The sequence below is a fragment of the Silene latifolia genome, chromosome 8 (assembly GCF_048544455.1).
Source record: "Silene latifolia isolate original U9 population chromosome 8, ASM4854445v1, whole genome shotgun sequence".
Lineage (NCBI taxonomy): Eukaryota > Viridiplantae > Streptophyta > Magnoliopsida > Caryophyllales > Caryophyllaceae > Silene > Silene latifolia.
Window position 1 is genome coordinate 47,880,750 of NC_133533.1, and position 72,089 is coordinate 47,952,838.

The 72,089-nt window shown below is 38.4% G+C and overlaps 1 protein-coding gene across 1 annotated transcript; it reads left to right on the forward strand.

Annotated features, from left to right (window-relative positions):
- The first annotated feature begins 40,909 nt into the window (after window positions 1–40,909).
- LOC141594334 (LOB domain-containing protein 30-like) lies at window positions 40,910–46,271 on the forward strand. The gene is made up of 2 exons (XM_074414423.1): window positions 40,910–41,458; window positions 45,682–46,271. The coding sequence occupies exons 1-2, from the start codon at window positions 41,120–41,122 to the stop codon at window positions 46,045–46,047; spliced, it is 705 nt and encodes a 234-aa protein (XP_074270524.1). The 5' UTR covers window positions 40,910–41,119; the 3' UTR covers window positions 46,048–46,271.
- The last annotated feature ends 25,818 nt before the right edge of the window (window positions 46,272–72,089 follow it).

Below are 72,089 nucleotides of genomic sequence, written 5' to 3' on the forward strand. Positions count from 1 at the left end.
GGGGGAGACCGTACTAGGAGGGAGGACCAGGTGCCTAGGGAGGGTAGAGAACCCCGGAGAGCTAGAGAGGTTGTTGGATAGTCACAGTTTGTTCAGCAGGGACCAGCTTAATATCAGTACCCTGGTTACCTGACTTCTTTTAGCCCTCAGATGCAGGTGAGTGAGCTCACGTAGAGGGTGTCGAACACCTTGGTGCTCCGGAACCTACATGAGATGGCTTATCTTCAGGGTGTTGGGACCAGCTTGGCTCACTCGGTATGGTGGCGTGGAGTAGGGAATGATAGCGGTGTGTTCTACTGCTATGGGGTGGATAGTGCCACATGGGAAGCCCGAGAGAGCTACCCTTATGGATGCCTTGCACCGTTGAGGAGCGGAGGAGACCCAGGGACAGAAGCTGCTATCGGAGGAGGGTTTGGACCAGGTATATCAGAAGCTGGCACCTCGGGAGCTGGAGGTGATGATGATATGGAGGAGAACCGTGGCGGTGACCTTTGAGTGACCGTTCTTTATTTTCATGCTTGTGTCAGTAGATTTGTGTCGGATTTTCATCTTTATTGTGGTCCTTGGATTTTTATTCGGTAATGTAATCGGCTATAAGGCCATACTCGTGACTGGTTTTTAGACCTTGTGTGTAGGTACAATGATATCGGGAATAAAACCTCGAAACCTTGCATATTTCGTTGCTTCATGTGGCATTATGGAGTATTCTGATTTGGAGATACTCGACCGAGTACCTTGTACTCGATCGAGTACCATGTATGTTGCATTTAACGAGCATTCTTATCTGCACATACTTGATCGAGTATGTCTAACTTGATTGAGTACCTTACGCTGTAATCGATCGTGTACCTTACGTTGTACTCGATCGAGTACGCCTAACTCGATCGAGTGCCCATGTATGTACCCGAATACCGTTTTTCTCGTTTTACATGTGACTATGGGGATATTTTTGTTGAGCCATATGCCGTTATTAGGATCATTGATATTTACCTTTATGCTTTCTACTTGTGTATGGGTTGTATCCAGGAAGTATGCAGTAATTGTCGTTCTATGTGATTGCTAAGTTTTGTTTAATCGTTTAGCGATCATTTCGGGATAGGTTATATTGACATTGAGTTGGCCGCAATGGTATCATGGTGTCACATAGGCGAGATACCTTTTAATTTCTATGTATACTGAGTAGTATTTGTTGGGCATGACAAATTCATTTTTGTGTTATTAATTTTCATCTTATATGTTCACATGAATGCATGTTAGTCTTGTAATGTCAAAGGATAGGTTGTGGTCTTCGTTTCATCGTGATATAGCTCATCTTAAAGGTAAACTTCGGGGACGAAGTTCCTTTTAAGAGGGGAAGAGTAATGTCGTGCGTGAAAATGTCAAAAACGTCGTCTAATAAAAAATTGTTAGTAATTTATTTGTTATTTCTTTAAAGTAATTTAATTGTTGTTCAAGTGATTTAGTCATTTTTTGAGTAATTTAGTTGTTGCCTTGTTATGAAAATATGGATTATGTCGAGTAATTTAATTGTGTTGAATTTGTTTGGTATAATGGGAGTAATAGTTGTAACTATGTATCTATTCGATTGTTAACACTTGGATGGTGACTCGCGATGGAATTGCGTTTTGGATAGTTATTTTCGCAAGAGAGGATGATGATGATTAGTCGGCATGAGAGGTTGGGCGCTATGTTAGGAGTGAAGTCTAAGGATATGGTTATAGTGGTTTTTGTCGGGTTGGGTTGTTGTTAGTCACCTTGACTTAGGGTATACTTTCGGGTTGTGGGAGGCGATGTGTTGAACTTCGGGGACGAAGTTCCTTTTAAGGGGGAAAGAATGTTGACAGGCTAAATCGCACACCTATCAAAGATAAACCAACTGGCCTAAACTAATGCAGTAGAGGAAGTCGGGATCGTATCCACAAGGAGACAAATTGTTCTATTTGCTAGTCTAAATCTGTTCGGGTAACAAACTGGGGGTTGTTTTGGTTGGTTTCTAAAACTAATGCAACAAAGAGAAAACAAATAATTAAAGTAAATGATATAAAAATATATGGAGAAATAGCTAGGATAAACGGTTCACCACGATCTATGACAGTCACAGGTAAGGTCAAATAACTAGCACAAATACGGTCTGATGGGTAAAGAATAGGTCCTCTCGATCCACTATTCGCCCTAGAAGTCTAATATAGCTTTCGCTCTAATTAGATCAGTCTAATGTTCGTAGCAAGTCTCTACCTTTTCCAATCTTTCGATCTAGGTCAAGGGTCAACAATATGGTCAACTAATCACATGCATTTAATCAGTTAAACCGCAATTAAGAGCTACGATTAACAAAACAGACAGAGTAAAAGGCTAGATCAAAAACCCTAACATATTATTATCATAAAATCGTGGCTCCCCTAATCCTAGCATAAGGAAATTAGCTACGCATAATTAAACTTATGAAATTAACAATAACAATGATAAATAAATTAAACATGGTGATAAGATGAAAACCATGATAAAGCATACGATAAAAGCAAACAAAGAAAGGTAAACGAATAATGGGAAATAATAATTGAAGAACGAAGGTTAATTGAATTACCGAAAATAAAGGAAGAAATATTACAAGTTTCCGATCCGAATTTCTAAGTAAAAGCAACGTATGAAGTGTTTAGCAGTATGAAAGATAACCTAAAGTTGTTCTCAGCTATCCTTTATATAACAATAGCCAAAAATTATTACTAAACAACTAATGGGCCGATTAACTTATTAACCAAATACGGCCTGGTAAGTGAAATCAGTCGATCGACCAACAAATCAGTCGATCGACCAAATCCTCAAGCAAAACTAGTCGATCGACTATATAAAGCAGTCGATCGACTTTTTTTCAGTAGGCAGTAGCACTCAGCCTCCTCTTCACGCACTTCCATGCAGCCACACGCATTCCAAGACGACCGTTTCCGAGCTCTAGCTTCACTAATGTCTCAACTTCAACTCCGGGGCCAGAATTTGGCTTGATTTCACTCCTCTTGGGCCAACAACCTGCAAAATGCATAGTACGACCGAAGTAATCGAAAACAAGGGAGAATAGTAGCTTACGCTACCCAAAATAGCATAAAAATGCTTGCAAAAGAGTAGAGTAAACGTATGAAAAAGACACGCATCAAACCTCCCCAAACCAAACCCGTGCTTGTCCCCAAGCAAGCTCTAGACTCTACCTAAACTAACTAATGGATCGGGTTCAATCTCAGAGCTAACTACAAAGTGAAATGCCTAAACCAATTTAATGCAACAACCAACAATCAATTAGCAAGATGAGTCATGCAAACGAATTATGGAGATGTTAAAAACTGCTGAACCTTCTACCTTGCAAGACTTATAATAATGGACTCTCACGGGTTGCTCAATCACTCATTTAAACACGTGGTAAGATATAATGTGAGATAGAAAGAATAAAGAACACTCACCTAACTGCGACCTATAAGAACATGCATGCAGTCTAACATGAATAAAATCTCTACAACCGTACATATGCATTCCAACCATTTAAATGACCAAGACACATGCCGAGGACTTACATTTGGGGTAAATGAGGTAATGGGTAAGAAGGGGCTAAAATAAATTTGGGAAAAAGGAGTCAAAAGCCAAGCTAGTAACAACCGAATACCAAATTTAATCAACATTCCAACTTCATACTCAATTTAATAATGCTAAACAGTGCAAATTAGATGCACACAACTCACAATCCACCATAAAATTGTCAACCCCCCCCCCCCCCCCCCAATAAGATATAGATAACACGTGGGAGTATAAATCATCAACACAATATCTTCCATTTTTCCACATATGATTTTTCTATCTTTCCTTTTTTTTTGGTAGAATGTGAGCTTTTCATTAATAATAAAACACTATTACAACACTAACAATCTTATCAATACAAGTAAAGGCTACAAACCCTTAAAAGTTATACTTGAATACTTAAGCTAAGTAGCCAATCCTTATCCCTTTGAGGCAAAGTAGTCTGAATTTTCTGAAGAATGCGCGCCTTCACTATTGATTGAATCTCCAGAATCACTCTCCTTGGTGTAGCTAGTGTCAAGGAAAGCTTGCACTCATTTCTTTGTTTCCAAATACAGTACCAAGTAGCCATCAATGCCAGCCTAACAACTTGCTTCTGCATCTTTGTACAGTTCAGGTTAGAGCCAGACAATCTCCTGCATAACCAATGTTCAATCCCAGCAGTAATCTGTGAACTATAAACACAGCTGCCAAAAAGATAATCATGTGTTTCAACAGCTTGTGCACAAGTCACACAACTGTTACTGTCACAAATCTGCAACTGGAATAGCTTATCCCTAGTCTGCAGACCTTGATGCTTAACCATCCAGCCAACTAAAGAATGCTTAGGTATGTTCCAAGAATCCCAAACACTATTATACCACTGGACAAGGGGGTGTGGACCCTGCAACCAGTGGTAACCAGACTGAATTGAGTAGCCCCTAGCATCTGACTGCCAGTGACCACCCACAAAACCAGAGTTCAGTAATCCTTAACTTTATAGATATTTCTCCAGTTCCAATTGGAATCAGGAGGAGGTTGATAACTTTGCCAGTCTGCTCCTTTTAGATAGACATGATCAATCCATAGTACCCATAACCTGTCAGCTTTAGTATATATCCAGTTAACTCATTTACCAACAGTAGCTTTATTCCACACCTCAGCACTTTTTATATCATGTCCACCTTCCTTCTTTCTGCAACAAATTTTCTCCCAAGCAATCAGAGGTATCCTGTGATATTCAGACTCCCCACTCCAAAAGAAATTCCTGCAAATTGCTTCAATTCTTCTGATAACTCCTTTAGGGATAAGAAAAATAGAAGCCCAATAATTATGGAGAGTATTTAACACAGAATTGATTAAAACAAGCCTTCCTGCATAACTTAACTTCCTTGCACCAATACCTCCGATCTTATGCACAACCTTATCCAAGAGTATATGACAATCAGCTTTAGACAATCTGCCAGGTTGGATGGGCACCCCCAAATATTTGAATGGTAATACCTCTTGTTGAAACCCTGAAACCTGAACAACATTCATTCTCACCTCATCAGAGACCCCATTAAACACAACCTCTGACTTAGAAGCATTGACCCTCAAGCCAGAAGTTTCAGAGAAAGTAGATAAGGCCCTCAATAGAAGCATAATTAACCTGATATCACCCTTACAGAACATGAGCAAGTCATCAGCAAAGAGAAGATGGGTTAACTTTAGGCTCTTACAAAGAGGATGATATCTAAAGTACCATCTCCTAGTGGCATACTCCATAACCCTTGTCAAGTACTCCATACAAATGCAGAAAATGAGGGGAGAGATAGGATCTCCTTGCCTCAATCCTCTTATGCCATGAAAGAAACCAAATTGTGAACCATTTAAATTAAGAGTATAAGAAGAAGTAGTAATGCAAAGCATAATCAACTTCCTAAAATGATCAGGAAAGTTAAGTGCTTGTAACATTTGATCCACAAATTGCCACTCAATTGAATCATAGGCCTTCTGTAGATCAAGCTTGAACATACACCTTGGTGAAACCATACCTCTATTATACAATCTTACCAGGTCTTGACAAATGAGTATATTTTTAAGAATACTCCTCCCTTTAACAAAAGCACCTTGATTCATACTAATAATATCTGGTAAGACCCTTGCTAGTCTATTGCACATTATCTTAGAAATTGCCTTATAGAGGACATTACAACAAGAGATAGGTCTGAAATGTTTCACACTTGTAGGTCTATCCAGTTTAGGAATTAAAGTGATAACAGTGGAATTAACCTGAGTCAAAAGCCTCCCAGCATCAAAAAAATTAATAACAGCATCACCAACCTCATCACCTACAATATCCCATGCATCCTTATAAAATTGGATTGAGTAGCCATCAGGACCAGGAGATTTACCATTAGGAATACTGAAGATGATGTGCTTAACTTCCTCCAGAGTAACTGGTTGGGCTAAAATGAGCCAGTGTTCCTAAGTACAACAGGGACCACCAGTCACTACATGTTGCTGTACAGAAAGAGTCTGAGTATGAGAACCCAGCAATGCCTGGTAATAGTCCAAGAAGGCCATCTGGATATCATCTCCCTCAGTACAAAGCCTCCCATCTTTATCTTCAATTTGGAACACCTTATTCATCATAATTCTTTTTTTAATAGCATGATGGAAATAAGCAGTGTTTAAATCCCCCTCAATAGACCATTGGATTTTAGCTTTCTGAGATAAAAAACTATCTCTAGCCACAGTAAGCTCCTTAAGATCACTAGCTAAGTCCAATTCCTGTTGAATAAGATTCAGATCCCCAGGATTGTCAACCAAAGCTTGCTGAATATTAGCTAAAGCCAAACTTGCAATAGCAGTAGTGTTTTCTATATCAGAGAAGCAAGCACTGTTTAACTTCTTGAGAACTGGTTTGAGGGCTTTTAACTTCTTAATTACTCCAAACATTTTAGTGTCAGGAAATACTCTCCTCCATACATTAAGCACACTAGGTTTAAAATCTGCAGCTTTGCCCCACATATTGAAATACTTAAAACTTCTTTTCCCTCCTAAATCAGCTCTCCTATTCACCACAGTACAAGAGCAATGATCAAATAGACCCTCAGGATGGAAGTGTGCAATATAATCACCAAACATAGCCATCCATTCAAGATTCCCCATTGCCCTATCCAACCTGCTATACACTCTAGCAGAAGCCTCTTGCTTATTAGACCAAGTATAGAGGGCCCCAGCAGCTGAAGTATCATCCATACAACATAAGGAGGCACATTCTTGAAACAGTTCCATTTCAACCTCAGTAGATTGTCCACCAAGTCTTTCAATAGGAGATAGAACAGTATTAAAATCTCCAAGCCAGAGCCAAGGATCAGAACAATCAGTAGCCACATGTTTAAAAAAATCCCACAGCTCCACTCTTTCATGTAAACCATTAAAAGCATAAATCATTGTTAAGTGAAACTTCCTACCATCAATTTGAGACTAGACTAACATATGGATATATTGTGCATTATAAGCCAAAAATTGTATATCAAAACAAGGTCTCCAAAAAATCCAGATTCTCCCCCCTTTATGCCACCTGCAGTTAGTGGTCACACTCCAACCATCACAAATAGAAGTTGTCTCTTAAGTAAAGTACTAGGCTTAAGCTTAGTTTCCAGCAAACCAAATAGTCCAACCCCATTATTGTGCATAAACCATTTGACCACTTTCTGCTTATTCAGATCATTAAGACCCCTAACATTCCAAAAACCTATACTATGCATCAGGAATGGTCTCTGGATGGTCCTTACCACTCTCAGCCACTCCCCCTCCAGGAGTAGCATTACTTACCAAAACATCTGCAAAAGTATATGGACTAAATTTCCCAGACAATCTGATACCAGCCAGTCCCCCTTGTCTATTTATCCTCATAATCTGCTTTGCAGGTGTAGATTTGACTAAGGGAGTCAATCTAACCTGACCCAAAGGAGGGAATGCCTCATGTGTAAGAATAGTAGGAGACTGAACAACAGTCTGAGTTTTCTGCACTGGCCTCCAAACTTGTTGTGAAGGATTTTTTTGTTTAGGTACACTGCTTTGGATATGTTTCTTCCCTTTTTTAGGAACAGGCTTCCTGCATTGTGTGGCAATATGACCTATACCAGTACAACTAGTACAGGTAATAGGTTTCCACTCATATGACACAGAAACAGTAACCACTTTGCCATGTTCATCTAGAAATTTGACCATATTAGGCAAACTCTGATCCATTTTCAATTCAACCAAAACCCTAGCATAACTCAACTGAATCTTATCCACAGTAGGTCCATCCAGTTGAACAAAATTCTCCACAAGACCAGCTATCTTAGGCAAACATCTCCCCCAGAATTTCAGTGGTATACCAGCAAGACGAATCCAAACAAGGACCACATCAACCTTGCCCTTCTCTAATTCAGATGAGACTTCCCAGGGTTTAATGACTATAGGTTTATTATCAAACAAATAGTACCCAGATTTTAGCAAAGCATCCCTACTACCCTGTTTGAAACACCTAACAAGGAAAATCCCTTTATCCAAGAACGACACTCTGTCAACACCAAATTCTCCCCAAACATTATAGACATAGTCCTCTATAAGCTTCCATGGTGGATTAGCACCTAAAACATAACAAAAGACAGAGTTTTTTCAAAATTCTACCTCAGGTTGGATGTCCTCTGGCGTAAATTGAAGCATCTCCACCAAGTCTTCCTCCTCTGCAATAGGCTCCATGACCGGTTGATCTTTACCATTTCTTCTAAGTATCCACCCATCCTGGGAATTACCCTCTTCTTCCTCAGACAGAGTAAGAACAAGAATTCCATGCATCTCATGTAAGGATCTCACCTTTGTGGTATCTGCAGAAGTAGGACCCCTAAAGGTAGCAACTTTAGGACCCAGCTTCGAAGAACTTGCTCCATTACTGCCAAGCAGGACATTTTTAGCACCAGAAACCGAGGATGAAGATGAATTTTTTTGTAATGGCGAAAAACGGTTATGGGTGTTTTGTTTAACGGCCGTCATTATTATTTAGGTTTCCTGAATTTTAGAGCTTTTCTCTCTCTAGTTTATCTCTCATGTTTTTTGTGAAAGTTTAAGATTCTTCTATCTTTCCTTTTTTTCCTTTTTTTTCTCTTCTTTTTTCGACCTCTTTTTTTTCAATTTTCTCTTTTCTTCTTTTCTTTATTTTCATTCCCTTCAACTTTTCCACCAACTTCTCAAACCAGATATAACCACATTGCAATGAAACATTCCCAACGGGCTACAATTACTAGCTCGGCTAGGGTAGGCAGAATTATAGATTGTAGCTATATGGGACAAAACAGGCAATTTGGCTATGTGGAGCTCATGGGTAAAAAGAAATAAAGGGGATTGCCTCTCCTAACATGTGTCACCAACCACAGACCGAATGCATACAGGTACTAAGTAGACTGAATTCATGCTTATGCAATTTGATATAACATGGCTTATAAGGAGTAACTACTCACATTCCTACATGAACTGGTCATGAATGTCACCAGTTTATAAGCTCTAAACCTTAGAAATTATAGGTAGCTTGCCAAAATTCAAAGTCAAGTCTAATGTTCAGCAAGAAATTTAACAAAAACTCGTGGACCATACATATAAGACTCTGCTAATAACATTTCAATTATGCAAGGCTTAGGCAAAACAAAATGTAGCGCAATATCATCATTGAAATACTACCGTTCCGACTCAACCTAATATGCAAAAGAGAAACATGTTTTTGTGTTTTTTTAAAAAAATTTCAATTTTTTTGATTGTTTTTTTTATATGGAAAAGGAAAAACAATGCAAACGGAAATGCAATAAACATGTAAACAAAAATGCAACAAAAATGCAGATGGATGCAAACAAACAGATGCATACCCTCCCCAAACCAAATCACACAATGCCCCCATTGTGATCAGCAAACACCAGCAGCATCAAAATATATGGGAGAATGGGGTATGCAAAACGAGATGAAATACAAATAAAGCAAAGAAGGAAAAAGGTGTTGGAGTATGTGTCCTCGACAATAATGCGATCACATGTTTAAATATTATGATAAGAATACATGAGGGAAAGTTAAACTTTATTGTCAACTGATCCACATTAATCGGTAATGGTTGCCTGACTAGAGTTTGACATTACTGTCGTGTGACGGTGGTGATCAGTTGATCCCTTAAGGTCATACCTATAGGGTAACACTCGTAATTGATAAATTAATTAATTGTATTATGATACAAGTTAATTAATCTTTTAAATTAGATGATGTTTTTATTGTTTATGAAACAATTACAATTAGAATGAATAATGTATTATAATTACAAGATGTTGTGAATTATATTAAATGGTCCATTTTAAGTATATTAAATCATATATTGTTATTTATGTCATTGCATGTGATTTATTTTATGTAATGATTTTTAATATGTTAAAAATGCATTACATGAACATATGTCTAATAACATGTAACATATGTCACAACTACAATTGACAAAATAACAAAGTTAAAATGGAACTCCATTTTATAAATGGAGAACCAGTTTCTCCATATAGTGGGAGACAATATTGCTTTATCTTAATTGTTTTAAGACAACCTAATTATGATTAGGTTTAGGCATGCAAACCTACAATTACTTGTGAAGAACAATTTGTAGGATTTAGGAGCATGCATTGGCCTTGGGTAACCCAAGGGTGCCGGCACCCTATCTCCCCATTATATAATTTGAAAATTGTTTTCTCTTTTAGATTTATTCATTCATTCAAATTTATCCATCTCTCTAAAAACAAAACCTTTGATATTGTTTTGAGAAAAAGAATAAGAACATCATTCTAAAAATACTAATATTAAGATCTAATTACTAGTAGTAGTAATAACTTATATTAGTTAAATTTAAAGGAACATCTACTAATTTTTAGTAATAAAATTAGTAAATGTATTAAGAGGGATTACCTTGGTACAATCCTTAAGGAGTAGATCTTACAATTGGATCTAAGGTTTTTGGGGCACTCGGTTTTTCTTAAAGAAGACTAATTTGGTAGGAGACCAATTAGTATAAACCTATTCGGCCACCATTGTAAGAATGACTAATTCTTCTCTTTTATTTAATTTGTTTTGCATGCATAAGATCTTATATTAGTTTTATGACTAAACTAAATCACTTAGTTATTAGAGATGTCTAATAAGAGATTAATGAATCTTTTAATTGGTATCAGAGCAAGAGTTGTTGCATGCAAATCGGTTTTGTCCGAGTTAATATGTTAACATATAAAAGTTGTATTTTGTGATTTATGATGATAAAGGCCACGAAATTTTTTGCATGTTAATCATTCTGGTCCTAAATTGATTTTAGGTCATTTTGATGATTTATGGTATTTTATTACTCTTTAATATGATTTTAGTATTTTTTATTATATTTTATTGAATAAAATGTCACTTAAATAACTAAAATTAGTTAGACTTCGTCTCTGCCTATGAAATTTTAGTATGTTATCACATGTAATATTTACACACTGTATGTAAATTTTGAAATGAAATGGTTTTATTTTGCATGATTTATGATTTTTAGATGTAAAAATCGAATAAATAGTGACTATTTTAGAAAAAATAGCTAAAATGAATTTTATGGCATAAATTTTTTTCCAAAGGTTGTATATATGATATGAACATCAGATCTAAAGTTGCATGTTAAATTTAGTATGATTCAAGTGGTTATTAAGTTTTATGAGATATAAATTGATAAATAACAACTTTAATAGTCATAAATATAAAAATTCGATTTCGGGCTTAAATTTGTCATTTCCAGGTTCAAGAAACTTATTTAGAATATTCAAAATTTTTAATTTTGATTTATTGCATAATTTTATGTTTAATTTTGAATTAAAGGGTTAAAATTATGTTTATACGATTTATTTGTGAAATAAATTAAAATAATCTAAAAGTAAATTTTATTAAAGTTTTGGAATGTTGGGAATTTTCCAGAATATACAAAATTATTATTTTTAAATTTTCGAATTTTTATGACTTAGTTGGACATTATTTCTTCATTATTATGAATAATAGATGTTTAAAGAGTAATAAGAAAATATCATGTTAAATTATTGTCAAATGTTTGGTGAAGACTAAATTTTTGAGTCCTAAGATGGTTGGGGTAATTAACTTGGACATAGATGTGATTTATGTAATATTTTGTGATTTTAATAGGTCACAATAATCCATAAAACCGGACGATATATACGATATTAGCTTAGATAGGGCGATTTGGCATATAACATGGCATGTTTTATACATATATTAATGCTGCATGTCATATTTTATTTTATATAATTTTGAATTATGTAATTTGTACTTAGTATGGCCTTACTTTTTTAATTGGTATTTCCCGAAATGAATGGGGATATTGATTTGGTTGTAATTATTGTGATCTCGTATCACTTTTATTTTATTTAGTTTTGTTTTTCTTTTTATAATGTATAAAGTATAAAAGCTTTGTAATTTTTATCCTGGAGTTCCTTGAAGACGGTGCCATTCGAGAAGGCGATCCAACAAAGACGTTGTTGCCTTGGAGTGCGTGCCAAATGAAGTTCAAGGGACCAAAGGAGTTGGTTTCCGAATTTGTAAATAGTTTATAGATTTACTATTTTAGTAAGGCCATACTAGGATTTTATCGTTTTGCTTTGCATTTGTTTTATATGTTTGCATGCATAGCCAAATCGCCATAACAAAACATGCATATTATTTTATCGAGTCATCGACCGTGACAATTATAATTATCGTTGTTCACCGCTTTAGTTCACTTAAAACGTGTTAGATAATAAATTGACATGACCTCTCACTAAAAATAATTGAGAATTAGCCTCACCAAATAGTAGAACCATGAATCCCAATTTCATAAGGAAGTAGGCTCGGCTCAACGGGGTGCTAAACTTGTTACGTTGGGTAAGTGGGTAGTAAATTGTTATTACATCGAAATTTGGAGTGAGCTCAACGGAAGTATTCGTGACCGTAGTCGCATGTGTTCCGGGCTAAAGATAAATATTAAAGTAATTTTATCGACCGAGAGTTCTGGAAGTAGAATCGATTAAAGAGTTAATCCACCGAGTTATATTGATAAGGGATGAATCGGCTCACCGTGCCTGAGTTAATATGAATTTGGGTCTCGGGATCATTTATATTAGTTGGGTAGAGGTCACTATATAAATTTTTGAAACTTGTTTAAAATGTTTACAAGTATCGTTAAAATGACAAATGTTAATATTTCTTTTACTTCCATGTTTGTAGTTTATAAATCGCAATGCATCCTACTAATGCAAAAACACCTATTACCATTGAGTCTTGTTGTAATACTACGGATTTTCTTTGGTGACTACTCGACCGAGTAGAGCCTACTCGGCCGAGTAGTGCTATTGTCGTGGGTTGTTTTGGTTCTGCCGAGGAATACTCGGCCGAGTATAGTGAATACTCGACCGAGTAGAGGATACTCGGCCGAGTATAACTTTACTCGACCGAGTATTCGGTCTGGCGAGTGTTATTTTGACGGTTTGATTAGGAAGTGTTTAAGATTATTTTTATATCCCGCGTCAGTTTCTAAACATCATTTGAAACTTCATCATTTCTACGTTAACCCTAATCTCTCCCTAAACACTTCCTAATCATTCCATAGCATTGTTGTGTGTGTAATCCTCGGAGTTCTTACGGATAATTCTCATCCTACTGTTGGTAAGTTCTACTTATATGTTAATTGTATTCCTTGGGGTTTACTGTATACATTTACGGAATTGGGAATATGGGGTTGTGCAATGTGTAATTGTGTTGTGTGATTATTGTATAGGAGAAAACTTCGTAGAGGAGCCTTTTTGATTGTTCGAGTTTCATTCTACTGTTGATTGCTAAGGTAGGGTTTTCCCTACTCAGTTTACTGTTCATTGTTAAGACATGTTTGTTATGTGATTATTGTTATCTGCTGATCATCGGAGTATGGAGATTGTTGTGATGATGTTGGTGTGAGGGTGTTGAGACGGCTGTGATGTTGTGTGATTGTGATTGTGGTGGAGTCACTTGCGGGAGTGGCTTCACACCCTAGTTTGCCCTCCGTGGAACCCGCCACGGGAGGGGATGTGCACATTAAGGGACATGGATTGTTTGTCGCTCATTGAGGAGCTGGACTAGGTGGGATCGGCTGCGGTCACTGGCGGCGAGGATTACCTGTTGCGATGGGTAATCTGGCAGGGCTACACACTTTGGTGTGTAGTCGGTTACAGTGTGAGAATAGAGATTGGAATTGGAAGATGATCAGTTGATTACTTCGTTTGTCTGTCTTATATTGTTTGAGTAATACTGACCCCGTTGTTTTTTGTGGAATCTGCGGTGATTCATTCGGGGATGGTGAGCAGGCTTGACAGGTATTGTTAAGTGATGAGCTTGGGGATGGTCATGGGAGTGTTGTCATCACCAGTCATAGCATCACCGTCTGAGTCTTAGTTGATTTCTTTTATTGTCAGACTTTGTAGTTGTATTGTTGTTGAATCAGTATTTGGATTTGGTTGATGTAAACTTTATACTTTTCAGTACTTTAATAAATGTGCTCAGTTCAGACGCTTTCGATATGTACTACCCTCGGGCAACCGAGATGGTAACAAACTTTCATGGTAGGGTGGTCCTAGTAAGGCACCTTGGTATGAGGGGGTGTTACAAAGTGGTATCAGAGCCGAAGATTCCGGCACCTAACAAATGAATCTAATGAACCTAGGGAGTCTAAATAAAATGAACCCGGGGAGAGTTGTTTGGAGCTACCGCAAAGACTCGGGAGACGTCCCGGAGTCGCAAATTGGCCCTCACTAACTCGAGCCGGTAACATGGGGAAGTGTGATGAGAGTCGAGTCTTGTATGTACATGTGTGTGGAGATGCATGTTATTAATAGTTGATGGTTGGAAGTGTGTGTGTGGAAATTCGTAAGTTTGATGGTTGGAGAAATAGTAGAGGTGACGGGTTTGTGAATTTTGGTATATTGGATTATAATATGCATGATGTGTATGAATATATGTTTATAACTTGGCAATTTGGTCCTGTTGATGTATGTTGGCTAGGGAACAGAAAGCATGATAGGAGACTTTTATTGTTTTTAACCCGTCTACTGTGAAACTTGGTGAAGTGGATTTAGCATGTGAATGATTGCTATGAATTGTGAATTTATAAAGTGGCATTAAAGTTCCTATTGTTATATGTTTGATGAGGGAATAGAATGCATGATAGGGGACTTTATACTGTTTTATCCCGTCTTTAGTATGGCTCGGCCGAGCAGGGCAGGTACTCGACCGAGTAGGGAGTACTCGGCCGAGTAACCAAGCACTCGACCGAGTGTTGTTTGGCTGTTAGAAGCGATGGCTACTGTGTGTGATAACTCGACCGAGTGAGTAAGTATACTCGACCGAGTAGTGTCTACTCGGCCGAGTGTTGTTTTACTCGACCGAGTGTTCTTTCTGGGTTTTGAAGTTTGCTACTGGAGTCGATACTCGACCGAGTATCTGAGGAGATACTCGACCGAGTATGGTCGTATACTCGGCCGAGTGTTCTTTTGGCGGAAGGTTGTTATATTTTGAGCCGTAGGCTTTTGTGCTTACGTTTCCTTGTTTCTTATCAGCTCAAAATGCCGCCTAAAAGAACTCCCGCGCAGATCCAAGCTTCTGAGATGACTCTTGATGAGGTTGCTCGCATGATTGAGCAACAAGAGGCTCTCCTTGAAGCTCTCAAAAATGTGGGAAAGGGGAACGAGAAGTCGATGGATGCTACTCAGCTCAGCATCATCATTGCTCGCTTCAACCCTCCCACATATGATGGGGTAGGCGAACCAAAGCTACTCGAAAAGTGGCACCGTGAGATTGAAGCTCTCATGGAAATGGTTAAGTGCCCCGAGGACATGATTGTCGAGCAGGTAGTGTGCTACCTGAGAGGTGAAGCTGCAGTTTGGTGGCAAAACGTTAAGGAAGATGCTAGAGCTTTTTACCAAGCTGAGGGCGCTATTCCTTGGTCCGGGTTGAAGAGTGCTATGAGAGAGTAGTTTGTGCCGGAGCACATCCGACACAAGATGATATCCGACTTTGATTCTTTCACCATGACTGAGGAGATGACAGTCACTGATTACTATCATCGGTTCCTGGAGCTATCTCGTTATGTTGAGGACATTCAGCTAGGACAGAGGGTTTGACTCTCCGTTTTGAGAGGGGTCTATCTGCTAAGATCGTGAGTCGTATGCCAGCCGGGGTTTCTACGGACCTCAAGGAAGTGTACCTGAGAGCGGGTCAAGCTGAGAGAATGGTAGATATATCAAGAGAGATCGATGAGAGGACTGCTGCTGAAAAGAGGAAGGCTGATGGTGGAAACAACAGTCAGTCGGCCAACAAGAAAGGGAACTTCAGCCATGCTAAGGCTTTTTCCGGAGGAGCTGGTTTTTCGGGAGGATCTCGTGGCTGGGGAAAGAATGGGGGTCGGAGTGTGAGTGGCAACTCCAACCTTACATGCTTCAACTGTGGTGGTGTAGGCCACAAGAGACGGGAATGCACTAGCTACAAGTTCGGTACTGGTTCAGGAGCTCGGCCAGGGAACTTTTCTCAGGGGCCAACTCAGAGTTTTGCTAGTAACCGACCAGGAGGTTCATGGGGCAACAGAAGTGGACAGGGCAACCAGGGCGGTTACAACCGCGGTGGTGGTGGATCTTATCAGCGCCAGAACAATAGCACCACCCAGGATTCGGCAGCTAAGCCAAGTAACTCCAACGCTTCAGTTCAGGGTAGAGGACAGAAAAACAGTGGGAAGCTTTTCATGATGGACAAGCAGGAGGCACATGATGATGCTCATGTAGTTACCGGTACCTTTCTTGTTCATAATGTACCGTCCTTTGTTTTGTTTGATTCAGGGGCTACACATTCTTTTGTGTCTAAGAGTCATGCTGTGTCTATGGGTTTGGGAAAGTTTGAGGTTGTCAAAGATGATGTGTTCATACCTTCGCGGGAGTCTGTGTCGTGTCGTAAGTTGTATAAGGGAATATCCATGGTAGTTGGAGGGGTAGATTTACCAGTAGACCTGTTAGAGTTTCCTATGGATGGGTTCGAGGTGATTGTCGGGATGGATTGGCTAGGTAAGTATTATGCCAAGATAGATTGTCGACAAAAGAGAGTGTCCTTAAAGGGTCCCAAGGGTGTTAGGGTGTCCTATAGAGGTTTTGTGGTAAAGCCTAAGTGTAGGTTCATAGCTGTGATGACTTTAAAGTCATGTTTGAGGAAGAAGTGTCCTTTGATTCTTTGTCATGTGAGAGACGACCGAGTAGAGCCGCCGACAGCTTCTAAGATATCTGTGGTGAGAGAGTTCGAGGATGTCTTTCCTGAGGAGATACCGAGTTTGCCTCCCAAGCGGGATGTTGATTTCAGCGTGGAGCTTAAGCCGGGAACGGGTCCTATATCTAAAGCACCTTACCGTATGGCACCTAAAGAGTTGGCAGAGTTGAAAAAGCAGATACATGAGTTGCTAGGCAAGGGTTATATCAGGCCTAGTGTGTCACCGTGGGGAGCCCCAGTTCTTTTTGTCAAGAATAAAGACGGGAGTATGAGACTGTGCATTGATTACAGAGAGCTCAATCGTGTCACAGTGAAGAACAAGTATCCGTTGCCTAGAATTGATGACTTGTTCGATCAGCTAAGTGGAGCAGGTGTGTTTTCCAAGATCGATCTGAGGTCGGGATATCATCAGTTGAGGATAGCAGATGGGGATATTCCTAAGACAGCGTTCCGATCTCGGTATGGTCACTACGAGTACGTGGTGATGCCTTTTGGGTTGACCAATGCACCATCAGCTTTTATGGATTTGATGAATCGGATCTTTACACCGTTCTTGGACAGGTTTGTGGTTGTTTTTATCGACGACATCTTAGTCTATTCTAAGACTAACGAAGAGCATGAGGAGCACTTGAGGATAGTCTTATAGACCTTGAGAGAGAATCAGCTTTATGCTAAGCTATCCAAGTGCGAGTTCTGGTTAGAGGAAGTGGCTTTTCTGGGCCATGTGATATCTAAGAAGGGGGTATCTGTTGATCCTAGTAAGATTGAGGCCGTCACCAAGTGGGAATCGCTGAAGAATGTTGCTGAGATTCGAAGTTTCTTAGGCCTTGCTGGTTACTATAGGAGATTTGTGAAAGATTTCTCTACCATAGCGCGGCCTATGACATCTTTGATGAGGAAGGAAGTTATATTTGTTTGGGATGAGAGTTGTGAGACGGCGTTTCAGACCTTAAAGGAACGCTTGACCACAGCCCCTATCCTAGCCTTGCCAGAGAGATGTGAGAACTTTTAGGTATATACCGATGCTTCAAAGAACGGCCTTGGTTGTGTTTTGATGCAGGAAGGGAAAGTCATAACTTATGCTTCGAGGCAGCTGAAGCAATATGAAGAGGACTACCCTACTCATGACCTGGAACTGGGTGCAGTTGTTTTCGCTCTTAAGATTTGGAGGCACTACCTTTATGGAGCAACTTTTAAGGTGTTCTCTGATCATAAGAGTCTAAAGTATATCTACACTCAGAAAGAGCTTAACATGCGACAGAGACGGTGGATGGAGTTGATCGGGGACTACGATATGGAGATCATCTACCACGAGGGTAAGGCTAATGTTTTTGCTGATTCTTTGAGTAGGAAGAGCGTTCATTCACTATGTACCGCCATGTCCTTGCTAAAGCTAAGGGACGAGATGTCTAAGATGGGGATCTTTATGATAAGGAAGGGAGATACCGTCGGGGATTTGACGATCGAGCCAGAGTTGTATGAGAACATCAAGAGTAAGCAAGAGCTTGATCTTAAGATTCAGGAGTGGAAGTCAAGAGTAGAGAGTGGAACGGTTTCCAGGTTTTCTATCCATACAGATGGGAGTGTTCGTTTTGATGGGAGATGGTGTGTTCCTGAGGATGCAGAGTTGCGGAGAGTGATCTTGACGGAGGCTCATTGTACTCCTTATTCAGTTCACCCGGGTGGTGACAAACTTTACAAAGACCTTAAGAAGACTTTTTGGTGGCCAAACATGAAAAGAGATGTAGCTGAGTTTGTGGCTAGATGTTTGACCTGTCAAAGGGTCAAGGGTGAGCAAAGGAGACCACAAGGTAAGATACAGTCTTTGGAAGTGCCTGAGTGGAAGTGGGAGTCGATCTCTATGGACTTCATTGTGGGGTTGCCTAGGTCACAGCAGGGTAACAACATGATTTGGGTAATTGTTGATCGGTTAACTAAGTCAGCTCACTTTGTTCCCATGAAAGATACTTGGTCTAAAATGCAGCTGGCTTTGGGTTACAGGAGGCATGTGGTTCGGTTACATGGTATACCTAAGGATATCGTTTCTGATCGTGATGCGAGGTTCATATCCAAGTTTTGGCAAGAACTGCAAGAGTTGATGGGTACGACTTTGAAGATGAGTATAACCTTTCATCGGGCAACCGAGATGGTAACACACTTTCATGGTAGGGTGGTCCAGAAACCGATGGTCAGACAGAGCGAACCATCAAGACTTTGGAGGACATGTTGAGGGCATGTGTTATGGAGTTTGGGGGCAGTTGGGAAGACCGGCTTGATCTGATTGAGTTTTCTTACAACAACAGTTATCATACGAGCATCGGGATGGCACCTTTTGAAGCTTTGTATGGTCGGAAGTGCCGAAGTCCAGTTTGTTGGGATGATAGTTCTGAGTCAGTGGTTTTAGGGCCACAGCTGGTACAAGATATGGTCGAGCAAGTCCAGTTAATTCGGCAAAAGATGAGAGCAGCTCAAGATCGTCAAAAGAGCTATGCCGATTTACACCGCAGAGGCATTGAGTTTGCGGTAGGTGACAAGGTCCTTTTGAAAGTGTCACCTATGCGAGGTGTTATGAGGTTTGGGAAGAAAGGTAAGCTAAGCCAAAAGTTTATAGGTCCTTATGAGATTTTGGAGCGTATAGGTGAGGTAGCTTACAGGTTAGCGTTACCACCAACTTTGGATAGAGTACACAATGTTTTTCATGTATCTCAGCTTCGGAAGTATGTGAGTGATCCGTCGCATATCCTTGAGATGGAGAACATAGAGCTTGATGAATCCTTGTCCTACGCCGAGATTCCTAAGGAAATTCTTGATCGCAAGGTTCGTAAGACACAGAATGGTGAGACGGTCTTACTCAAGGTCCTTTGGTCTAATCATAATGTGGAGGAAGCCACATGGGAACCCGAGGAAGCTATGCGAGAACGTTTTCCTAACCTTTTTGATCAGGTATGTTTGGTTACGGGGACGTAACCATTGTCTTTTTAGGGGGGTAGGAGATGGTCGCGGTCGTGTTTTGTCATGTTTTGTTGTTTTGTTTTGAGTCGGACTAGTGAAATTTGTGTTGACTTGTGTAGTTCTTTGGTGTTGTTACATGTGGTTAACATAGTTTTGTTGCGTTGTGTTGTGTCTTGTTTTAGAGTGGAGTGCGAACTTCGGGACGAAGTTCTTTTTCAGGGGGGGGGGAAGACTGTAATACTACGGATTTTCTTTGGTGACTACTCGACCGAGTAGAGCCTACTCGGCCGAGTAGTGCTATTGTCGTGGGTTGTATTGGTTCTGCCGAGGAATACTCGGCCGAGTATAGTGAATACTCGACTGAGTAGAGGATACTCGGCCGAGTATAACTTTACTCGACCGAGTATTCGGTCTGGCGAGTGTTATTTTGACGGTTTGATTAGGAAGTGTTTAAGATTATTTTTATATCCCGCGTCAGTTTCTAAACATCATTTGAAACTTCATCATTTCTACGTTAACCCTAATCTCTCCCTAAACACTTCCTAATCATTCCATAGCATTGTTGTGTGTGTAATCCTCGGAGTTCTTACGGATAATTCTCATCCTACTGCTGGTAAGTTCTACTTATATGTTAATTGTATTCCTTGGGGTTTACTGTATACATTTACGGAATTGGGAATATGGGGTTGTGCAATGTGTAATTGTGTTGTGTGATTATTGTATAGGAGAAGACTTCGTAGAGGAGCCTTTTTTATTGTTCGAGTTTCATTCTACTGTTGATTTCTAAGGTAGGGTTTTCCCTACTCAGTTTACTGTTCATTGTTAAGACATGTTTGTTATGTGATTATTGTTATCTGTTGATCATCGGAGTATGGAGATTGTTGTGACGATGTTGGTGTGAGGGTGTTGAGACAGCTGTGATGTTGTGTAATTGTGATTGTGGTGGAGTCACTTGCGGGAGTGGCTTCACACCCTAGTTCGCCCTCCGTGGAACCCGCCACGGGAGGGGATGTGCACATTAAGGGACAGGGATTGTTTGTCGTTCATTGAGGAGCTGGACTAGGTAGGATCGGTTGCGGTCACCCACTGGCGGCGAGGATTACCTGTTGCGATGGGTAATCTGGCAGGGCTACACACTATGGTGTGTAGTCGGTTACAGTGTGAGAATAGAGATTGGAATTGGAAGATGATCAGTTGATTACTTCGTTTGTCTGTCTTATATTGTTTGAGTAATACTGACCCCGTTGTTGTTTGTGGAATCTGCGGTGATCCATTCGGGGATGGTGAGCAGGCTTGACAGGTATTGCTAAGTGATGAGCTTGGGGACGGTCATGGGAGTGTTGTCATCACCAGTCATAGCATCACCGTCTGAGTCTTAGTTGATTTCTTTTATTGTCAGACTTTGTAGTTGTATTGTTGTTGAATCAGTATTTGGATTTGGTTGATGTAAACTTTATACTTTTCAGTACTTTAATAAATGTGCTCAGTTCAGACGCTTTCGATATGTACTACCCTCGGGCAACCGAGATGGTAACACACTTTCATGGTAGGGTGGTCCTAGTAAGGCACCTTGGTATGAGGGGGTGTTACACTTGTCATAACGTATTTGACGATATTTCCTCCAACAACAATATCGATACTACTAGAGAGCTTCATTTTGGGATCGGTTCTGATGGAAACCTTAATTTCATTACTTCCTCCATACCTCCTACTATGACTAGATCTTTTGTGAATGTGTCTCGGGAATACCATCTCGCTAAATCTATGGGATCCTTATCTTTGGAAGAAAGGGATGTCGAAACTAGTGGGAGTCCTAGAAAGCAAGCTCTTGCAACTAAAGGAAAATGGTTCAAAAGGAAGGGAAAGAAAGGTAGAAAATTCAACAATGGAAACAAAATGGCTACTGGGAATACCAAAGGAGCCAAAGTTGATGATGAATGCCATTATTCTCATGGAATGGGACATTGGATGAGGAATTGCCCCATATATTTGGGAAATATTAGGGATGGACTTGTTATTCCACTCGGTAAAATTCCTTCTGAAATTTATGTTATTGATGTAAATTTTACTTCCACCACAACGTGGGCATTAGATACCGATTGCGGTTCTCACCTTTGTAATCATTTACAGGGGCTACGAAACGTGGAAAAGCTGAGCAAGGGCGATGTTGATCTCCGTCTTGGGAATGGAGCTAGAGTAGCGGCCACATCCAAGGGAACTTATGTGCTTGTTTTAGCAAATGGATTTGAGTTGTATTTGCATAATTGTTTTTATGTACCTTCTCTTTCTAAGAACATTATTTCAATTGCTATGTTAGACATAGAAGGTTTTAATTTTGCCATTAAAAACAGTTGTTGTATTATTTCTAGAAATGACTTGGTCATAGGTCGGGCCTCTTCTATTAATGGCATTCATGTTCTAGAAACTTCGAATCCAAGTAAAGACATCTATAATATACAATCGAAGAAACTCAAATCAAGTGATCCAAATGAATCGTACATTTGGCATTGTCGATTGGGTCATATCAACGAGAATCGCATTAAAAGATTAGTTTCAACTAATGTTATTAAACCATTTGATTTTAAATCATATGGTATATGTGAATCTTGCCTCCTAGGCAAAATGACTCGTAATCCTTTTAGTGGTAAAGGGACTCGAGCTAGTGAACTATTGGAACTTATACATACCGATGTATGTGGACCAATGACTATCACCCCTAGGGGTAATTATGACTACTTCATTACCTTCACCGATGATTTAAGTAGATATGGGTATATCTACTTAATGAAGTACAAGAGTGAAGTTTTTGAGAAATTTAAATAATTTCAAAATAAAGTGGAAAACCAATTGAACAAGAAGATAAAGGCACTACGATCCGATCGTGGTGGAGAGTATCTTAGTAATGAATTTGATTCACACTTGAAAGATTGTGGCATCGTGTCACAACTCACTCCGCCCGATACACCACAACTTAATGGTATTGCCGAAAGGAAAAATCGAACCCTACTAGATATGGTTCGATCCATGATGAGTCAAACCGAGTTACCCGACTCGTTTTGGGGATTTGCAATCCAAACCGCAATCAAATCATTGAACAATAGTCTGACAAAAGCAACCGAAAAGACTCCATATGAGATGTGGAAAGGAAGGGTTCCTAATATATCTTATATGAAGATTTGGGGATGTAATGCTTACGTCAAGGTAAAGACCGACAACAAGCTAGCCCCACGATCAGAAAAATGCAACTTTGTAGGTTACCCCATTACCTCCCGAGGCTATTACTTCTACAAATCTCATGAAAACAAAGTGTTTGTGTCTAGTGAAGCTGTCTTCTTAGAAAGTGAGTTTATTTCTAAGAGACAGAGTGGGAGAAATTTTGAACTTGACGAAGTTCAAGAGCCACAAACCGAAATAGAGACGCATGAAGACGTTCCTTCATCGTCTAATTCTGTTGTTATTCCTCAACCGAGGAGGTCGGGTCGAGTTTCTCGCCATCCTGATAGATATGTTGGACTTATCCAAGAGGATGGGAGTCTTGATGTGTTGCTTCTATAAAGTGACGAACCCGCCACCTACAAAGCTGCAATCTCTAGTCCCAATTCAGCTTTATGGCTTGAAGCCATGAAATCCGAAATGAGTTCTATGCAAGAAAATCAAGTTTGGAACTTGGTGGATTTGCCTGAAGGGGCAAGACCTCTTCAGTGCAAATGGGTCTTCAAAGTAAAGAATGGCATAGAAGGACATGATGATGTCTCCAAGGCTAGGCTAGTGGCAAAAGGTTTTACTCAAGTTCATGGTCTTCACTATGACGAAACCTTTGACCCCGTAGCTATGCTAAGATCAATTCGGATACTGTTAGCGATCGCCGCATTTCATGACTATGAAATATGGCAAATGGATGTCAAGGCCGCTTTTCTAAATGGGCATTTTGAAGAGGAGGTGTACATGATACAACCCGAAGGTTTTGTAGATCCTAAATATCCTAACAAAGTATGCAAGCTTAAGAGATCCATTTATGGTCTTAAGCAAGCATCAAGAAGTTGGAACCATCGATTTAATCATGTCATAAAAGAAAATGGTTTTACTCGAAGTGTTAAGGAACCATGTTTATACATGAAGTTCAGTGGGAGCAATGTTGTGTTCCTAATATTGTATGTGGATGACATACTACTTATTGAAAATGACATTCCTATGTTGTCTTCCGTCAAGGAGTGGCTATGAAATCATTAACAAATGAAGGATTTAGGAGAAGCACAACGCATATTAGGCATCCGGATCTATAGAGATAGACCCAAAAGGATATTGGCATTAAGTCAAGAATCTTATATTGACAAGATTCTTCGACGCTTCAACATGGACCAGTCTAAGAGAGGCTTAATTCCTATGGGTAGTGGGATAATTTTGAGCAAGTCTCAATTACCCTCCGAACCCGAAGATGTTGAACGCATGAAGTTGATTCCCTATGCTTCCGCTATTGGATCAATCATGTATGCCATGATATGCACTCGTCCAGATGTCTCATATGCTTTAAGCATGACAAGTAGATATCAAGAGGATCCAGGTGAGAGTCACTAGATAGCTGTTAAGAATATCCTCAAGTACTTGCGAAAGACTAAGGATTCTATCTTAGTGTTTGGAGGAGACTCCGAGCTATGTGTTAAGGGTTACACAAACTCGAGCTTTCAAACAGATAGCGATGACATGAAATCACAAGGTGGATTTGTGTACATGCTCAATGGTGGTGCCGTCAGCTCGAGAAGCTTCAAGGAAGCTGTGATTGCGGATTCTACTACGGAGGCTGAGTACGTTGCAGCATCAGAAGCTGCCAAGGAAGCTGTGTGGATTAGGCAATTCGTGGAAGGGCTAAAAGTAGTTGCTACCGCAAAAGATCGCATTACTCTCTATTGTGATAACAATGGAACAATCTTCCAAGCTAGAGAGCCAAAGTCTAGTAATAGATCTAGACATGTACTCAGAAAATTTCATGTTATTAGAAATTTTATTGAAAGAAAGGAAATTGCGATTTGTAAGGTTGGGAAGGATGATAACTTAGCTGATCCGCTCACCCAGCCTTTATCGCAGGCTAAACACGATGGACATGTTGTATCCATGGGGCTTAAACGTATGCCCAGTTTGTACTAGACTATTTGATATGAAATAAAATGTTGTTTTATTTGTTCATATAGAATAATCGCATTTGTCTTTTTAAATTTTATTTTTATTACTTTGTCATATCCAAATGGGTTGTTAAGACAATTTTGAACCCCATTAAAGTGAACTAGATTGATATAGTAATCGCCCATAGTTACTTACATGAGGTAACATATCGAAGTAACTAGAGTGTGATGCAATTGATGGCAAGTTCAAGCGCCATAGAGTCATGAGAGATGACTAGTCGATCACATAGGCAGACTGTAAGGGACACTCTGTAGGGCTTATGACCGCTTATAGAGTTCTGGAAATTTTTATATAGCCTGGTCGTGGCGAGAGGTACTATAGTATTCTTATGAGTCAATTCTTTGACAAAAGACTATTCGCCTAAGATGGCACAACTTCAAAGTAACTTTGATTTGTGTTCAATGACCTTCGTAATTTGGGTCAAATGGGCACATCTTGGGTTATAATGAGCTGTGGCTATGCGAAGGGAAAAGTGCAATAGGAATTGTCCACCCCTAGTTAGGGTTATCTTATATCTCAAGGACACTCGAGGAGTAATGAACTAAAAATGCGTGGCCACGCTCGGAAGGTATCTACGGTAGATAATTCCGGTCAGACAGTTATTCTCCAGATCGAGGAAACCACTCCTGATATGATCAAATGTAAGTACGACCTGCAAGACACCTTGCATTGAGTGGGAGATAATAATAGGACAAGAGAATTGGTGACGCACACTTGTCTCGGACAAGTGGGAGATTGTTGGAGTATGTGTCCTCGACAATAATGCGATCACATGTTTAAATCTCATGATAAGAATACATGAGGGAAAGTTATACTTTATTGTCAACTGATCCACATTAATCGGTAATGGTTGGCTGACTAGAGTTTGACATTACTGTCGTGTCACGGTGGTGATTAGTTGATCCCTTAAGGTCATACCTATAGGGTAACACTCTTAATTGATAAATTAATTAATTGTATTATGATACAAGTTAATTAATCCTTTAAATTAGATGATATTTTTATTGTTTATGAAACAATTACAATTAGAATGAATAATGTATTATAATTATAAGATGTTGTGAATTATAATTAAATGGTCCATTTTAAGTATATTAAATCATATATTGTTATTTATGTCATTGCATGTGATTTATTTTATGTAATGATTTTTAATATGTTAAAAATGCATTACATGAACATATGTCTAATAACATGTAACATATGTCACAACTACAATTGACAAAATAACAAAGTTAAAATGGAACTCCATTTTATAAATGGAGAACCGGTTCTCCATATAGTGGGAGACAATATTGCTTTATCTTAATTGTTTTAAGACAACCTAATTATGATTAGGTTTAGGCATGCAAACCTATAATTACTTGTGAAGAACAATTTGTAGGATTTAGGAGCATGCATTGGCCTTGGGTAACCCAAGGGTGCCGGCACCCTCTCTCCCCATTATACAATTTGAAAATTGTTTTCTCTTTTAGATTTATTCATTCATTCTAATTTATCCATCTCTCTAAAAACAAAACCTTTTATATTGTTTTGAGAAAAAGAATAAGAACATCATTCTAAAAATACTAATATTAAGATCTAATTACTAGTAGTAGTAATAATTTATATTAGTTAAATTTAAAGAAACATCTACTAATTTTTAGTAATAAAATTAGTAAATGTATTAAGAGGGATTACCTTGGTACAATCCTTAAGGAGTAGATCTTACAATTGGATCTAAGGTTTTTGGGGCACTCGGTTTTTCTTAAAGAAGACTAATTTGGTAGGAGACCAATTAGTATAAACCTATTCGGCCACCATTGTAAGAATGACTAATTCTTCTCTTTTATTTAATTGGTTTTGCATGCATAAGATCTTATATTAGTTTTATGACTAAACTAAATCACTTAGTTATTAGAGATGTTTAATAAGAGATTAATGAATCTTTCAAAAGGACTCACAAGATAGGGCACGTAAACGACCTCCCTAAACCAGCCAACAACAGGGGAGGTCGTAGCCAGCTGCTACTAGTCGTCGCCCGCCTCGTAGTCGGTGTCCTCCTCCTCCACAGTTGTGTCCTCCGTAGTAGTAGGGGCAGGGTAATCGTCCACAGGGTAGCGGTAGTAAGACGGATGTGGCCACCCAGCTGGTGGCAACCATCCGGCACGGGCGTAACGGTCGTAGACAGGAAAGTCAGCTAGGGCTTGGTTCAACTCCATCCTAGCTGTACGCCTGCACATGTCAAGGAGAAGGTGATCTCGCCCCCCTGATCCATGACCGGTGGGGCGGTAAAAGGAGGCGGACAAATAAAGTGGGCCGGGTAAACCGGTTGTGGTCCAGGTTGAGTCTCAGTGGTGGAGGGTGTAGTGCACAGAGATGTATGTGGGGCCCGAGAAGACTGGCCCTGCTCCCTAGTAGTGGGATCATTCCGCTGCTGCCCAGGAGCGGGAATGGAATACTCCATAAGGTAGGAGGGGATAGGTGGGGCGACGTCCTCTTCCCTCTACGCGCGGAAGAGGTACCAAAGGAGGTAAGGTGGTGCAAGGTAAAGTCACAGAAGGGTACTTAGAGATCTTCCACGTACGGTCAGATGAGAGCCATTTCACGTCAATCATGTAAGTAATGTTCATTAAGCAAAGGCTATCTAGAGTGGCTGGATCCTCATGACCTAGAGGCAGCATGCCTCGGGGGAAGTCGGGAAAAAGTTGGCGGGCTAAGTGAGTGACTAACCCGCCACAGACAACAGTAGATAAATTCTCATCCCCTATGTTCTGAAAGTGATGGGCGGTCCTAGAGGCAATGTTTAGGACGAAGGGAGAAACACTATCAATGTTCAAGTACCCACCCAAGATATTCAACTCATCTTTATTAACATTGTTAGACTCTTTTCGACCAAAGATGGTGTTACCGACCAACCGAAGCCAGAAACGAACAGGAGGGTGGTATACATACTGACCCCTCTTACGGCCCTCAAAGTTGTCCGAAATGGCCCCCCACATAAGTCGGCCCACTTTCCTAGGTGGGTTGTGCTCCCCCTCACTATATAAACCAAGATAGCCGCCAAAAGCAGCTAAGGACATAGCAAATTCCTGGTTGAAAAGACGGAAATAAATACAATTTCCAGTTGGTTCCTTGTCATAGTCTCCTGCGTAGTAACGAAAGGAGCTGAAAAACTCAATGGTTGGCACGAGATAAGTATACTCGCGCATAGTGGCCAGCCTCATCATACCCGTCCCATTTAGGAGGTCAAAGACGGGTTGATAAAAACCCAAGGTAAGCAAACTTTCCCGGTCGAGAAAACGGGTTGGGGTAATACTCGGACGAGTCAGCATAAGAAAGCGGTCTTTTTGAACCTATGTCGCGAAGTGTACCTCAGGATAGTCAGGTAGACTATCGATGGCCTCATGAATTACCAAATCATTAATTGGTAATTGTGAACCTTGACCGCTGCTGCTGCCCGTGCCGTGGCTCAAAGATTGCCCAGCTGTAGGTCTCCTCCTGCCTTCCATTATTTCTGAAATTTCAGCAAATATAGACCACGAATTAGACAGTCGAAAAACAACACAGAACTATGACAGAAAGTCACACATGTCAGGGGCCATGGCTGCACATAAAAGTGACCATTACAAATCTGTGCTGTGAATAAATGATAAACTGCACAAGAAGTCGCACGAAACAGAGAAAACCCGTCTAATATCGCGACCATATTCCGCACAGATTGCGACCTGTTTCGCATAAAAAATTACGTTCTGAAATCATTCCTAGACCCACCCTTTACCGTATTTTTTCCAAATTAAAACAATACAAAGGGTATATGAACCATATTAAGCAAGATTAGAACACGAAAATCAGAAGAAAAAAAATCCCAAATTATAAACCCTAATTTCGAAAATTAACAATGGCAAATAGGGTTATTAAGCAAGAAACACATGAATTGATCAAAAGAATCAAAAACCCCCAAATTATAGAACCCTAATTTCGAAAATTGACATTCGAAATTGAGTATAAAACAGCGAAAAACAAGGGGAAATGAAACATACATGAAAGGGGAACTTACTTGTGCGAAGAATAGACGGAAAATAGAAGGGATTAACACCAAAAACAAGTAAGAAAAATGAAGAAGAGAGGAATGAAAGTGGCGATGTTGGTGTTGTCGCTGCTATTGCTTCGGACGGCTCCTCTTTTTTTTTCTTTCCTTTTGTCTTTGTGTTTGAATGAATGAAATAATAAGTGAATAAACTTCCTCCTATTACTTAAAACACGCTGCTTTTTTTCTATTTTAGTCGATCGACTAATGGATTGGTCAATCGACTTTTTTAACTCTGGGCATTTGATTTTGGTCGATCGACTACTTTTTCAGTCGATCGACTTTTCCGCTGGTTCTGCTTCTGAACGGAATTTTTTGTGCAAAACAGGTCGCAATCTGTGCGGAATATGATCTACTTTTTCAGTCGATCGACTTTTTCTTACCTGAACAGCAACGTGTTTTTCTCCTTTTTGACCGTCCACTATAGGCAGAAGGCGCACGCGCAAACTGTAAAAGCACTTGGTGACGGAACTTGAACTAAAAAGAAATAAAGGCGCACACACACACAAAAAAGAAATTAAAGAGTTCGAAAACAAAATTACATGAATGTATACAATCCGGGTTGCCTCCCAGTCAGCGCTGGTTTTTAAGGTCCCGCTCGACCTTTGTTACCTCAGTCTTCGGGTTCAGAAATTGGGTCGAAATACAGCAATTCGACCACTCCAACAAAGTCATTGGCACCGTGATAATGCTTCACTTGGTGACCATTCACCTTAAATTTCTCTCCCGCGGAGTTCTCTAGCTCAACTGACCCGAATTCGGGAACCGATGTTACCGTATAAGGGCCACTCCACCTGGACTTCAGCTTACCAGGAAATAGACGGAGACGGGCATTGAACAATAGCACCTTCTCTCCAACTTGGAACTCGCGCGGTATGATCCTCTTATCATGCCATCTCTTAGTCTTCTCCTTATAGATGCGGGCACTGTCATAGGCATTCAGCCTAAATTCCTCCAGTTCGTCTAACTACAATAAACGTTTCTCACCACACAGTTTAGAATCAAAATTCAATTCACAAATTGCCCACCATGCCTTATGCTCTAACTCTACAGGCAAATGACAAGACTTACCATAGACTAATCGATATGGTGATGCATCAACTGGTATCTTAAAAGCAGTCTTATATGCCCATAAAGTGTCATCTAATTTCATACTCCAATCTTTTTGTGATTTAGAAACAACTTTTGCTAAAATTTCTTTTAGTTCCCGAGTAGAGACCTCTACTTGACCACTAGTTTGAGGATGATACCCCCAAACCCCTACGATGTTCAACACCATATTTAGACAGTAAAGTAGTAAGTTGTTTCTCTTTAAAATGCATACCTCCATCACTAATGATAACCCGAGGGACACCAAAACGAGGGCAAATCACCTTTTTGAAAAGTTGGATGACAGTCTTTGCATCACAATGGACCGAAGCAACGACCTCTACCCACTTAGACACGTAATCAACAGCTACTAGGATATACCTGTTACCCTTGCTAGACGGAAATGGACCTTGATAACCAATGCCCCAGACATCGAAAATCCCGACCTCTAAAATGCCAACTTGAGGCATCTCATGCCTCCTTGAAATGTTTCTCGTCCGCTGACACGCATCGCAAGCTGAAACAAAGACCTTAGCATCATAAAACATGGTTGGCCAATAAAAACCTTACTGAAGTACCTTAGCCACGGTCCTAGATGGACCGTGGTGACCACCATAGGAGAAAGAATGACATGCTTCTAGGATAGCTTTGGTCTCCCAGTGCGGTATACACCGCTTATAAAGACCATCAGCACATTCCTTGAACAGATAAGGGTCATCCCAGAAGTACTGCTTCACGTCGTGAAGGAACCGCTTCCTCTGCTGATATGACATATCATGAGGTAATAAATCACCTACAATGAAATTAGCATAATCAGCATACTAAGGAGTTTCAGTACTAGAAATAGCCAATAAAATATCATCGGGAAAAGAGTCATCAATAGGTAAAGAATCTCCTCCTTCTTGCAATGGTAGGCGTGATAGATGATCAGCTACTACATTCTCAGCGCCTTTCTTGTTTTTAATCTCCAAATCGAACTCCTGAAGAAGGAGTATCCATCGCAATATTCTTGGATTGGCCTCTTTCTTAGCAAATAGGTATCTCAGCGCTGCATGGTCAGAAAATATAGTAACTTTTGAACCCAATAGGTAAGACCTGAATTTCTCCAATGCATATACCACATCTAGCAGCTCCTTTTCTGTTGTTGCATATTTCACCTGAGCCTCATCCATAGTTCGGCTCGCATAGTAAATAGCACTTAAAGCTTTGTCTTTCCTCTAGCCTAGCACCGCACCAATGGCATAGTCACTGGCATCACACATAATCTCAAAAGGCAGCTCCCAGTCTGGAGGCTGAATGATCGGTGCTGAAATCAAGGCCTGCTTCAACCTGTTAAAAGCAGAAAGACATTCATCAGTAAAATTAAATGGAGCATCCTTAAGCAGCAATTGTGTAAGTGGTTTAGCCATTTTAGAAAAGTCCTTAATGAACCAGCGGTAAAAGCCGGCATGACCAAGGAAGCTCCTAACTCCCTTAACATTCACGGGAGGAGGTAATTGCTCAATCACTTGCACCTTCGCTTTAGCAACCTGAATACCCTTATCAGACACTAAGTGTCCAAGGACGATGCCCTCATTGACCATAAAATGGCATTTCTCCCAATTCAGCACTAAATTAACTTCAATACATCACTGCAAAACTTTCTCAAGGTTAGACAGACAATCATCAAAATCATTACCATATATGCTTAAATCGTCCATAAATACCTTCATAATAGACTCTATATACTCAGAAAATATCCCCATCATACACCTCTGAAAGTTATCTGGGGCATTACACAATCCAAATGGCATTCTACGATAAGCAAAAACACTATGTGGGCAAGTAAAAGTAGTCTTTTCCTGATCGTCATGATGGATTGGGATCTGAAAGAAACCTGAATACCCATATAAATAACAGAAAAATTTATGTGAGGCTAGTCTTTCTATCATCTTATCAATAAAAGGAAGAGGGAAGTGATCTTTCTTAGTGGCGGCATTTAATTGTCTATAGTCAATGCACATCCGCCAACCTGTTACTACTCTAGTCGGTATTAATTCATTTTTTTCATTTCTCACCACCGTAGTCCCTCCTTTCTTAGGGACTACCTGAACTGAACTTACCCAATTGGAGTTGCCAACTGTGTAAATAATACTTGCATCAAGTAGTTTCATCACCTCTGCCATAACCACATCCTGCATCTTCGGATTCAACTTTCGCTGACCCTGCTGGCAAGGTTTATGTCCTTCCTCTAGCTCAATTCTGTGCATACAAATGTCAGGACTGATGCCCTTAAGGTCATCTAAACTGTATCCTAGAGCCTTCCTGTTTTTCTTAAGAATGACCAACAATGCAGAAAGTTGGTTATCATCAAGTTTAGCATTAACAATAACAGGATATTGCTCAGAATCGTCTAAGAACACATATTTAAGATGAGAAGGAAGAGGTTTACGCTCTGGTATCTTTACCTCAGCAGCATAAGAGGTTTCCATAATGGCGTTTACCGTCTCACCTTTCTCAATAGTGAACTCCTTACCTTTTAGAGCAGCTTTTATTGTCTTGTAGTCAACCTGCTCATCTTCTGCAAAATCATCAAGAGCTATCAAAGCTTCTAACGGGTCCCCAAGAAGGGATCCCATCCAATAATCAAACATAGATTCATCTACAATGTCTACAGCATAACATGTATCCTCTATCATAGGCTTAGCCAGCGTGCTAGCCAAATTAAAAGTAACCCTATCATCTACAATGTCTAATTTTGAAAATTGACATTCGAAATTGAGTATAAAACAGCGAAAAACAAAGGGAAATGAAACATACAAGAAAGGGGAACTTACTTGTGTGAATAATAGACGGAAAATAGAAGGGATTAACACCAAAAACAAGTAAGAAAAATGAAGAAGCGAGGAATGAAAGTGACGATGTTGGTGTTGTCGCTACTATTGCTTCAGACGGCTCCTCTTTTTTTTTTCTTTCCTTTTGTCTTTGTGTTTGAATGAATGAAATAATAAGTGAATAAACTTCCTCCTATTACTTAAAACACGCTGCTTTTTTTTCAATTTTAGTCGGTCGACTAATGGATTGGTCGATCAACTTTTTTAACTCTGGGCATTTGATTTTGGTCGATCGACTACTTTTTCAGTCGATCGACTTTTCCGCTGGTTCTGCTTCTGAACGGAATTTTCTATGCAAAACAGGCCGCAATCTGTGTGGAATATGGTTGCGATATTAGACGGGTTTTCCCTGTTTCGTGCGACTTCTTGTGCAGTTTATCGTTTATTCACAGCACAGATTTGTAATGGTCACTTTACTGTGAAGCCACGGCCCCTGACATGTGTGACTTTCTGTCACAGTTCTGTGTTGTTTTTCGACTGTCTAATTCGTGGTCTATATTTGCTGAAATTTCAGAAATAATGGAAGGCAAGAGGAGACGTACAACTGGGCAATCTTCGAGCCACGACACGGGCAGCAGCAGAGGTCAAGGTTCACAATTACCAATTACTGATTTGGTAATTCATGAGGCCATCGTTAGTCTACCTGACTATCCTGAGGTACACTTCGCGACATAGGTTCAAAAAGACTGCTTTCTTATGCTGACTCGTCTGAGTATTACCCCAACCCCTTTTCTCGACCGGGAAAGTTTGCTTACCTTGGGTTTTTATCAACCCGTCTTTGACCTCCTAAATGGGACGGGTATGATGGGGATGGCCACTATGCGCGAGTATACTTATCTCGTGCCAACCATTGAGTTTTTCAGCTCCTTTCGTTACTATGCGGGAGACTATGACAAGGAACCAACTGGCCTAAACTAATGCAGTAGAGGAAGTCGGGATCGTATCCGCAGGGAGACAAATTGTTCTATTTGCAAGTCTAAATCTGTCCGGGTAATAAACTGGGGGTTGTTTTGGTTGGTTTCTAAAACTAATGCAACAAAGAGAAAACAAATAATTAAAGTAAATGATATAAAAATATATGGAGAAATAGCTAGGATAGCGGTTCACCACGATCTATGACAGTCACAGGTAAGGTCAAATAACTAGCACAAATACGGTCTGATGGGCAAAGAATAGGTCCTCTCGATCCACTATTCGCCCTAGAAGTCTAATATAGCTTTCGCTCTAATTAGATCTGTCTAATGTTCGTAGCAAGTCTCTACCTTTTCCAATCTTTCGATCTAGGTCAAGGGTCAACAATATGGTCAACTAATCACATGCATTTAATCAGTTAAACCGCAATTAAGAGCTACGATTAACAAAACAGACGGAGTAAAAGGCTAGATCAAAAACCCTAACATATTATTATCATAAAATCGTGGCTCCCCTAATCCTAGCATAAGGAAATTAGCTACGCATAATTAAACTTATGAAATTAACAATAACAATGATAAATAAATTAAACATGGTGATAAGATGAAAACAATGATAAAGCATACGATAAAAGCAAACAAAGAAAGGTAAACGAATAATGGAAATAATAATTGAAGAACGAAGGTTAATTGAATTACCGAAAATAAAGGAAGAAAGATTACAAGTTTCCAATCCGAATTTCTAAGTAAAAGCAACATATGAAGTGTTTAGCAGTATGAAAGATAACCTAAAATTGTTCTCAGCTATCCTTTATATAAAAATAGCCAAAAATTATTACTAAACAACTAATGGGCCGATTAACTTATTAACCAAATACGGCCTGGTATGTGAAATCAGTCGATCGACCAATAAATCCGTCGATCGACCAAATCCTCAAGCAAAACTAGTCGATCGACTATATAAAGCAGTCGATCGACTTTTTTTCAGTAGGCAGCAGCACTCAACCTCCTCTTCACACACTACCATGCAACCACACGCATTCCAAGACGACCGTTTCCGAGCTCTAGCTTCACTAATGTCTCAACTTCAACTCCGGGGGCAGAATTTGGCTTGATTTCACTCCTCTTGGGCCAACAACCCGCAAAATGCATAGTACGACCGAAGTAACCGAAAACAAGGGAGAATAGTAGCTTATGCTACCCAAAATAGCGTAAAAATGCGTGCAAAAGAGTCGTAAACGTATGAAAAAGGCACGTATCAACTGTAATACCCGCCCTGTTAGGGACCCGTTGACTGTCTGTTGACTAACCTTAGATACGTAATTGACCTCTTGGAACCTTTCATACAAACAGATTTGGAACTTAGTAATCTTGAGGAATGGGAATTCGATCTAGCGTAGGTCACTCGATCGAGTAGTCTTGTGACTCGATCGAGTAGAGGTCACTCGATCGAGTAGGTTCCTTACTCGATCGAGTATGACGAGTTCAGCGTTAAAATATAAATCGTAAAGTCGTAAACCAGAATCTGTTCTTCATTTCATTTCTCCCAAAACCTAATCGACGACACTTCTTATCCCTCACCATCTTTCAACCTTTTGGTATCCCTCACACTTGGAGACACCATGGGGACGGAGCTTGAGTCGGGTCACGGTCCTGTCGCCGGGATGCCAAACATATGTAAGTCATCATCATCATCCTTGCGGTTATGGTTGTTATTAATAGGGGTTTCCTACTGGTTGTGATAGGTGTTGGTGGAGGTTGCCTTGTCTTCATATGGATGTATGCGATGTTGGTTGTTGATTGCTAAAGGTAGCTTTTTCTACTCAGTACTGTTGATTGGTTGTCGTGTGTGGTGCGTGGTATTTATGATTGTGTAATAGTATTATTGTACTTGTGTGCGGGGTGCGTCTCTGGCTGAGTGAAGTCATCTTCGGGAATGGCTTCACGCCCTTGTTCCGCCCCTTGTGGTTCCCGTCACAAGGGGGATGTGCACATTAATGGTCATTGGGTTATTCGCTCTACGGTTTTGAGCGGGGCTTAGGTGGTAAGGTTGCGGTCCCCACTGGCGGTGTGGATTACTGGTTGCGACTGGTAAGCTAGCAGGACTATACCTTCGTGTTAGTCAGGTGAGTGGTGAATTATTGGAGTTGGAGGTTTGTCCTTGTGTTGTACCATGTTTTGTATATTGTTCTTCAGTTATTGACCTTGTGTGGTTTTGTGTGTGTTTCGTTCTTGTTACGTGTCTGCGGTGATCCACTATGGTGAGCAGTCAGTCTTAGAAGGTGTTGATATATGGAGCTTATCTGGGTGCGTTGGAAGGACGTGTCTTTCACCGAGTCTTGGCATGGAGTAGTCTCACCGTAGTCGTTTTGTTCATCGGTTGTATCTTTTCTTTGTTGAGTCAAATCTTGTAACTAACTTTAATAGTTCTTTTATTGACGTTGTGATATACTATTCCTCGGGCAACCGAGATGGTAATGCTCGTATCTGCTAGGGAAGTTCATGTTAAGGCTCCTTGGTAGATGGAAGTGTTACATCTTGGGCCTGCTGATGCATCCTCGTGTCTAGCCCAAGTCGAACCTTGGGCTCTGATACCACTTGTTGTGTGGAAGCGTGAATACCTCGTGTTGGGCCTCTGCTGCTCCCGTGTCCACTGTCTATAATAGTACGACAATGTCCGCTTTGGGCCAAGTCCTCACGGATTTACTCTTGGTCTCCTTCCCAAAAGCCTTGTACTATTATATTTTGTAGACGCTTATAAAGATAATCTTCAATATTTATTCTACCGATGCGGGACATGGGTTTGCATCGTAACAATAACTTTATTCATAAAATATGTTAATAGAAAATTGTATTAAAAATTAACTTAAGGAGTGGGAGGATATAGAAAATTGCTCATAAATATCCGATTTTCTATAAAATTACATGCATAATATAGTATATGATTGCAACAAGAAGGAAGAAAATTAAAGTATATTAGCACCGTAAAATTAGATAATTGAGTCGTAAGATTTTAGGATCGTATTATGGTTTTATGATAAACTTTTTCAAAATAAATTGGATTGTAAGATTATATATAAACTAAAAATCTGCCTATAGGATTGCAAATGGTTATGAAAGTTTGGATTGCAAAATTGTAAAATTGTAAGGTCGCATTGAAATTATTCTCTCACATAGACGAAAATAGAGGTGTGAATCATTGATCTGACCTAATAACACGACATGACACGAAGTTAGCGGCTCAAGGTTGAGACAATGTAACCCACATATATAAGTAATTGGCTTGACCCAACACAACACAAAATTTAATTTGGCCGAGTTATTAGGGCAGTTGAAGTTTTTCAACACGAATAACACATTTATTATACAAATGGGTCATAGTTTGGTTAGTCGGGTCGGTAATTAACCTAGCTAACCCCTATTATAAAATAAGATACATAGTTCATCATTTTGGGTTAACGGGATACAAGTTAGTTACTCTAGGTTAATTGGTTATAGATGGGTTGAAAATGACCTGCTTAAAAATTAATGGATTAAACAAGTTAAGTTAGATTATTTAAACATAAAATGGGTCGGATTAGGGGTTGCGATAATTAACATGTTTATTTAATTGGTCGGATTGGAGTTTGGAGGACAATTGTCCATAATAATAACCCTGTTAAGTTGACACATATATGAGACCGACATGACCTAATTTATTTGCGAGGTCTAGAGGAAAATAATGTTGAATTTTTTTTAAAGAATTGTAATCTAATACGCTCTATGTCCGGTCAATCGCTATTTTTTGTTTTTGGCATAAAGATCAAGAAAAAAGGAGGGAATCAATTATTAGATGACAAGTTGACCAAATTGAGTGTGAATAATCAAATCGCTCATCAAATGTATTCTTAAAATAAAATAAAAAATAGCAAATGAGTAAGACACCCTAAAATACAATAGGACAACAAATGATCGGAACTGAGAGAGTATATTTTATTATAATATATTCTCTTTTTTTTTTTGCATCATTATACAGCGATATTACAATGTTGGATTTATTCCAGTTATTTGTTCTTTGCACATTAAAGTTATGGATAGACAATGACGTCTATATTGGCAACACATGGCACAAAAACAACACCATTGCATACGAGGGTGATGATAAACTGATAATTGCGTCTGGCCAAAATTTTCGGCACTTGCTTTTTCACATACAAATTTACTCTTTTATATACAACTTTTATAATATTACTAGTTTTATTCCCGTGTAAAAAATGCACGGATCATAATAGCAGACGCTATCAATAGATACATGAATATGTAATTGAGCGTGATTAAGTGTTCAATACCGTGACAATATAAATAATCTATATTTGGAGATTCGATATTTGATAAATATTAGATTTGAATATAAGATAATATACAACCGTATTTTATTAGAATTATATTAAAAGTATTTGACATGTTAGACCCGTTGAATATATGTAAATTACAACATTTTATGTAAATTGTGACATTTTAACTTATAAACTTATGTTTTAACATACGAAGTAAGTAATTAAAATAGGAGTAGAAAGATAGGAATACTAATTAGATTGAGGAGAGAGTAATTAAATAGAATAAAAAACATGGGGGGATCCACAAATAGAAAGTCAGTAGCCAATCAAAATCCAAGAAAAAACTTGGCATTTATACTATGTAGATCCTTATCATTTTTCATTCTCTCTCCCTAGTAATTTTTCCCTCTCTTCCCTTATCTCCTATCACCATCTCCGATTAATAAAAAATAAATTATGGAGTAGTATTTAATTATTAAAAAAAATGAAATCCAATTAATCAATGAATAAGAAAAACAAACTAATTGTAGGTAATATTACTTAATACAGTAATAATCATAATATACGAGTTCCGACTTATAGTATGCTTAAGACGATAATATCCGTTTTAATTGTAAAAAGTATTTAAATATTAATATTACTTAATACAGTAATAATCATAGTAAGACAAGCTTTCTACTATTATTTACTCAACTATTTTTGTCATATAATACCTATTTGAATTAATTTTACATTAAAATAAATATTACCATTTTAATTAAAAGTGTGCGAACCTTAATATATATTGAAGAACATAATTTGCGTATTATTTAATGTCATTTGCAATTCCTTGAAAGTTTACACAAAAATCTATAGTTTTCACTTTATTTTTACGAGCAGTAATCAATTTATGGGTCGAGGTTTATCGTCTAAGTAGATTGTTAGAATGTACAATACATTCTAACGACTTTAAACTCTATTACTATATTGTGGATTTAAACTATACATGATGAAATCATAACCGATATTATATCTTCGGATTTATGACATCACTTGAATGAAATACCAATCCACTTATTCTATAAAAATTCACATCAAATGAGTTGGACGTACGATTAACAATCAACTAAAATTGACAATTAAAATTTTTTGTTTAAAAAATTTTTGGTGGATGTATTTTCATTTATCTATTATTAGAAAGAAGGTTTACGATTATGGGAACCAATTAACCAAATGAGTGTGGATCATTATCATTATCTTGTAAATGCATATCGATCGATCACCTAAAACAAGTGAAAGATGAGTCCTTTTCAACAAAGATAGATGGCATTGCTTCTTTTACCCTCTACGCAGCTTAAAACACGCAGCTAAGGGAGGGAGGACAATTTCTAAATAGTTAAAGACACCCCTTAAAGACACGTTTCACCTTCTCCTCATCTACCTTCCTTATTTTTCCTATTGAAAATCCGTTCAAAGGAAAACAAGAAAGGGGAGCATAGTACGTACTTGTACGTGTAACAGTCCCAACATATCGTCATATTTCCATACCCATTATCGAAGAGGTCTTAATCTAATGATTACCGTAATAATAAGTCCCCCTCCCCTTATATTGTACTGACTCTGCGCCTCATTCCAGACAAAAAAAATATTTCCAAACTGATTATATTTAAAATCTAATTTAATAAGTTGCGGAATTTGTAGTAAATTTCGTGATGATTAAGAGTATCCCTTATTGTAAACGATAACTAAGAGTTTGGACGATTCTTTACGGGGTATCTACATACACTATATATGTTATCAATTGGTCTTTGTGATATGCTATTAAGAATAACTGCTCAACTTTAATTTGCATGATATGCTTTATCCATTCGTTAGAGTTAGAAATCGAACCTTTTACCAGTTAAAATCAACAAACTTATATTTGAACTAATTAAAGTACTCCGTAACTATTTTTGTTCAACTACTATTTGGTGAATACTAGATATATATAGAGATATATGATTAAACTACGCGTAACATTCAAATAAAAAAGAGCGTCCTATATTGAGTATTTAGTTCATTGATCTTTTTTTTTTCTTTTTTATGAAATAAATTGTACTCCATATGATATAGGTTTTAAATTAAATAAACTTCATTATAACTACCTAGCTAATCCCACTAGACGTAACTATGAACCCCCGTTATATATTTAATATTTAATTTTTATGCATACATAAAAAGCAACAACTATACTATATAACAATAAGTGTGATTGAGATATTCACATCACGAGAAGAACACACACATAAAATGAAAAAGGGGGAGTTAATTGCATGAAAAAGACATAGACAAATCACAAATAGAGAGCAAATTAAATACAATGAAAAGTACTCCCCTGTTTAATTCAGTCATTTATTTATCTTTAATTTTAACACAAATCAAGTAAATAGAGGAGGAGACCAATTATTAGATAAAAAGTGAACTAAATTAACTTTCCCAAAATAAAAAGATAAACAAATCATCGACGGAAGGAGTAAATAATTAATTTAAGTGGTGCATTATTTAGCTTAATTAAGCTAACAACTAAACTTAAGCTAGGGCTTATCACATGTTTTGCTTCACGCAAGCATCCATCTTAATGTAACTAAAAATAATGTGTCTATATACTTTGCTCTCTCGCGTGCCTTTAAAGTTTTTTTCTCCCACTTCTTCTTCTCCCTAAGCATTAAATTTCCTACCCCTTTAAAACTAAAAACAAACCCAATAATAAAACCCTCACCAACCTTTATATACAACACATACCATCCCTAAAAAACATGTCTTACCCCTCTAAAATTAATAATTAGCTTCAATTCCCAAACCAAAAAAAAAAAATTAAAATTTGATCAAATGAGTTGTGCAAACCCTAGTAGTAGTTGTGGCGGTGGTGGCGGAAGTGGTAGCGGTGGAGGTGGAGGTGGAGGTGGGCCATGTGGAGCATGCAAGTTTTTACGTAGGAAGTGTGTGAACGGGTGTATATTTGCACCTTACTTTGATTCGGAACAAGGTGCGGCTCATTTTGCGGCGGTTCATAAGGTGTTTGGTGCAAGTAATGTATCTAAGCTTCTGCTACATATACCGACCCATAAGCGGCTTGATGCGGTTGTGACTATTTGTTATGAGGCTCAAGCCCGGCTTCGTGATCCGGTTTATGGGTGTGTTGCTCATATCTTTGCTCTTCAGCAACAGGTATGTATGCATGTTTGTCTCATTGTATATTTGTATGTATGTGTGATTGTATGTGGTGTTTGATTTTTGAACTCTGATTTCTGTTTTGTTGTTTTAATTTCGGTGTAAAGAGAGTCGCAAGAGAATTTTAATAAGTACGGGATTTGAATTCATATCGTGTTTTAATTTATTTTCCAGCTAAGTTAACAGAAATCTGATTTTGTTGAAGTTATATCGGTGTCGATTGTTTCTATTTTTATTAATTAATCAGATTCATTGAACTTAATTCAAGTGTTCATAAAGACAACGACAAATTATACTTTTTCCATTCTAATCTTGTGTTAAGATCACAAAAACTTGATTAAAAAGTGTGTCTTAATCTATTGATAAACCAATTAGTTTCAGTGATTAATTTTTTATAATCATTCTATTTTATTCTTGTAATTAAAAATGTGAGGGAATTTAGGGTAACAAATTATATGTGCAATTTTGGATTAATAAGGGTAACTAAATTTAGAATTTCACTTTTTTTTTTCCTTTCCAAAATAATGTTATATGCTATAAGATCGTTGTACGCATATAATTCTATCAAATTCTATTTCTCTATGCTGTATGCGTCTAATCAAATACTTTATCTTGATAAATGGTTGATTTAACGATATATATATTATCGTCGAACAATAAGTTCAAGTCCTATTACCAAAAAATAAGATTTAATTTTAGTTTTTCTCAAATTTTAACAAGATTTTTTCGACATTTGATAGATCAACACTGTTCTACTTAGCAACACATACGGAGTATTATATATTTAATTTAATTGCACATATATGCATCTTATCAAATTCATGTTAATTATCTCTTAAACCATTGTCTACAAAAAGCCGTTGTATATAATTAGCAATTACTTATATGATATAAATCTTGATATTTGATCATTTGGGTGCTCAAAACAAATATAGCTAATTATATTACCAATTATTATTATCTTCCAAATAACACTTTAATTTGAAGTTGATGTTGCATGAATGATACTTGAGCACTAGTTAATATCGACAATTAAAGGAAAGGGAAGTAATTGACCAATACAATGACCACTTACACCCCCTATTTTACACAATTATAGTGATCTATAATCAATTTTTTGTTCAAAAATATGGTATTTCAACTCATTAAGTTTTTCTATAAATAGGAAAATTAATTTTGTACCTTTAATTTATAATACCGAATCTCTTATACACACGCAGTGCACACACTGGCTGAGACGAAAGTCTTGATAGGTCATTTATTCGAATCTCCCATTCGTAATATTGTATCGGTCATGTGACATGTTCATAAAACAGTTGGTCTTTCTTAAAACGGAATTATCTGTTTTACCACTTAAGACGTATTGAAATACTACATTGCAGATAGGGATAAACTTTTTTATCGTCTAGACAAATTGTCTAATCAAATAATATACATTCGACCTGTTTTAATTTTAAAAGGGATATGTACGTCTTAAAAAGGAATTTGTGTATTTTTAAAAAGATTTTTAGAATGTTCCTATGTTGTGAACTCAAACCATCAAATTACTGCCTAGGGGGAAGAATTAAAAGATGAGAAAATATAATGATTGTGGAAATGTTACTGAAATTGAGGGTACATTTGGATTGCCAATAAACAATGAAAAATAGTTTAAAGTACTTGGTTGGAAGATCGAAAACTGCAGCTAGCATTTGTAATATTTGTCTGGTGATGTGGTGTTAAAGGTTGGTTATCCAAATTTTTTGTGCTACGTAAATTTAGCAGCTATTAAGGAACTGGTCTCTTTCTGTTCTAATTCTTCTTTTGGCACTTTAGTTATATATATATAGAGTACGATTTAGTCTCATCTACAAGTAATAAGATCGTTGTATGCATATATATATAAGTTATCGGCCTAAGTTGAAATAATGTGCATAAATTTAAATAAGATTATTATATATTCGTATACTGTGTTGCATTGTACGCATATATGGAGTAACATTTTATGTTAGAAATTTGTCATTATATTCGAGTAAGTTGTGTACATAATTGGTAAAGTCCTCGAGAGGTTAAAACGCTAAAAAAAATATATTTAGATAAACTAACATTGTCCGATTTCATAAAAAGAGTAAAACATTGTCGTCTCTTATGATTTTAAATATAAATTAATATTTCGAATGAAGGTGAGTTGTACTGAATTAAAGAATAATGAATAATTCGAAAAAGTAATCGTTCATGTAATATTTTAGATATTGTAAATAACTATTTTGTGTAGTTGGTCCTTGTCCCTTATTTTATTTTGCATGTACTTGATGAACATACCTCGTTGTACTTTTGATTCCTAGAAGAGAACTTAAAACGTATATGCATAAATCAGTCAAATTGACTTGTTGTAACAGAAAACTCAATCTGTATTTAATTGGTGTTGTTGAGTATGCGTTAAGGTAAGTAGTTACATAGATTTCATACAAATCAATTTAGTATATAGTATTTGGCATGAAATGTTTGAAATAAATTGGTTGAATGTTGTTCCTTTTCACATGGTTTTTTGCTCCCTTTTTTACGTATATGTATGGTTTTTATGTATCTACTACCACATTATCATGTCAAGACATGTCCATGAAATCATGAATCATGATATTTATGAATAAAATACTTTCTTTGTCCCGATCAACTGTTGTCCTTTGATTTTGGCATAAAGACCTAGAAAAGCGGAGGTGACCAATTACTAAATAACAAGTAAATCAAATTGAGTGTGAATGATTAAATTGCTTAGTATATACTCCCTCTGTCCCGGTCATTTGTTGCCCTTTTCCATTCGCAATTTATTTCGCAGTACAATTTTTACGCAATTTACCCATTACTTTCCATTTGCATACCCCTCACCCAAAAAACTTAACCTTATTCTCTCTATTGCCAATCCTTTATCATGTTTGAATAGACAATTTTGTTCAATTATGGATGATAATTTTGAGTCAGAATAAGTATTTAATCTGTTAGTTACATGATTACAGATCAAATTTATGTTGAATCTTTTATTTTTTTGGATATTTTTTTTCAATGTAGGGTTTATGTTTACCAAAAACAATTACTCCATTGTATGTCTATTGGTTGTTTGGTGGTGATAGTATGGCGACTTTGGTAGAGAAGGGAAGAGGGAGGGCGGTGGCGTCACAGGGTGGTCGTAAGGTGGCGTCGTAGGGTGGTTGTAGGGTGTATGGTGTATGGTGTATGGTGTATGGTGTATGGTGTATGGTGTATGGTGTATGGTGAGTTAGTGGAAAATGGGTCGAGAGTTCGACGGAGGGGGCAGTTTCGTATGACGAGGGAAGGCGGATGATGGCTTGACGTGATGCTGGCCGGGTGGGAGTTTAACGGTGGGGTCAGGGGTGTCTAGTGGTGGACGGTGGTTGGACTTTTGGTGGTGGGGGTGGGTGGCGTAGTACATCAGTCAATGGGATTTGTTGTTTCTTTTTTTTCTTCTTTTTTTTTTGGATGTAGTACATTGAAGGTGGAAATGAGAGGGGTAGATTGGTCATAAGTGTACTAAGACGAGTAAAATATGTACTGCGAAAATTAACACCCTTTCTGTTTTGGGGTGTGTCAGTCATTTGTTATCCTTTCTATTTTAAGAATGAACTTGATGAGTAATTTGATCATTCTCATTTACTTTGTTCCACTTGTCATTTGGTTATTAGTCATCTCCTCTTTCCTTGGTCTTTGTGCCAAACCAAAGGACAACAATTGACCGGAACGGAGGGAGTAATTATTAAAATAGAAAAGACAACAATTGACTGAAACACCTCAAAATGAAAAAGACAACAAATAACCAGGAGAGAGGAAGTAGTTTTTTACGACTAGAAATTTATTGAAGGGAGCATGCATGTATCATAAATTTCGTGTATTTTTTTTCATGAAATAGAATAAAAACTTGAAAATTTAACATGCATGTTCCGCATGACTAAACTTTATATGTTGTATGTGCTTCTTGATCAATAACAAAGAAATTTAATACAAGTATTGGATTATTATTCAGTAGTACTCCGTATTAAACAATGTGAATGCTTGTATATGTGGTGGCCGTGGCCACCAGTGTGGGCACAAGTCATAGATTATGCAACCAATTGTAGTATAATTGCTTGTATAGTTTTTGAGTTTTATAATAAAGTTTTTGAGTTTTATAATAATTTTGAGTTTCGTTTTAAAAACGATTTGTTTTACTATACAATTTTTTGAAATAGGTTGTTAATTTACAAACGGAGCTCTCCTACTTACAAGCACACCTAGCAACCTTGGAAGTTCCTACGCCACCACCATTGCCACCACAACCAATGATGATGCCGCCACAACTATCAATCTCAGACCTTCCATCGGTTACCACCGTGCCAGCCACCTATGACCTTTCCTCTCTTTTTGACCCAATGGTACAACCATCATGGTTCATGCAGCAACAACAAGAACATCAACGTGGCCCAATGGACCTACGTCAGTTTGGATCAACACTTGATGGAGGCCCAATTCATGGATCTTCTAGTAGTGGTCGAGGTGATCTTCATGGTATTGGACATATGCATGATCCATCCCCCTCATCATCCATGTCTAAGTGAATCATATTGACCTTCTAAGTTATGTTAATTATTATCTGACCTGAGCAAACTCGACCTGACCCGATTTGTTTTCGATTTATTAATCAGATTTGGGAATTCGGGTTAATATTTAGTGTAATTTGAATAACTAATCATTCTACCATTGAAAAATACTCGATATGAATTGTCAAGCCTAATTGTCATCGTAGAAAATTATCACAATGAAAGGCATATATAATTAGAAAGTTGAGATTATTTTACAAATTGAAATTACAAATTGGCATCTAGTACACAAGCAATTTTCTTCACCTCCTTGTCATTATTTTGTGTTCAAAAAATTTGCACACATCTTAAATCCTAAACTCAACGATTTTTCAATGATTCTCTTATGGGCCCCAATTGAAGTCGGTCTAAGAGCACCCGATGTAAGATTACTTGATGATTCGGATGAAAAAAAATCAGTTCAAGAATTGATATAGATTTGAATTAATTTAACCCAAAAACTATAATATAGGCATCAATTGTCCTATATTGCATAAAACCGATCCAATAGAAGAAAAGCCCAAGCAAAAACATTAATATATTAACTTTTTGATTTTATTTTGATAAAATTATACTTTATAATGAAAACTAACATATTTAAACGCGAAAGTGGTGATTAACCCCCATAACTTTCATCAATTGTGAGATTAAGCCCCATAACTTATAAATGTAGTAATTAGGTCCCATAACTTATTAAAGAAATTAGAAAGAACAACACCAAATTATGACAGATTGTGCTCGGGATGAAGATGGTTTAGAACTAGCAGGAGAGAAGATCGATGGCGGAGTCTCAACTGCGGCGGGGCTTAAACCGTTTAACATGAATTCGGAATTGGAATCAATTGAGGAGGAACTAGATGATGAGGATGGTGAGTGGACTGAGGTGAGCAGTAAGAGCCACGCGAGTTCAACATCTGAGATCTCTGGTATGCTCCAACTTAATTCTGATGATGTTCAGTCTGAATTAGACTACTGGTCCAATGCGGTTATTTGCTATATTTTAGGGGCTAATCCTCCTAGACTCATTGTTGTAGATGGTTATGTGAAGAGAGTATGGGGTGTGGAAATGATAGATAAGATTGCGTTTAAACCTAATGGAGTATTTTTGGTGAGGTTTAAAACAAAGGGAGCGAAAGAACCAGGTGTTGCAGGCGGGGCCTTTGTTTTTTGATAATAAGCCTGTTATTGTCAAAGAATGGACGCCATCTTCTCCACTGGTGAAAGAGGATGTTGACAGTATTCCCATATGGATACGATTGTATGGATTGAACCTCAAATTTTGGGGTCCTGCATTGCTTAAGATTGCTGGTCTAGTGGGGAACCCGTCGGACTTGATATTGACACACAAGAGAAAACTTTCCTTGGCTTTGCTAGGGTGATGGTCAAGGTTAAAATTGGTCAACAATTGCCCGACTCGTGAGGTTTGTGGATGAACCGGATATGCAAAGAACACCGCATTATTCATTATGAGTGGAGACCAATTCATTGATCTTGAATGCAATGGTCAGGGCATGAGACTAGTCGGTGTAGGCGGAAATTAGACAAGAGAAAATTAAAAAGAAACAAAGCAGCAGAAACAAGTTTGGAGACCTATCCGGACTAAGCCACCGAGAAGCCCGTGCAACCTACTCTGAATTTAATTTGAATCGCCAGAATTTCCGTGCTTGCTCCAGTGGGAGTAAAGGAGTCATTGTCACACCAGCTTGCACTCCTGCTAATGCTGGGATAGGGTTCCCTATGGTTACCCCTATGCTTGGTATACCTAATAGGGGACCTACTTCACTATGAGGATTCTTACCGATTGAACAAGCGGGATGGGAGTGGAGGACACTGAGTCAACAATCTTTTTTGGAGAATCTTAACACCACTGAGATTGGATGTAGTGGCAATGCTGGTGAGAAAGGGGAGGGTAGGCCAGTTATTGACCATGGTTAACATCGGTTTTTGGAATGTTCGTGGGTGTAACAGCCCAAATAAGCAGAGAGACATTAAGTGGTATCTGCAGAAGAATAATATAGGATTAGTAGGATTAATGGAAACCAGGGTTAGAACTAATGCTATTAATAAGGTTCATAATGGTTTGGGTGATCAGTGGTCTTTGATCACTAATAATGCAGTTAGTGATAATGGTAGGATTTGGATTCTTTGGGATGATAATATTTTTGATGTGGAGGCTCTCGGATAGAATCTCGGGTGATACACTCGTAGGATAACCTATAGGCCAACTAATTGCTGGTGGTGGATGTCTTATGTGTATGGCTTTAATAGGCTTAGTGACAGGGATCCTCTATGGGTATCTTTAGAGGGTATGCATACTAACCTTCAAGGACCTTGGATGGTGTGTGGTGACTTCAACAATGTCCTGGGGTATGATGAAAGAATTGGTTCTGTGGTGACTGATAATGAAATTAAGGGGTTCAAGGAGTGTGTTGATAGATGTGAAATTGCTGATATCCCTGCTCATGGTGCATTTTTTACATGGAGTAATAAGCAAGAGGGGGATGGGAGAAGGTTTAGCAGGATTGATAGAGTCCTGGTGAACATGGACTGGTTTATGAGGTTTCCTGACTGCATTACGACTTTTCAGCCTGAGGGATTGTTTGATCACAATCCCTGTGTCATTGACTTATGGAGGACTGATGAAGGTAGGAGGACTTGTTTTAAATATTTTAATATGTGGGGGAATGATGATAATTTTCTTAATATTGTTGAACAAGCCTGGCAGCATAACATCAAGGGGATTAAGATGTTTCAAATTGTTAGGAAGATGAAAATGTTGAAGGCTGATCTGAGACAACTGAATCGTGAGGTGTTCTCTAATGTGGAGGATAATGCTAGAATTGCAAGAGGAAATTTGGAGCAGATTCAGCTGAAACTGCAAAAGGATTATGGTAATGAGACTCTGAGGGTGATGGAAACACAAGCTGCACTTTTGTATAAGGAGCTGGATAAAGCTAGGACTGAATTCCTAATTCAGAAATCTAAAGCAGCTTGGGTAGAGGATGGTGATGATAACACCCATTACTTTCATGGTGCTATCAAGAGTAGGAGAATGATGAATAAGGTGTTGGCCATAAAAGATGTTCATGGTATACTTCATACGGACAGGCTGGGTATAGAGGAGGCTTTTTTGGAGTATTACAAGGGTCTGCTGGGTACTAGTACACCAGTTACTAAAGTGCACTACTCTACAGTAAGGAGAGGAAAGGTATTGACTGATGCTCATAGGTTGGAGCTTCTGAAACCTGTTAGTGATGAAGAGATTAGAGATGCTCTTTTTTCTATTCCTGCTGCTAAGTCTCCTGGACCGGATGGTTACACGAGTCAGTTTTTCAGAGATGCATATGGAGTTATTGGATCTGATATTTGTCAAGCTGTCAAAGAGGTGTTTGTGAATGGTAAATTGCTGAAGCAGGTGAATGCCACTATTTTAACCCTGATACCTAAGAAGACTAGGCCTGAAAGTGTGGTAGATTTTAGACCTATAGCGTGTTGTAATGTACTGTACAAGTGCATTACTAAGTCGGGTTTGTTCTAGGGTTGTGCTGTCCTACCGTATATCATTAGCCCTAATCAAAATGCGTTTATTAAAGGAAGGGATATAGTTGACAACATCCTTATTTGCCAGGATTTGGTTAGGTTATACAATAGGAAAGCATGCTCTCCTAGAAGTATTATGAAGGTGGACTTAAGGAAGGCCTATGACTCAATTGAATGGCCATTTATAGAACACATGCTTAGGGCTTTGGGGTTCCCTGAGAAATTGATACAAATTATGATGGTGTGTATCTCTACTCCTAGCTATACTTTGGCTATCAATGGAAGCTGTTTTGGTTACTTTGAAGGGCAAAGAGGGATAAGGCAGGGGGATCCTATGTCCCCTTTGATCTTTACAATCTGTATGGAATATTACTCACGAGTTTTGGATGTTGTGGTGCAAAGAAGAGAGTTCAGATACCATCCTATGTGTAGGATGCTCAAGCTGTGTCATTTGTGTTTTGCGGATGACTTGCTATTATTCTGCAGGGGGGATATTAGGTCTGTCAAGATTATTCTCAGGGCTTTCCTTACTTTTTCAGATGCATCTGGGCTTACCATTAATAGGGAGAAATCTGAGCTTTATTGTAATGGGATTCAGGAAGAGGAGCTGCAAGGTATTCTGAGGGTCTCTGGTTTCCAACTAGGTCAGTTTCCCTTCAGATATCTTGGGATTCCTATTTCGTACAAAAGGATTGCTATAGGGGACTGTTCTAAGCTGGTTGAAAGGATGGTAAGCAAAATCAAAGGATGGGGTACTAGAAAGTTGAGCTATGCAGGTAGAATGGTACTTGTTAAGGCTGTACTTTCTCAGTTGCATTCATATTGGGCCAGGATTTTCATTATCCCTAAGGCTATAATTTTGAAAATTAAGAGCATTTGCAGGAATTACTTATGGGAAGGAACTGATGCTTACTCTAGGAGTCCCTCTGTTGCTTGGGAAACTGTTTGTACTGCAAAGGATAAGGGTGGTTTGGGAATCATTCATAGTGAGGCTTGGAATGTAGCCATGATAGGCAAATATACGTGGTGGTTAGCTTGCAAGGAGGACCACTTGTGGATCAAATGGGTCAATCATGTATATATGAAGCGTGCTTGGGATGTTTATCAACCTACTATTAATTCAAGTTGGACATGGCGCCAAATTTGTAAAGTGAAAGAAGGAATGAAGGCAGGTTATGTGAATGGCATATGGGGGACTAACAAGGGGGTGTACACACCTACAGCTGGGTATAAGTGGTTGAGGGGTGATATACCTAAAGTTGATTGGCACCCTGTGATCTGGGGCAGACTGAATACACCTAAACATTCATTCATTGCGTGGCTTTATGTGCTGAGGAGGCTAGCAACTAAGGATAGACTTGCCCATCATGGTATGCAAGTAGATGGGGACTGTGAACTGTGTGGACTGCAGTATGAGACACATGAGCATCTGTTTTTTGGGTGTAACTATAGCAGCAGGTGTTTAGAGTTGGTTAGCAATTGGTTGGGGTGTCGAATCCCTGCTCAGCAAGTGATACAGTGGTGTTTGCAGCTGCACGTGAAATCTATGATTAAGAAACAGGTAATTCATTCAGCTGTGGTAGCTTTGATCTATTTGATTTGGATGGAAAGAAATAGATGCAGGATTGAGAAAAGTGTGCATCATCCAGTTAGGGTGTTCCAGCAGGTGCAATATCATGTCAGAGTGAGACTGAAATCCAGGCAGGGGATTCCTATGTCTACTGCTGCTCAAGCTTGGTGCAAACGCGTCCAGGGATTAGCTAATTAGGAGGAGGAGAGATAAAATGGTTATTGTAGTGGAATGAGTCTGATGATTGTAAGATGATGATAAGAGCAATGTAATCGGTATGGTGATGTACTTCAAAGGTTTATATTAATACAAAGTTAACATTTCACCAAAAAAAAAACTTTGAGTGAAAGTGAAATCGAATCCAATTTTTTGATTTCCACACAAAATTGCAACAAAAAAAAATCAATTTCATCCTTTTATACAATTTATCAATACAATAATTTTTTTTATACATTTATAAATTGTATTTTATTATACATTTTGGGAAAAAAAAAAATAATATTTAAATGAACTACATAAAATTTATATAATTTGTAGAGAGATTTCATATGTATATATCATTTATAGTAAAACTTTTAAAAATATTTTATCTAACAATTATGTTAATTAATAAAATATATAAATACTTTTAAAATATCAAAAATTATTTAATGTACAATGATTCTAAATATAAAATGATTTAATGATATATTTATGTTAAAATTAAAAACAGGGTTGAATTTCACTTTTTGTCAAAGTTATGGGGCCTAATTGCTACATTTGTAAGTTATGGGGCTTAATCTCACAATTGCTCAAAGTTATGGGGGTTAATCACCACTTTTGCGCATATCTAAATATGTAAGTTATTAATTAATATTAGGTTATTAAAATAAAAATAATATTATTTCATATTTTTATTAAGTAATTTTGTTGGCTTTATGCTATTGGGTTAGTCTTACCTAAATATAGGTCTTATAAAATAATATGTGATAGGGTATAACTACTTTACAACAACTCTCCTATAGGACCGTCCTATAGCATAAAGACTGACTCAAAAGGAGAGAAGCCCCAAAATTAACATTTAATTTATATTTTAATTTTAGTTTAACAACACGACATTTTATGATAAAAACTAAAATATTTAAATATACAAGTTATTAATATAATTTTTTTTTACATCACAAGATTTTCTCTAACGATTTTAATGTTTTCTTCGATCTTCTGCAATGGCAAGAAGTAAGAAGAAGACGTCACCTAGTAACACTCCCAATCAAGATATGAATAATAATAATTCATCAATTAATAATAATAATAATAATAATAATAATAAAGCCAAAATAGTAGTATTACGTCTAATAGTATAGAATTGAGTGAAATTGTTGTGAACGTTAGTGAGGTTGAGAGCTCAAAGGCAGCGGAACTACGTGCATTTAATCTTGCTAAGGAACTAAATGTGATTGTGGAGGATCAGTCTGTAGATGACGAGCAATGGCAGGAGGTTGGGCGTCGTCGCAACCGCCTAACTAATTATGCAGCTGGTAAGGCTCTAATACTGAAACTCTTAATAGATGATGTTAAAGATGAGCTGGAATTTTGGTCTACGTCCATTTTTTGTTATGTTCTAGGAGCTAATCCGCCCAGTGTTGTTTTGTTGGGGGGAGGGGGGGTCTTCGTCGGATATGGAAGAATTTGGCTATAGATAAGATTGCTTTTCAACAGAATGGTGTTTGTTTGATTCGATTTAAGAATGACGAGGATAAGCTTAAGGCGCTACAATCTGGATCTTATTTCTTTGACAATAAACCGTTTATTGTTAAGGATTGGGTGCTAGATGCAAAGCTTGAGAAAGTTAAACCTGAATTTGTGTCAATTTGGATCCGAATGTATCATTTGAATTTTAAGTTTTGGGGCTAGCATTACCAAAGATTCCTGGCTTGGTTGGTACACCTATCAGATGTGACAGAGCTACTCAGGAGGAGTTCCTGGAGTATGCTAGGTTCATGGTGGAGGTGAGGGTGGGCCAATCTCTCCCTGATTCTGTGGAATTCCTTGATGAGAATGGTGTTTTGCAGACTCAATTGATTCATTATGAGTGGAAACCTGTGGTATGTGCTACTCTTAAGGGTATGTAAGGGTATAGGGAATGAGACTAATAGCTGAAAAAAAAAAACAACTACAATTCCTAAACCTGTCAAGTAAGTGTGGAGCCCTAAGCAAGTGGTTCCTGTAGTAGGTAAACCTCTGGTACAGCTTGCTCAGGAGGAGTTTGATACTGGTACATTAACAGTGTTGAACCCCACTGTTGTAGTCACTCCCATGCCTTATCAGGGGTCCATGCTTAATTCTGTATCTCCAGCTAGATTCACACACAAGTTTGCTAGGAAAGGTGATGGTGCTGTTCAAAGTGACCCTTCATTTATGGATGTTTTTAATTATTCCATAAGGAGAAATCTGCTGAATAGCATTGGCAAGGGTAAGACTGCACTACATTCTCATGGTTAGTATTGGTTTTTTGAATGTTAGAGGCATTAATAAATGGAATAAGCAAGGGGATGTTAGACGTCTCTTGCATTTGAATAATGTAGGTTTTTTTTTGTCTTGTTGTGACTAGAGTTAAGACAAAGAATTGTAATAGTGTAGACTGGATTAGGTATTAATTAGAAGTATGAAGTGAATAATGATATCAATGATGGAGGTAGGATATGGGTTATGTGGGATGCAGCTATGTTCAATGTGAATGTGATTAGTAAGGAGTTACAGGTCGTGCATCTGTCAGTAGTTCATATGCAGACTGGTTGTAGTTAGGTTTGTTCCATGGTATATGGCATGTGACACCCCTACATACCAAGGTGCCTTACCAAGACCACCCTAGCATGAGAGACCGTCGCCATCTCGGTTTCCCGAGGTTAGTATATCAAAGTTACCAATCCAAAACACAATTATTAAAGTATAATTAATTAAAGTTTACATGATCCAAAACCAAAACCAAAGTACTATTACGAAAGTTCAACAACTAAGACTGAATGATATATCTCTTGACAGCGGAAGCTAGACTCAAGTGATGACTCCCCACGACGGCCCCATAGCTAGTGAACATCATCACCTGTCACAATCTGCTCACCATCTCCGAATGGATAACCACAGATTTTACAAAACAACAACGGGGTCAGTTCTTGTATAATCAAAATTAGACAAGTACAAAAAGGCAAACAGCTGATCATCATCCACCTCCAAACTCCCGATCTCACATAGTAACCGACTACACACCGAAGTGTATAGCCCTGCCAGATTACCCATCGCAACAGGTAATCCTCGCCGCCAATGGAGGACCGCAGCCAATCCCCACCTAAGTGTTGGAGTATGTGTCCTCGACAATAATGCGATCACATGTTTAAATCTCATATTAAGAATACATAAGGGAATGTAACATTTTATTGTCAACTGATCCATATTAATCGGTAATGATTGGCTGACTAGAGTTTGACATTATTGTCGTGTGACGGTGGTGATCAGTTGATCCCTTAAGGTCATACCTCTAGGGAAACATTCTTAATTGACCAATTAATTAATTGTATGACGATACACGTTAATTAATTCCTTAAAATTGAACAAATGATTTTGTGAGTAATTTAACGTATCTTATTGTAATTCAATTAAATAAGATTCGTTCTAAGTAATTAAATTGTTTTATTACTTAAGGTTTATTTATTGTTTATGAAACAATTGAAATAAGAGTGAATTGATTATTATAAATACAAGTAATTGTGATTTATAATTATGTGACCCATTTTAAGTAATAGTAATTGTGAATTACTAGTTAATTTTATATGTGATTTATTTTGTTTATGTAATGATTTTTAATTTGTTAAAAATGCATTATTTAAACAACATGTCAAGTAACATGTCAAATATGTCACAAAATACATATTAACAAATTGACAAACTTAAAATGGACCCATTTTAATATGGGTGAGCCGTGTAATATGGGAAGGGAGGATTATTGTGCATTAATCAATTAATTAGTGGGATACATGATCATTGCCTACTAAGTATAGCCTTGCATACCTATTGTTCTTGTGAAGAGCAACTACAAAATCTATTGGGCACTCTTCCCCCTCCCTCTACCCGGCCACCCTAGAGAAGAGAAGGGTTTCTCTTCTTATTTTGAGACTAATTCATTCTAAGAATATTTCATTACACTTTGAATATTTGCTTATCTCTCTATGTTTTGTTGTTGAACAAAAATCATAAAAACTCACATAAAATCTCTAATATTATTCAATAATACTAGAAGTAGTATATACATAATATTAGCACTTTTAAGGGAACAAATATTAATTCTAGTAATCAAATTAATATTTGTATTAAGAGTGATTTCCTTGGTACAATCCTTGAGGAGAGATTCTACAATTGAATCTTGCTCATCCATTAGGAAAGCTCAAGAACTAAGTGAGGTAGGAGACCTTACTAGTGCCCTAATAGCCGAAAATACATATGTAAGAAACCGATTTTTCTTCACTCTTTTATTTTGTTTTGCATGCATAAGATCTAGAATTAATTTTATGACTAAATTAATTTATCACATATACAATATGTAATCTTTTGAGATTAATGAATCTAACACTAAGCTCCGCTCATCAACGAGCAATAACCCTGTTCATTAATGTGCACACCTCCTTCTGTGGCGGGTTCCACAAAGGGCGAAACTTGGGCGTGGAGCCACTCCCGCAAGTGACTCAACTCAACAACCATCACAACAACCACACCAACTCCAACGCTCCAACAATGATCAGCAGATAATCAATCGTACACAATTACCATATAGTCTTATAACAATTAAATAATAACCGAGTAGGGAAACCCTACCTTTTCGCAATCCGCTACACTGCAATCAATCGTACAAATGCATAACGAATACCACATCGTCACCTACAACAATGGTAATCAACAATCAACACACATATGATGATCAAACCCTAAACCCCCAAATTAACCCAAAATAATAATTAGGCCCAAACCCTAAAAGACAACCTATTAGCTGATTATAAAAAACCACAGACTTACCAAAGGAATCGAGACAAGAGACGGAAGTGTAGACTTGCGATCGATCAATTAGCCTTGAGAGTGATTAGGGTGATTAGAGAGAGAGATGAACATAGTTAGATATTTGGTAAAATGATTTAGAAACTGTAAAAGAATAATTTATATGATCTCTAATCACCTTAACCAAACCGCGGAATTTAACCCGTCAGACCGGATACCCGGTCGAGTATTGAGCATACTCGGCCGAGTATCCTTTACTCGTTCGAGTATTACCATACTCGGCCGAGTATTCCTGGACAGTAGCCTGACCAGAAATACACGACGCACTACTCGGCCGAGTTAGCCCTATTCGGCCGAGTATACTAGACTCAGAAAACCGTGGTATTACAGTCTTCCCTCCTTAAAAAGAACTTCGTCCCCGAAGTTCATACCATACACAAAACAAAGCATACACACATGCCACTCAGCCAACCAACATCACTCAACACTCATCCTACATTCTCGACGCTCACTTACATAACAACGCCTATCTAAACCACGCAACTCAGAACACAACATCAACCGTAGAATAGCCTCTATAACTTCATAAAACCATCGAATGCCGACAACACAACAGCCACCAACTCACTAGCAATTCTAATACCAACACAACAGCCACCAACATCAACCGTAGTCGTTCTCGCTCGCTTGACGGATTGTGTTGGTATTAGAATTGCTGAGTTGTCACAACATTGTGGTTGTTGATTGAATGGTATTATGAAGTTAGAGAGGCTATTCTACTGTTGATGTCATGTGTTCTCGAGTCGTGGGTTTAGATAGGCGTTGTTAAGTAAGTGAGCGTCGAGAATGTAGGATGAGAGTCGAGTGATGTTGGTCAGCCGAGTGGCATGTGTGTATGCTTTGTTTTGTGTATGGTATGAACTTCGGGGACGAAGTTCTTTTTAAGGAGGGAAGACTGTAATACCACGGTTTTCTGAGTCTAGTATACTCGGCCGAATAGGGCTAATTCGGCCGAGTAGTCCGTCGTGTGTTTCGGTCGCCATCGCCATCTGTGAGAATACTCACCGAGTATGGTAATACTCGACCGAGTAAGGGATACTCGGCCGAGTATGCTCACTACTCGACCGAGTATCCGGTCTGACGGGTTAAATTCCGCGGTTTGGTTAAGGTGATTAGAGATCATATAAATTATGCTTTTACAGTTTCTAAATCATTTTACCAAAAACCTAACGACGTTCATCTCTCTCTCTAATCACCCTAATCACTCTCAAGGCTAATTTATCGATCGCAAGTCTACAATTTCGTCTCTTGTCTCGATTCCTTTGGTAAGTCTCTGGTTCTTTGTAATCACCTAGTAGGTTGTCTTTTAGGGTTTGGGCCTAATTATTGTTTTGGGTTAATTTGGGGGTTTAGGGTTTGGTCATGATATGTGTGTTTATTGTTGATTATCATTGTTGTAGGTGACGATGTAGTATTCGTTATGCATCTGTATGATTGATTGCAGTGTAGCGGATTGCGAAAAGGTAGGGTTTCCCTACTCAGGTACTGTTTAATTGTTATAAGACTATATGGTAATTGTGTACGATTGATTATCTGTTGACCATTGTTGGAGCGTTGGAGTTGGTGTGGTTGTTGTCATGGTTGTTGAGTGAAGTCACTTGCGGGAGTGGCTTCACGCCCTAGTTTCGCCCTCTGTGGAACCCGCCACACAAGGGGATGTGCACATTAATGAACAGGGTTATCGCTCGTTGATGAGCGGGACTTAGGTGGGGATTGGCTGCGGTCCCCCACTAGCGGCGAGGATTACCTGTTGCGATGGGTAATCTGGGAGGGCTATACACTTCGGTGTGTAGTCGGTTACTATGTGAGATCGGGAGTTTGGAGGTGGATGATGATCAGCTGGTTGTATTTTTTTACTTGTCTTATTTTGATTATACAAGAACAGACCCCGTTGTTGTTTTGTAAAATCTGTGGTGATCCATTCGGAGATGGTGAGCAGATTGTGACAGGTGATGATGTTCAATAGCTATGGGGCCGTCGTGGGGAGTCATTACTCGAGTCTAGCTTCCGCTGTCAAGAGATATAGCATTCAGTCTTAGTTGTTGAATGTTCGTAGTAGTACTTTGGTTTTAGTTTTGGATAATGTAAACTTTAATTAATTATACTTTAATAATTGTGTTTTGGATTGGTAACTTTGATATACTAAGCTCGGGTAACCGAGATGGTGACGGTCTCTCATGCTAGGGTGGTCCTGGTAAGACACCTTAGTATGTAGGGGTGTCACATGACATTAATAAGGATGCTGATAGATGGAGTTTATGGGATTCTCCGGTTCATATGGCTTCTGGTATTTCTAGTTCCTGGCTTATGATGGGGGGGGGGGGGACTTCAATAATGTCCTTTACTCTGATGAGAGAGTAGGTTCAAGATTTACAAATGCTGAGATTAGAATTTCAGGCCTGTGTTGATAACTGTGGACTCTATGACCTGGTGGTGTCTGGTGTATTTTTTACATGGAACAATAAACTGGAAGGTGAGGATAGGGTTTTTAACAGAATTGATAGAGTTATGGCCAATGATCTATGGGTGCTTACAGGACCTACTGGTACTGTGAACTTCTTGCCTAAGGGGTTGTTTGACCATAGCCCTTGAATTCTAACCTATGGGAAGATGGTGACAGGAAAAAAACAGTTTCAAATACTTTACAATGCGGAGTAAGGATGAACACTTTAATGGAATTCTGCAGAATATTTGGCATCAACAGATCAGAGTATGCCTTATGTTTCAAGTAGTTAAGAAATTAAAATATCTTAAAGCTCCCCTCAAGCAGTTGAATAGAGAGAGATATGGACATATCCTTAACACAACCAAGGTGGCTAAACTATTGTTGGACGAGGCTCAAATTAAATTACATGCTGATCCTCATAATATACTTTTACAAAATGAGGAAAGAGCAGGAGCCTGGTCATTTAAGGATTTGGAGGAGGCGAAGAATCTATTTTTAGGATAAAAAGCAAAAATACATTGGATGAAGTGTAATGATGAGAATACTCATTATTTTCATAATTCTATTAACGCTAGAAGGGCTCAAAACAAGGTCCTCTGCATTAAGGATATGAATGGAGTGTTGTGCTATGATAATGTTTCTATAGAGTTAGCTTTCATTGAGTATTATCAGTCCCTCCTTGGGAGTTCAGAGAATGTATCAAGAGTTAATCATGGGATTGTTAGGAGAGGTAAAGTGGTCTCTGCTTCTTTTGCTGAGACTATGACTGCTGTTGAAGTTAAGAAGGCCTTATTTTCTATACCTAATGAAAAAGCTCCTGGACTTGATGGGTTTTCAGCCAGTTTTTTCAAAGATGCATTTGATATTATTGGTGATGATGTGATTGGAGCAGTCCTAGAGTTATTTATTAATGGCCAGCTATTGCAGCAAGTTAATTCCACCGTCCTTACCCTTATTCCTAAGAAAGATGTGTCAACTACTGTCATGGATTTTAGGCCCATTGTCTGCTGCAATATGATTTATAAGTGTATTTCAAAAGTTATTTGTGGAAGACTGAATGCTATGTTGTCTGACATTATAAGAATGAATCATAGTGCTTTTATTCAAGATAGAGACATTGTGGATAATATCCTCATATGTCAAGACTTGGTCAGGTTATATAATAGGAAAAGCTGTTTCCCTAGGGTGATGATGAAGATTGATTTGAAGAAGCTTATGATTTTATTGCCTGAGATTTTGTGGAGGACATGTTATATGCACTCAATTTCCCAAGTCAGATGATCACTTGGATAATGAAATGTGTCTCATCCCCTTCATATACTTTGTCTCTTAATAGTAACCAGTATGGTTTCTTTAAAGGCAGAAGGGGCCTGAGACAAGGGGACCCAATGTCTCCATTACTGTTCACTTTGTGCTTGGAATATTTCACTAGGATTTTGAATGTTATAACTCTCAGACCTGATTTCAGGTTTCATCCCATGTGCAGGGCTTTGGGTTATGTCACTTGGCTTTTGCAGATGATCTGCTTCTCTTTTGTAAAGGGGACCAGGAGTCTGTACAGGTCATCATGAGGGCTTTCTTATCTTTCTCTAAGGCTTCTGGTCTGCATATGAATAGGGATAAATCTGATATTTATATGAATGGGGTGAATGCCCAGGTTGCTGTTTCAATTCTTAGGATTTCTGGTTTTCAAAAGGGATCCTTCCCCTTTAGATATCTGGGAATCTCAATATCTTATAAGAGACTCGCCAATCATGAATGCAATATCCTAATTGATAGGTTGGTTGCTAATATAAGAGGTTGGGGAGCTAAGCATCTGAGTTATGCTGGAAGACTTTTGCTTGTTAGATCTGTTTTGACTCAACTCCATAGTTATTGGGCTAGGATCTTCTTACTTCCTAAAGGTATAACTCATAGGGTTGAGGGGATTTGCAGATCTTACTTATGGTCAGGGGTTGAGGAACATCACAAGGCATCGGCTATGGTTTAGGAGAAATGTTGTTTACCAAAAAAGCATGGTGGATTGGGTATCCTGAATTGTTACAACTGGAACATAGCAGTCTTAGAGGGAAATACACATGGTGGATTTCTAACAAAAAAGATTGTCTATGGGTGAAGTAGGTGCATCATATATATATATATATATATATATATATATATATATATATATATATATATATATATATATATATATATATATAAAACAACATGATTTGTGGGATTACTCTCCTACAGTTAACTCTAGCTGGACTTGGAGACAGCTCTGCAAAGTTAAAGATCAATTGAGAGCAGGTTTCTTGGCTAATGGATGGTTAGACAGCTTTTATTCACCTACTACTGTTTACTCTTGGTTATCAGGTGTTCAAATGAAGGTGTCATGGCTACCTTATGTCTGGAACAGAATTGTCTGCCTAAAGTTAATTTCATCAACTGACTCTTTATTCACAGCAGACTGCTTACTAAGGACAGAATGCTCAAATTTGGTCTTGTAAATACTGGTTTATGCTATCTATGTGGTGTTATGCAGGAGTCACACAAGCATTTATTCTTTGAATGATGCTTCAGTGTGAGGTGTGTGCAGCTGGTTCAGCAATGTCTAGGTTTTAAATGGCCTGGTGACATGATTTCAAGGGGATTGTTTGTGAGATGCCGCTCATTACGAAGAAAGAAATTGCTTTTAGATGCAGTGGCTGGTCCGGTTTACTTTATCTGGGAAGTAAGAAATAAGTGTAGAGTAGAAGATGTGGTAATGCATCCTTTGGCTGTTAAATAGAGGGTACATGCTTGTCTTCGAGGAAGGCTTGCTGCTTTACAAATTGATAGGATAAGTAGTAGGGAAATGACTTGGGAAAGGGAAGTTGGTTTAATTTAATGGCTAGCTTTTGTTCTGTGCTAGTCTCAGTTGTTGTCATTGTTGGGGCTGGTGTCCTTAACAGTTAGTGCAAGGACTTATAAATCTCTAAAAGGATCAAAGGGCATACTTTTGGTATTATTATCAGTTGATCCACGTTTATCAATAACGGTTGGCTTGCTAGATAAGTTTGACGTTATTGTCATACAGATGGCGGTGATCAACTGGTCCCTAAAAGTCACACCTATAGGATACGTTTGAGAGATGTGACAGTATGAAAATACAGTCATGTTGATGCCAATTTTGACTAACCAGTTGGTCCGAGTTATTGACTAGTAATTAGTCAAACGTGATGTTGAGATATTTTATTTAATACGGATTAAATAAAATGGGCTAAGGCGAATTAAGCAGTTAATTCGTAAATTAAATATAAACGATTATATTTAATTAATGTATATTGAATAAATTATACAATATCGTCTTTGTCGGACATGTATTAATACTTCAACTGACCCGTGTTATTAGTTGATATTTTAATAGCCGATAACCGATGACGATTTATAATAAAAAAAAACCGCGTCATATACATTTTAGCGAGACGAGTCGGATCACGAGTTAAATGAGGAGAAAGTGGAAAGCCCACTCCCTCCTCTAGTGACCCGCGGACCGAGGCAACAAAAGGAGAGCCTTCTCTCCTTTTGAAACCTAATTCATTTAAACAACAAAATTAGGGTTTTGGAGATCATTTCTCTCTGAAACCTAGATCTCACATCTGGTAAAAACTCACATCAAGTTCTCTCAATATTGCAAGGCAATTAGAGAACACATTTCTAGCACAAGGGCATATTCTCAGACGTTCTTGGGTGCAACAATTAGGAGGAGGTCTACTTTGATCTCTCATTGCCGAATTGCACTAGGACCGAAGGTTAATCCTTGCGCTTAATCGTTTTTCATTATATTTCGTTTATGACCATATTTTACATGTTAAATTTACGTTATAGTCCTAAATTTAAAGGGTCTTATACGGATATTACCCCACAAGTGGTATCAGAGCGAGGCCACGTAAATTTTCATTGTGATTTTTCATAAAACGATTTTGAAACGTTTGTTTTTGTCTTGAAATTCGTGCGGCAAGAAGCTATTTTCTCTCGGCTGTTGCGTTTTTTGAAACCGTGACATGCTTTTACACGGTTGATTCATCTTGTTTTCGTTTTGTTCTTTTGCATATTGTTATTTTATACGGAGATTATAACAATATGTCAAGTTTTGTCAGATTGTAAAATTGTTTTGATGCGGTTTTGATCAAAATTGAGATGTTTTTGTTTCGTCAAATTTGTTTTCACGAGGGTTTCATGTTTTCAGAATGTTTTTGCCCTCGATCGAGCATGTTTCTACTCGATCGAGAGCCCTTCCTTGTTGTTTTTGCTCGATCGAGTAATTGCAGTACTCGATCGACCTCTTAAAACCCTCTTTGCTCGATCGAGAAGTCCTCGTACTCGATCGAGCGATTTGTTGATAAAAGCCCTCGATCGACCTCGAGTACTGTCGATCGAGTACTTTCTGATTAGCATACCTCTCGATCGACTTGCAGTTCAGTCGATCGAACCCTTTTGTTCCTCGATCGAGCACTCTTGTCCCTGGATCGTGGGATTTTTGTTCTGGCAGCTTTGAAAATTTATTCCTTTTGTTTTAAATTTTCTTTTGGCCTTAATATGTACTTTATATGGATATTGTACACTCACTATGATTGTGAAACGGTTCACACACGTACCATTGAGTTATTTTAAAGCGTATTTAAAGTAACGTTGTAATAGATTAAAATTAAACGATAGAAGCGGTTTATCACATAAATTTTAATCGTTAAAAGGTGGTTTGGATAAATTTAACATAATTACGGAATTATGTCACGAATAAATTTGTTTTAGTTGATGCATTTTATTTATCGTTATTGTTGAATGTCTTGAATGCTTTTGTTACGTATTTATTTATTTTACAAACGGTTGTAACTTAGTGTGGCCTTAGTAGAACGTGTTACCGTAATGATGGAACACGGTCTTGGTTGTATTTTGAGATCTCGTATCTCCGTTTTGGATTTTTCACTTGTAATTACAGTTTTTTTCTATTTAGAATGTAAATAGGTTTATGTTTGTAAATTGTAAATTGTAATTTTGGGAAGACCAAAGATGGAGATCGGATGCTCACTCCCGCTGCAAGGTCAAAGATGGAACATCAAGACAAGCTTTTCGGGTCCAACGGTGGATTCCAAAGTTGTATCATGTTCTTTTTACTAGGATAGGCCACACTAGGAATTTTATTTACGTATTGCATTCTTTTATTTATTTTTCGTAACGATAATTTGCATCATATTCCGCCTAAAACCAAACCACCTAATTATTGCATGAAAACTGACACATATAGAGGTCACGAGTTAGTTTTCTTTGACATTCTCATGTCACACGATCTATGCTAAGCCATCACCTAAATTAATTCATTCACGCAGACGCTAGTTATTCGTTCACTTAAAATGAATTAAAATTAAGTTGATGGGATCTTCCTCGTATAAACAAAAATTGAGAACGGTCTTTATAGGTCAAACTCCAATGAGTCCCTTCTTCGTCGGTAGGCATAATATGACCCCTTCTACGTCGGGTAAGTTGGAACCGATTGACCTATTTTATCTAAACACTATGGTCACTCGTACGATCCTGTGATCATGGTGGACTATAGATAGGATTTACAGAAATCTATCGACCAAGAGTTCTTACGGAAGAATTAGCTAAACAGTTGGCTTATCAATTTACGGAAATTGAGTCTTGGGATCACTTGTATCATTCTTGAGGAAGATCAATTATGCAAGTGCTTGAGTCTACACGTTAAAATACATTTTAAATAGACTTAAATCACCTCGATGAGTTGCTTATTTCGTTTTTGTTTTTCATTCTTTTTCAGTGTAGAACACGAATTCTTTAACTGCTATAACGAAATGGCTGGTCCTACTAACGACCCAAGCCAAGTGCCACATTGGACCGTGAGTCCTGGCTTCGGATCTTCATGAATCGATGAATCGGTCTACTCGGCAAGAATGATGGATCAAACTTCGCGGACCGGAAGGCGGCATTACGGAATCTTGCCGCTGCCGGACGGAAGCTCAAATATCTAATAGAGCCCATCCCGCCAAACCCAGGTCCCACGGCTAGAGCTAATGAGATCGCCAAGTTTAACGATTTCTGTATGGAAGCGGGTGCGATTAAAAACGTACTCATTTTTGCAATGGAACCCAATTTGCAGAAACGCTTCATAGCCCATGGTGCAAACAAGATTTTCACCACGCTCACTAAGGAATTCTCGAAAGCACCGAGAATCGTGACCTATGAGCATACCACTCGCTTCTTTGATGCGAGACTCCGAAAAGGCCAACCGTTAGCCCACACATTCTCAGCATGATTGAGAATGTCGAGAAGCTGGAGACGCTTGATTGTAAGATCAGCGAGAACATTGTGATTGACCGCATGCTTCATTCACTCCACGATGGTTTTGCGCTCTTTAGAGTGAATTACTATATGAATGATTTGAAGAAAAGTCCCCATGAACTGCACTCTCTTCTCGTACAGACCGAGAAGGACATGAAGTTCAGTGGGAGCATGAAACAGGATGTTCTCGTTGTGTCAAACAAGGGCAAGGGTAAGGGCAAAGCTAAAGCCCTAGCAGTAGGTAAGGCAAAGTTTAAGAAGTCGAGGTTCGAGCAAGAGTGGGCCTGGTGAGTCGAGCACCTCATCAGGCGCGACAAAGAGCAAGAATGAAAACATGGAATGCCATCATTGCCACAAGACTGGGCATTGGAGGCGTACATGTCCTGTCTATCATGAGGACATAAAAGCAGGTCGCGTTAAACCTGTTGGTATGTCTTCTTCTTCTACTTTTATTCATATGCTTGAGATTAACCACGCAAGTTACGGAACTTGGGTACTAGATACTGGTTGTGGTTCTCATCTGTGTAATCATGTGCAGGGGCTCCGAAACATCGAACCCCTCGTAAAGGGTGAGGTGGACCTGCGTGTCGGGAATGGAGCACGAGTGGCTGCCGTCTCGAAGGGAACATATGTGATCCAGCTTCCTAGCGGATTTGAGTTAATTTTATATAACTCGCTATTATGTACCCATCTTTCGAAAAACATTATTTCGGTTTACGCACTTGACAAACTTGGATTTTCATTTGTAATAGAGAATAATTCTTGCATTTTCTCATTACACAATATGATTTATGGCAAGGCAGTCTCCATAAATGGAATTTATGTTTTAGATCAGACCACCGAAATATTACACGTAATGAATAAAAGGTTAAAGGTTGGTGACAAAGATCAAACGTATCTATGGCACTGCCGTATGGGACACATTAATGAGAAACGCGTAAAACAGCTCATCAAAAATGGAGCTATCTCGGCCTTTGATTTTCAATCATTTGGCACGTGTGAATCATGTCTCATCGGTAAGATGACTCGTATTTCCTTCAAAGGTGTTGGAATGCGCGCTGCTGACCTATTAGGACTCATACATACGGATGTGTGTGGGCCTATGTCAATCACCGCACGAGAAGGCTATAGGTATTTCATCACTTTCACGGACGATTTAAGTAGATATGGCTATGTCTACTTAATGAAGCACAAAAGTGAATCCTTTGAGAAATTCAAAGAATACCGAATAGGGTACGAACCTGCGGGCAGAAAGATTAAAACACTGCGTTCAGATCGTGGTGGCGAGTATCTTTCTCACGAGTTTGATCAACACCTTAAGGACTGTGGGATTGCCCTACAGTTAACTCCACCTGGAACACCTCAGTTGAATGGTGTGTCCGAACGGAGAAATCGAACTCTACTTGATATGGTTCGATCCATGATGAGTCACACGGTATTACCTGATTCATTATGGGGTTATGCTCTTCTGTCAGCTGCTCTAATACTTAACCGAAGTCCGTCTAAAGCTGTTGACAAGACTCCATATGAACTATGGAAGGGAACGGTCCCTAACTTGTCCTTTATACGGGTTTGGGGCTGCGAGGCTTATGTCAAGTGGAGACACGAGGATAAGCTCGGCCCGCGATCGGTCAAGACATACTTTATAGGTTATCCTAAAGGAACACTTGGTCATTACTTCTATTCGCCAACCGAACAACGTGTTTTTGTTGCGGCTAGTCCGACATTCTTAGAGAAGGAATTTCTCGAGAATGCAAAGAGTGATAGAACCTTGAACTGGGAGATTCCAGAACCAAATACCGAGCAACCATTGGAGGAACCAGTTCCTTCAATCCCTTACATGATTAATATTCTGAGGAACCTAGGAGGTCGGGAAGAGTCTATATTCCTCCGGAGAGATACATTGGTATGGTCGAGGAACATGACATAGATGACATTCTACTCTTAACGAGTAGTGAACCCGCAACCTATAAAGGTGCCATGACTAGTTCTGACTCAAAGCTATGGCTTGAGGCCATGCAATCCGAGATGGACTCTATGTATGAGAACAACGTATGGGATCTTGTTGACTTACCTGTTAAGGTTCGTCCCCTTCAATGCAAATGGCTTTACAAGATAAAGCATTCTGTGGAAGGTCAATAAGATATCTATAAAGCACGACTAGTTGCTAAAGGTTTCACCCAAGTGCCAGGTTTGCACTATGATGAGATCTTTGCACCCGTAGTCATGCTGCGTTCCATTCGGATTATCTTAGCGATCGCCGCTTTTCATGACTATGAAATTTGGCAAATGGATGTGAAATCCGCCTTCTTAAACGGCTTTTTGGAGGAAGAGTTGTACATGGTACAACCCGAAGGTTTCATTGATCCAGAAAATCCTAAGAAAGTGTGCAAGCTTAAGCGTTCCATTTATGGACTTAAGCAAGCATCTCGGAGTTGGAATCATCGCTTCGACCAAGTGATAAAAGAAAATGGATTCATTCGATCGGTGGAGGAACCATGTCTGTATATCAAGTTGAGTGGGAGCAAGATTGTCTTCCTAATATTGTATGTTGCCGACATACTCCTGATTAGGAATGACATACCTCTCTTAACTTCGGTGAAAGTATGGTTGAAGAACCATTTCCAGATGAAAGATCTGGGTGAGGCGCAAAGAATTCTGGGCATCCGTATCTATCGAGATAGATCACGTCGGATGTTATCTCTCAGTCAGGAGTCTTACATAGACAAGATACTAGAGAGATTCAGCATGACTAACTCCAAAAAGGGGTTTCTTCCTATGGCTCCAGGGGTGCATTTGAGCAAGTCTCAGGCACCAGTGACACCGGAAGAGAAAGAGCGCATGACACGGATTCCTTATGCCTCGGCTATAGGATCAATCATGTATGCCATGATATGCACACGTCCGGACGTGGCATATGCATTGAGTATGACAAGTCGATTCCAACAGCATCCAGGTGAATCACATTGGATGGCTGTCAAGAACATTCTTAAGTACCTACGGAGGACTAAAGATTGGGCATTGACTTATGGAGGCCCTCAAAAGCTATGCGCAACCGATTCTGTGACGATGCTAGCTTCCAAACGGATCGAGATGACTCGAAATCTCGGTCTGGATTTGTTTTACTCTTAATGGCGCTGCAGTGCGATCAGAAGAGTTCCAAACAAAGCTGTTACAGTGATTCTACGACGAGTCCGAGTACTATGCCGCTTAGCGAAGCTACAAAGGAAGCGATATGGATGCGTCAATTCTTACATGGACTATCTGTAGTGCCTAGTTCGAATGACCCGATCACCATCTATTGCGACAATAGTGGTGCCATCTTCCAAGCTAAGGAGCCAAAGTCTAGCAACAAGTCTAGACATGTACAACGGAAAGCTCATCTAATCCGAGATTACGTGGAGCAAAAGGAAGTAGTGATAGAAAAGATTGCTACAGATGATAACATAGCAGATCCTCTCACTAAACCATTACGACAAGATAAGCATGAAGGGCACGTTAATTCCATGGGAATTAAACATGTTCCTAAGTTGTAATACTCTTTTATGGATTAGATTCATTCCCTTTTGTACTCTATACAACATCATCGTTTTGATATTTATATATTTTGTTTTTCATGTGGATTTGTACGACAAATTTTGAACACCACAAAGTGAACTGAAAAACATTATTTTTTTTAGTCCTTAATTGCCCATATGAGCTGATAACTCTGGCAATTATTTTGTGACGTTGGTTGATGGTGGGTTCAACGAGCCATAAGTCAACCGGTTGACTGACCAATCACAGAGGCGAGTTATACGGATATCTCGTAGGACACCATTGTGACATCGACGTGGAGTCCTAAATGTTTTATAACATTCAGTGCCCGGTCGTGGATAGGACTTCCATGGTGATCCTAAGAGTCAATTCTTTTGACTATCGACTGTCTCTTGAGACTAAGGCAGATTTTGGGTGACTTTGGTTTCTTTCTCACGGTCATCCGTAATAGGGGGCCAAGTAGATTTTTTCGGTCATTTCATGCTTTGTGCTTAGATCGGAAGGAGTCGAGTTGAAGGAAATATTCAGCCTTTATCGGGTACTCGATATTTCTCGGGGCCACTCGAGGAGTCAGAATCGAAATGCATGGCCATGCTCGGATACGGATTCGTTTTATCGGTTAAGTTACTCTCTAGTCGGGGAAACCACTCTAGATACAGATCGATTGTAAATACGACCTTTGCGGATCCGGATCTGCAAATTGTTTTACATTGAGTGGGAGAAATTTTTAAATGAATATGAGAATCGGTTATCGCACATACACTTGTACGGACAAGTGGGAGTTTGTTGGAGCTGTGTCCTCCAGTTAGTGCGGATAACGTCATTGCACATACACTTGTACGGACAAGTGGGAGCTTGTTGGGGCTGGTGTCCTTAACAGTTAGTGCAAGGACTTATAAACCTCTAAAAGGATCAAAGGGCATACTTTTGGTATTATTATCAGTTGATCCACGTTTATCAATAACGGTTGGCTTGCTAGATAAGTTTGACGTTATTGTCATACAGATGGCGGTGATCAACTGGTCCCTAAAAGTCACACCTATAGGATACGTTTGAGAGATGTGACAGTATGAAAATACAGTCATGTTGATGCCAATTTTGACTAACCAGTTGGTCCGAGTTATTGACTAGTAATTAGTCAAACGTGATGTTGAGATATTTTATTTAATACGGATTAAATAAAATGGGCTAAGGCGAATTAAGCAGTTAATTCGTAAATTAAATATAAACGATTATATTTAATTAATGTATATTGAATAAATTATACAATATCGTCTTTGTCGGACATGTATTAATACTTCAACTGACCCGTGTTATTAGTTGATATTTTAATAGCCGATAACCGATGACGATTTATAATAAAAAAAAACCGCGTCATATACATTTTAGCGAGACGAGTCGGATCACGAGTTAAATGAGGAGAAAGTGGAAAGCCCACTCCCTCCTCTAGTGACCCGCGGACCGAGGCAACAAAAGGAGAGCCTTCTCTCCTTTTGAAACCTAATTCATTTAGACAACAAAATTAGGGTTTTGGAGATCATTTCTCTCTGAAACCTAGATCTCACATCTGGTAAAAACTCACATCAAGTTCTCTCAATATTGCAAGGCAATTAGAGAACACATTTCTAGCACAAGGGCATATTCTCAGACGTTCTTGGGTGCAACAATTAGGAGGAGGTCTACTTTGATCTCTCATTGCCGAATTGCACTAGGACCGAAGGTTAATCCTTGCGCTTAATCGTTTTTCATTATATTTCGTTTATGACCATATTTTACATGTTAAATTTACGTTATAGTCCTAAATTTAAAGGGTCTTATACGGATATTACCCCACAGTCATGTAAGGTAATGTATGGTGTACGCGCTTATTGGTTCATTTTAATGATATATTCACATTCCACCAAAAAATATAAAATTTTAGGTTATCAAAATAAAATAATTTTTTTTACAAGTGTATTAACTAATTTTTTGGGGGGGTTTTTGGTTATTTGATTAAAAAAGAGAGTTATAAGTTAATTGTTTGGACTTTTGGTTATAGGCTGGTCTTATACTATATGACAGTCCTATAGAACAATTTATGTTATAAAATAAGAAAGAAACGAAATTGTAGACAGATAATTCAAGGATAAGATTCAGTGGAGTTAGTTTATTCATCTTAATCAGAGGTATATATATAGTACTAGACTTGGCCACAGACCGGGCTCCTCCACCCACACCAAGTCCTGAACCGGCCCTTGGAGGTGGCGAGCTGATAGGGCCGGGCCGGGCTATCTACCTATCTGACCTTGGCCCGGTTCGGTGAGGAATATGGGCAAGTTGTTGTTGGGCCGGGCTGGAGGGCCGGGTTATATAATACTCCTTCATATTCACTCATTTCTTGTCTCTTTCCTTATTATACTAGTCGGATTTTTTCCCTCTTTTTTTTTTTTTTCTGGAAACTATTGTGTGATCCAAATACAATTTCATACGAAGTAAATTGTTTTGTGTGGTTCAAAATCATTTCTTTATTTATTATCCAAATATTATAAGGGAAGAAATGAGCGAATAAGAAGGAGTGTGTCTTTTTTTTAAATTAAATATTATGAAAAGGAGAAAAAATGAAGGGCTTGATCAAAATAGTATAGTTTTGAAGTCATTTTTCAAAAATTTATAATATTTAAGGTGCCTACGTATTTTTCTCAGAAGAATCAAAGCCCACGTAGATCTTTACTTACCTGACTCACATGTGTAGGGATTGGTGGTGGATGGATCTTCCTAGGTTGGAGATGTTGGAGCTTGTGTCCTCCACAAATTAGTGTGATAACATTTGTAAATCTCTTACAGGTTCACAAGGGTATATTTCGTATATTTAATCAGTTGATTAACGTTTACCTAATAACGGTTGGCTTGCTAGAAAGTTTGACGTTATTATCATGCAGATGGCGGTGATCAACTGGTCCTTAAAGGTCACACCTATAGGATGTGTTTGAGAAATGTGGTTATAGAAATATAATCACATTGATGCCCAATATGACTAAACAGTTAGTCAATGTGTTGATGAGACAATTATTTAATGAAGATTAAATAATATTAGTTGAGACGAATTAACTGTCAATTCGTAAAATAAATATAATAAGTTATATTTAATTAAATGTATGTAATGTTAGCTTGGACGAATTAATCTGTTAATTCGTAATTAAATGTAATCAGTTATATTTAATATCAACAAGATGAATGTGTCATAGTGGTAATAGTGAGGGTACACAAACCAAGAGGTCAGGGGTTCGATCCTCACTAGATGACAATTTAACACATTTTATACATTTTTGGAAAGACCAAAAATAAGGAGATTATACTCCTTATTTCGGTCAGATGGGCCGAAATTAGGAAAGATTTATTCTTCCTAATTTTCGGTCAGTATAAGAAAGAAAGGGAGAGAATTATTCTACCCTAATTCTTTTTCTTGACCTAGCCTCCTCTCTCATTAGAAAAATACAAAACAACTAAATTTTACAGAAAATTTTAGATCGATTCTAGCACAATCAA

Coding starts and splice junctions, on each gene's coding strand:
- LOC141594334 (XM_074414423.1), top strand. CDS start 41,120: ATGAGTTGTGCAAACCCTAGTAGTAGTTGTGGCGGTGGTGGCGGAAGT. Junction 41,459..45,681: donor TCTTTGCTCTTCAGCAACAG/GTATGTATGCAT, acceptor TTTTTGAAATAG/GTTGTTAATTTACAAACGGA.